The sequence below is a fragment of the Mixophyes fleayi genome, chromosome 8 (assembly GCF_038048845.1).
Source record: "Mixophyes fleayi isolate aMixFle1 chromosome 8, aMixFle1.hap1, whole genome shotgun sequence".
Lineage (NCBI taxonomy): Eukaryota > Metazoa > Chordata > Amphibia > Anura > Limnodynastidae > Mixophyes > Mixophyes fleayi.
In genome coordinates this window covers 137,691,612-137,763,700 of record NC_134409.1, presented here as the reverse complement: position 1 = coordinate 137,763,700, position 72,089 = coordinate 137,691,612, and the positions used below count along the sequence as shown (strand labels likewise).

At 44.6% G+C, this 72,089-nt stretch overlaps 2 protein-coding genes across 4 annotated transcripts; one reads left to right on the top strand and one right to left on the bottom strand.

Moving 5' to 3' along the window:
• The first annotated feature begins 23,147 nt into the window (after positions 1-23,147).
• TRNT1 (tRNA nucleotidyl transferase 1) lies at positions 23,148-33,292 on the top strand. The gene is made up of 7 exons (XM_075183758.1): positions 23,148-23,390; positions 26,258-26,451; positions 27,568-27,706; positions 27,974-28,100; positions 29,089-29,282; positions 29,609-29,862; positions 32,861-33,292. The coding sequence occupies exons 1-7, from the start codon at positions 23,288-23,290 to the stop codon at positions 33,113-33,115; spliced, it is 1,266 nt and encodes a 421-aa protein (XP_075039859.1). The 5' UTR covers positions 23,148-23,287; the 3' UTR covers positions 33,116-33,292.
• A 68-nt stretch (positions 33,293-33,360) lies between these two features.
• On the bottom strand, positions 33,361-47,304 carry CRBN (cereblon). Of its 3 annotated transcripts, none has more exons than XM_075183756.1 (11): positions 47,227-47,304; positions 43,187-43,290; positions 41,065-41,267; positions 40,838-40,987; positions 40,056-40,221; positions 38,136-38,198; positions 37,669-37,753; positions 37,103-37,218; positions 36,959-37,023; positions 36,199-36,330; positions 33,361-34,272 (listed from the first exon to the last, which is right to left on the bottom strand). In XM_075183756.1, the coding sequence occupies exons 1-11, from the start codon at positions 47,255-47,257 to the stop codon at positions 34,086-34,088; spliced, it is 1,302 nt and encodes a 433-aa protein (XP_075039857.1). In that variant the 5' UTR covers positions 47,258-47,304; the 3' UTR covers positions 33,361-34,085. The 3 variants fall into 3 exon arrangements, with proteins under 3 accessions (XP_075039857.1, XP_075039856.1, XP_075039858.1); XM_075183755.1 differs by having other exon boundaries at positions 47,188-47,297; XM_075183757.1 differs by lacking the exon at positions 47,227-47,304 and adding an exon at positions 42,940-43,057 and having other exon boundaries at positions 43,187-43,291.
• Between the last annotated feature and the right edge of the window lie 24,785 nt (positions 47,305-72,089).

The following is a 72,089-nucleotide window of genomic DNA, read 5'->3' as shown; positions in this document are numbered from 1 at the left end:
CGTTCTACTGTTGATTGTGATTTTTAGAAAGTTTATAAAACCAAATCAACAGATGCGATGTGTTTTGGTGCCACAAAACATAATGGTGTGAATGTACACACTCTTGCAGTATCAGAACAAACGGTTGTGAATCATGTGATCTGCGCGATAGTTGCATAAATGTGTACCCAGATTATGTCACAATCTTGTTATCAGATAACGTTTTACACACAACACACAACAAACAAACTTGTTTAGTTACATAAAAGTGCCTCTTGCAAGCTTATTGTTTTTGTTCTGAAATGGAGCATTTGGAAACCCCTCCTGTAGAAATCCTGCGCTTGGCCATGGTTGTGGTAAAGAAGTGATTACATTACATCAGTGATATGTACCCAAGAGACGGACGATACTTTGATAGATGTGACTATAGGAGAGAGTTTACTGAGACTTGTAAATAATGATCCCGCAGATAAATGCATAATAATTTATTCATCAGAGACGGTGAACGGCTCCATAAGAATGGGGGGCAAGGGTGCTCCATAGTTTGTCAGGAACGCCCGTGCTAGGCCCAATGCCTCCCATCGGCGGTGCAGGAAACGCCCAATATTTCTCCACAAGCCAGTAGGCTTTACTGAAAATGTAGATGCGCCAATTGAAGTGCATGTGCGCCTCTCCCAGACTGCACTTCATAAAGGAGACCCAGATTATTTCAGTCAGCGAAATCTTGTATTAGCATTTATCTACATCATCAAGTAAATCACTGGAGATATCCTGCATTCTGTATCAAATTCACAGTCCTGCTCAGACCACCACTTCCGGTTAATTAGTTACCAGCCATAGTTATGGTCTATCTGCAATAATCTATGTGGAAAAATAGGACAACCAGTAGAGGGGGGCCATCTAACGCTGCCTCCAATCACATTCATTAATATTTAATCATATATATAAATTCCGTAGCACTTTACAATTGGGAACAAACACAGTAATAAAACAATACTGGGTAATACAGACAGAGAGGTAAGATAACCCTGCTCACAGGTTTACAATCTATGGGACAATGGGAGTCAGATACATGAGGCTAAGTCTACATATTGGATATTTGTCCAGCCAAAATTCAAAGTTAAAAAGTGCCTACTGGGTCATGTGATTCAGTCTCACTAAATCAGGATGTCAGAGGGTTGTTGTGTGAATTGCATAAAGGGTGGTAATAGGGTAACCTAGTGAGGGTAAGATTGTGGTTGAGGAATATTATAAGCTTGCCTGAAGAGGTGGGTTTTCAGAGAATGAAGGTTTGTAGACCAGAGGAAAGTCTTACTGTGCGAGGGGGTGAATTCTACAAAGTGGGTGCAGCCCGAAAAAAGTCCTGTAACTGAGAATCTGAGGAAGTGATGAGAGTGGAAGAGAGACGCAGATCTTGTGCAGAATGGAGTTGTCAAGTTAGGAGATATTTTGAGATTAGTGAGGAGATGTATGTCAGTGCAATTTTGTTGACGGCCTTGTACGTTAATAGAATTTTATATTGGATTCGGTAAAAATCAGGCAACCAATGTAGAGACTGACAGAGTGACTCAGCAGAGGAAGAACGATTTGCAAGGAAAATCAATCTAGCCGCTGCGTGTGAAATAGATTGTAGGGTTCAAGTCTGATTCGGAGAAGACCAGTAAGGAGGGAATTGCAATAGTCAATGCGGGAGATGAGGAGTGCATGAGTTTTTGCAGTGTCTTGTGTGAGATATGTGCGTATTCTGGAAATGTTTTTTAGATGTATGCAGCATGATTTAAATATAGAGTCGATGTGGGGAACAAAGGATAGTTGTGAGTCAAGGATTACACCTAGGCAGCGAGCTTGCGGGGTGAGATTTATGGTCATGTTGTCAACAGAAATACAAATGTCAGGTAGGTAACTTCCGTTGTCGGGTGGGAATATTATTAACTTTATTTTTGAAAGATTGAGTTTGAGTTGGTGAGAGGACATCCAAGATGAAATGGCAGAAAGGAGGACCTGCCATGCTGGGGATTGTAATGCACTGAGGTCCATTTACAAAGTTCTGTACTTGACGTGCTTACATGCATCTACACGGCAGCAAAGTTTTTGTGTTCCAACATTGATTCCTGTACCGCACACTGTGCATACACAAACCATAAATCACAATGCAAGGAAAATGCATTCAAAACATATTTCTGGATGAAACCTCAGGCTATGCAATTTGCTTATCAAATAAGGTAGTTGCATTCGTCAGTCTTCATCTGCCTTCATGAATAATTTATTTTCAGTTATTAGTATATAATAGGATAACAATCACTTGCCTCCCCAATAACCAGGGTGGAACAAGCATTATTTTCATATATATTTCTACATTTTGACATAAAATCCTGCATTATCCATTGTGTCTCTTCTACAGAGAGTACGTTTTGGGGTCATCATTTGAAAAGTGTTCACTTACTATGATCTCTGTTCTAACGATCTCATGATGGATACATATAGATGAATTGTGCATTGTAAACTTTGACCAATACTAGTCCTGACATCTGACTTATTCCTACTGCTTGATTTATAAATTCTGTGCCGACAGGGGTGTAAAGTTTAGTGGTGGACTGGGGGTGTCTCGTGCTCAGTGCAAGTTATGCATCTTCATAGCAAAGCGAGATTTTCTTCGGTGGGATGTGATTATTTTAATGAGCTGCAAGGGGTGATGAAATCAATTAAATGGGGTATTCCCTGTGTAGCCGGGAGCCACAGAGTATTTCTACCCCCCCAAATAGCTTTTTTCTATACTGTCCGGCAGACCTGACTCTGCCAAATCCGTGATCTGATAACTTATCAAATAATCAAACAGTAAAACAACATATCACTTCTATTTTGACAGGAATCCACTCAATTGTGCACAGTCTGTGCTCTGCTAGCTAAACAAGTTTACACTTCCTACACTGGTATTTAAAGGGTTAACACAGCCAAGCAATCTCTTGCTTCTAAACAGGCAGTGAATTAGTTTAGGCCAATAAGCACGACACTTATTACATTTTAGATTTAACATACAAAAAAAGTGCAATGCTTACAGGTTATAAAAATAATTAATAAAAGATGACATAAGATAATCAAAATTTGTAAAATAAAAAGGAGAAAGTTAAACTTACATGCAAGTTGTATAATCTGCTCTTAGGGAAATTGGCTTGGAAGATGGACAGCTTATCAAAGTTGATTGATTTTCCAAACGACTGACAATATCTTGTATATGGTTTACTCTTTTAAAGACACTTTCCTCCCTTTTCCCCTCCTACAGGGTTTAGTCTCCAGTGGAGGCCTGTGACACAATTTTACAACCACAATTTACATCTTTCCTGTTTAATCCCCAATGCTAAAATGAAACATATCTTTTTTGAGGAGTGTCACATAGACCCAATTTTATCATTATTAAATCCAATACAAATTTAACAATCTACAGATACCAAACAGCTCAAGTGTATCAGTTGAGATGATACTCATTTCCTCTCATTCCCTGCGTGACAGACAGCATTATTTGACGCTTTGGTATGCCCTTCATCATACTATTTATAAATATGTGTTTGAACACTAATTATATTGATAGTAAGTGGTATTTTGGAAATGGAATTATATTTGCCTATATAAAATAAAGCAAACCATCATGTGGTCAGTTCTCTTCAGGTGCCAAAAACCACTCCAGTACCAGGATATTGCTCACCACAGGAGGTCTTTGAAGCTGCACAGGTCTCCCTAAAGGTAACAATGTTATCTTGTGATCCTTGGATCTGCAGAGCCACAGAAGAAACACAGGCCAGTACTTCTGGCCTCACATTTTATACCTTAGGGTTAGATCATTAACCCTGTGAGAGCGGGCTCTGCTTTCAAGTCATTTGCATTACACCCTTGCTTACTAACTGGGTCCATTTGGTATACAGTATTTACAATGCAGTCCCTTATAATTATGCTTTATTCTCTACAGTTATATTATGAGTTAATCCTTAGAACTGTAATTCCTCCTTTATCACTGTGCATACCCCCAGAGGCACTTTTACAAATGACTCTTAATGACATGAATTGTTGTGTTTAGGTCTCTGGTAAATTGTGGGAATATTACGCAAAGAACAAATTCTGAGTTGAGAATCATTCCCGGGTGATGCAATAGCTATGTTGTTTTCAGTTCGTGCACCTAGAAACTTATTTGCCAGACCACAGAGAATCAGCCGTTGGTATCTCTATCTGATAGGATTCCAGTAAGCTCTTGTGGCTAAGAGATACTTTAGTCTTTTCCTTTTTCCGACAGTTGTCTATGGTGCAGATATAATTGCCACTAGCACGGTACTGTCTCCTCATTGAGAAGCTTCATTATCATTGTGTTTATCTCTATAAAGCAATTCTGCCCTGATAATCTGGCACGCAGTACAGAAAGGGTACACACGTGGGTAGCGAGGCATGCATTTTGTTAATCACCTATGTAATACCATAATAATATACTAATATTGTGTACGGCGCTGCGGAAGCCTTGTGGCGCCTAACAAATAAAGGATAATATTAATAATAAATAAACATGAAAGCTGGATTGTTTGGGGAAAGATAACTGTTTCTTTATTAGGCTTTTGCAAGACAACTTTTAAAAGCAACATTAATTTACATATATTCTGATTCTAGTAATGATTTACAATCTGATTGTACTGATTATTTACAATCTGATTGAACTGATCATTTACAATCTGATTGTACAGATAATTTGATTTTGATTGAATTGTACAGAAATAGTTCCATGTGTGGGAGTGACATGCTCTGATTCAATCAGCAATAAAAAAAAATTGTGTTGCAATTGAACATTTCTGCCCGGATCTTCAGTAGGGTTAATAGATCTGTACAATCAAAACCTTCATTTGTGGGGTAACCTTCTGATCTTTAACATGCGTTCATATTAATTTCCTACCGTATTATGGTAAAAATGTGGACCCTGTGTGGTGAAATTGCAAAAAAAATGATTGCTGCCATTGCTAGTGGAAATATTTCTAAAAACAAATATTGTTGCTGTAATTTTTCTTATATCACATTCAGGAGAACTTGTGTGTTTCTTTATTAATGATTATTTATTATTCATCTATTCCAGTGGTTTTAAACATTTGCTATGATACAACTACGGACACGGATAACACACGATTCTTTTTTTTTTGTGACCCATCATTGGTAAAATATTGTAATAAATAACACCAAAATTCTAAGTAATTATGCATATGTTGAAAAAACAAACTGAATTATTGAAACTCTTTTTTTTTCCTTTTCATTTAAAGCTCAAGTATAGTTCCCTTATTACCTCTAATTGTTCATCTTTAACCTACAAATGTTCCCTTGGGTACTCATAAATTCCTATGACAAATCCAGTCTGTTATTGTGACACATAACTGTATAATATTATATGACGTGTAGCTTATTTTAAAGACACAGGTGATTTTGTTTTTTTGCAGAAGTGACATAAATCTGTGAGCCACCCTTACTATACTGCTGGTAGTGTATTGTACAAGAAGGACACAAATACTTATATATACACACAAATGTATTTTCAAAAGTGCTGAATACTATATTTTAGTACTATATTTTATAGTAATTAGGTATTTAAAATTTGAAAACACTATCTGCAAGTTATATTTTCCACTCCGTGTGATACAGAGGTCACTACAACCACCAATCTGCAGGCTATTCGGTGATGTCATCTCATAGGCAAACTGAGGGGGGGTTTCCTAGTGTCTGGAAACCCCCTCCCGGCATGCGGCACTGTATGCTTGAGGTGACTTGCCCCATGTATATGATTGGGATAGGAATTGCCTGTGTATATGATGGGGATAGGAAGAGTTTGAGAGCAGCCAAGCACTGTCTAAAATTATAGTCACGTCCCCATGCATGCTGGTCACGCCCACTGGCGGCGTGGTGTGGAAAACCCCTCTCTACAAATCCTGCGTTTGCCCATGAACCCAGAAGAGAAGCTTGCTTTAGGACTGGCTGACGTTGTGGCATAAAGTGATACCAGTCCAACCGGTCATAGCTTAGCACTGGTAGTTTTCTCAAGGGATTCACATGCTGCTCCTCCTCCCAATTTGGCAGCTCCAGATTAGGCTATGAGCGCTAGTGATAGTAACACTTTGGTGTGGGGGTAGGAGGGGGGGGGGGCTTTTATTTATTATGTTTTACTATTTTTTTTAACATACTAGCCAAGAACTGGGCATCAAATAGGGTTTGAGGTCACCATAAGATAAACTATAACTGTAATTGCAGCTGTATCTACCGCAACATTCTACGTTACTTACGGGAAGCACCCTCACTGTACTTGGTCTATGAATGCCCACCCCATTCATCCCCTGTTCCGCCTCTCTAAGCGTAGACAATAGCCAGAGATGTGTCTGACTCTACACAAAGGATTTACACTTACTCATGTTTTTCTGCACAGTATGGAAATGGGAATTTTCAACAACAAAAAAAAATCTCATTTATGCATCAGGTCCTAAATGCATTATACTAGTTTGTGCAGAAAGCAATAAAAATAAGTAAAATATGGTCTTCATTGGATTATTTCCAGACAATCATAAGTGCTTTAAAGCATTGTCCCCTGTTCTCTGATTTTAAAACAGAAACTAGAGGTACAATGTAAGTTGCTAAGATAGATTTTAGGAAAGAATACTTTCAATAGAAATGTTAATAGTTTATTGTTGTTCACAGTAAACAGCCAAAGAAGATGATGTCCATTACCGATTTTTTTTTAAATATTATTATTATTATTATTAATTATTAATTTTTATTTATAGGGCGCCACTAGGTATCCGTAGCGCCGTACAGGGACAGACAGAAACACGATACAGGGTGAGACAGCACAGTACAGTTAACAGAAATCACAGTAACTCAGAAGCTCAATGAACAGCTAGATTAGAGGTGAGAGCCCCCAGCGGGGTAGAGACAGGGGCCGGAGGACCTCACGGAAGAGACAAGGAGCTGGAGAGCAGAGTTAAGGTGGTGGAGAACAGAAGGAGAGGAGGCCCTGCTCGGAGGAGCGTACAATCTAAGGGGAGGGTAGGACGGACAGAGACACAATGGTAGGAGGAGGGAATGGGGATGACGGAGGCAGGGACGGAGGGGGGGGAGAGGAGAATGAAAAGGAGGGAATTAGGAGGGGGACAGGAGAGGGAGGGGGTAGGGGGAGACTGGGAGGAGGTCAATGGGTAAGGGACTGAAGGGCTTTAAGGAAGAGGTGGGTTTTTAAGGCCCGTTTGAAGCTGGACAAGTTGGGGGAAGTTCTGATGGAGCGGGGGAGCTGGTTCCAGTGGAGGGGGGCAGCGCGGTAGAAGTCTTGGATGCGAGCATGGGAGGAATTAACCAGGGGGGAAGAGAGGCGGCAGTCGTTAGCCGAACGAGGGCGGGATGGAGCGTGAATGGAGATGAGGTTGGAGATGTAGGGAGCAGTGGAGTTGGAGAGGGCCTTAAAAGTAAGAGTGAGGAGCTTGAACACGATTCTGTAGGGGATGGGGAGCTAATGGAGGGATTGGTAGAGGGGGGAGACAGAAGAGGAGCGGCGAGAAAGGAAAATGAGCCGAGCGACTGCATTGAGTACGGAGCGAAGGGGAGCGAGATGAGAGCGGGGAAGGCCAGTAAGGAGGAGGTTACAGTAGTCCAAGCGGGAGATAATAAGAGAGTGGACAAGGGCTTTGGTGGCATCTTGGGAGAGGAAGGGCCGAATGCGTCCGATGTTGCGCAGCTGGAAGCGGCAGGATTTGGCGAGAGAGAGGATGTGAGGGACAAAGGAGAGAGAGGAGTCCAGGGTGACGCCGAGGCAGCGAAGTTGAGAAACAGGGGAAATAGAAGGGTTGAGAGCGGTGATAGAAAGGTCGGAAGGGCAGGGGGAGTGAGTGGGGGGAAAGACAATAAGTTCGGTTTTTGTGAGATTGAGTTTGAGGAATCTAGAGGACATCCAGGAGGTGATGGCGGAGAGTTAGGCGGACACCCTGGAGAGGAGGGAGGGAGAGAGATCGGAAGAGAGGAAAGGTAGAGTTGGATGTCATCCGCATAGAGGTGGTACTTGAGACCAAAGGAGCTGATGAGTTCACCGAGGGAAGAGGTGTAAAGGGAGAACAGTAGGGGTCTGAGAACAGAGCCTTGGGGAACCCCTACTGGAAGAGAGGAGGGGGGGAGATAGATCCGGAGGTGGAGACGGAGAAGGTACGGCCAGCAAGGTAAGAGGTGAACCAGGACAGGGCGGATCCGGAGAGGCCAAAGGATTGAAGGGTGTGGAGCAAGAGCGGGTGGTCAACGGTGTCGAAGCCTGCTGAGAGATCCAAGAGAATGAGAAGGGAGAAGTGGCCCCTAGCTTTGGCAGAGAGGAGATCGTTGGTGACTATGGCCAGGGCAGTTTCGGTGGAGTGGAGGGGGCGGAAGCCAGATTGGAGAGGATCGAGAAGGGAGTGATCAGAGAGGTAGGTGGAGAGGTGGCTGCAGACGAGCCTCTCAAGTATTTTGGAGGCAAAAGGGAGAAGAGAGATGGGGAGATAGTTGGAGAGAGAGGTGGGGTCAAGATGAGGTTTCTTAAGAATGGGGGATACAAGAGCGTGTTTGAAGGAGGAGGGGAAGATGCCGGTGGAGAGGGAGAGGTTGAAGAGGTGGGCGAGGTGGGAGCAGGTGGCGGGGGAAAGGGAGTGAAGGAGGTGGGAGGGAATGGGGTCCAGGGGACAGGAAGACGGAGGAGAGGATGAGATGAGAGAGTGGACTTCTTCTCCCGTAGTGGGGCGGAAGGAGAAGAGGGAGTGGTGGCGAGAGGGAGAGGGAGAGGGAGGGAGGGTGGGGGCGGGGCGGGTGAGGGGAGGAGGAGATTTCGAGACGGATGGCCTCGATTTTAGAGGAGAAGAAGGAGGCAAAGTCAGTGGCGGTCAGAGAGGAGGGGAGAGGAGGGGCGGGGGAAGAGGAGGGTGCGGAAGGTGGTGAAGAGGCGGCGGGGGTTGGAGGACTGGGAGGAGATAAGGGATTTAAAGAAAGATTGTTTGGCGAGAGAGAGAGCGGAGCTATAGGAAGAAAGGATGAACTTGAAGTGGAGAAAATCAGCCAGGGAGCGGGATTTTCTCCAGTGTTGTTCAGCCGTACGGGAGCATTTTTGGAGGAAGCGAGTGAATTTGGAGTGCCAAGGCTGGGGTTGGGAGCGACGTGGTTTGACAGAGTGGGCCGGGGCGATGGCGTCAAGAGCAGAGGTGAGGGTGTGGTTGTAGAAGGAGACCGCCAGGTTGGGGCAAGCCTGGGAGGAGAGGGGAGAAAGGAGAGTGTCAAGAGTAGAGGACAGAGTAACAGGATCGAGGGTGTCAAGGTTGCGCCTGGAGTGAGTAGGAGTGGGCATGGGGAGGGGAGTGGGAGAGGAGGAGAGAGAGAAAGAGAGGAGGTGGTGGTCAGATAGAGGAAAGGGAGAGATGGAGAAGTCAGAGAGATTACAGAGGTAGGAGAAGACTAGGTCGAGGGAGTGACCGAGGCAGTGGGTGGAGGAGAAGGCCCATTGTGTGAGGCCAAGGGAAGAGGAGAGGGTGAGCAGTTTAATGGAGGCAGGGTCGGTGGGGTTGTCAATAGGGAAGTTGAAGTCGCCGAGGATGATGGAGGGGAGGTCAGAGGAGAGGTGGTGAGGAAGCCAGGCGGCGATGTTGTCGATGAAGAGGGAGGTGGGACCAGGGGGGGGGCGGTAGATGACGGTGACACGGAGGTGGATGGGGTAGAAGAGACGGATAGAGTGTGCTTCAAAAGAGGAGAAGGAAAGGGAGGGTTCGGGGGGGATGACCCAAAAAGAACAGGCGGGGGAGAGGAGGAAGCCCACACCACCGCCTGGACGGGCTCCGGGTCTGGCGGAGTGGGTGAAGGAGAGGCCACCATAGGAGAGGGCGGCGGGGGAGGCAGTGTCAGAGTCGGAGAGCCAGGTTTCCATAATGGCAAGAAGGTTAAAAGAGTTGGACAAGAAGAGATCATGGATGGCGGTGAGTTTGTTGCGGACGGATCTGGCATTCCACAGGGCACAGGAGAAAGGGAGGGAGGGAAGAGGAGAGATAGGGATGAGGTTGGCAAGGTGGGCAGACTGCTGGGGAGAGCGGGGGCAAGAGGGTGAGGTGTAGCCCTGGGGGAGGATAGGAATGACGCGTGGACAGGGGGGCATAGTGTGAGGAGGGAGAGACGCAGAGAGGAGCGAGGGAGTGAAACAGTGAACAATGGAATGGGTAACAGAGAATAATGGAGACAAAGAATGGAGTGAATTACGGTGGATAGTGGAGACAAAAACAGTCAGTAATGAGGCTAAAAGTGGAAGGGAAAAAGGAGTGGCAAAGATAACAAGGCAGAAGGGCAAGAGGAAAACAGTGGAACAATGGTGTGAGTAGCAGTGAATAATGGAGACAAAATAATGAAGTGAATTACAGAGGATAATGGAGACAAAAGTGAGATACAGAGGGTAATGGAGACAGTTGAATTGGATAAATGGATAATGGAGACAAAAGTGGAATTACAATGGATAATGAAGGCAACGGGATAATGGATAGCAGATGGAAAATGGAGTGAATTACAATGGATAATGGAGACAAAAGTGAGTTACAGAGGATAATGGAGACAATTTAGTTGAATAATAGGATAATGGAGACAAAATAGAATTACAGTGTATAATGGAGGCAAATGGATAATGAAGACAAAGCAGTGAGTAATGGAGACAATGAGAAGCAGTAGGTAGCAGGAAAATTAAAGTGGAGGCAATAAGAACAGACAATAAAACAGGAAAATAAAACCGGAAAACGGGCAATAAAACAGGAAAATAAAAGTGGAGGCGATAAAACAGACAATAAGTGGCAGTGAGCAAAGCTTGCCTAAGCATGGCTAGGAGCCAGCCGGGGTGGTAAGCCAGGCCAGGCGATGATTCCAAGATTCCAGGGAACAGTCAGGGAAGAAGCCAGAAGTATAGTCCAGGGGAACAATAGAGCAGGCCATGGACGGTACCTGGAGTGCATGGGTGAGAGTTAGTGGGGAGCCAGGAGACATCGGAGGAGGGGGGCAGCGTCCGTGGGCATCAGGGATGGCAATGGAGACAGTCCTGGGCATGGGTGGAGGAAGCACAGAGGGTAGCTTGCAGTGTGGAGAGGCAGGCAGACCCGAAGATGGCCCAGCGGACCCGAAGATGGCAGGAGCGGAGCTCAGCTGTAGCGTGCTGGAGGCAGAGCGGGGACCAAGGATAGAGCCGGGGATCCACGAGGAAGAGGGCTCCGACGGGACCAGCGGAGGGAACACTGGACTCTTCAGGGCAGGCCGAGGACCAGGCAGCTGAAGACGTGGCAGACTCGGAGCAGGGGTGAGCCGAAGCAGGCAACAAGGCCGGAGCCGGGGACCGGAAGTAGTCCTGAGTGTGGAGGCGGTCGGCACCTGAGACCGGGGATGGAGCCGGAAGTAGGCCACAGCTGCGAGCAGACAGCAAGGCAGGAGAATCGCCGGGCAACAGAAGGGCAGTCCCCAGGAGTGGCGGTGCACGCTGGAGGTCAGCACAGGATCACCGGGTCAGTGGTGCATGCTGGAGGCAGACACAGGAGTAGCGGTGCACGCTGGAGGCCAGCACAGGATCGCCGGGTCGGTGGTGGATGCTGGAGGCAGACACAGGACCATTGGAGCGAGAGACGCACATCAGCAGAAGCACCGGTGGACAGACCAGCAGGGTAAGAGGCAGGTGGAGGCAGCGGGTACGAGCCGGGGTCGCCACATCAGAGTCAGGGGCCCAGGGTTAGGCCCCCAGTGGAGAGCACACCCGACACGTCCTCACAGCTCGGAGATCGGAAGCTCATAGCTAATATATGGTTACTCTAAGGTCACGGATACATGGCACATATGACAATGTTATCTCCACTTTAATTCTTCGTTCTCCCACCTCACGTGGAGTTTTGTAACTCTCCGTCTAAAATCTATGTTCATTAACCTTTCTCAGACTCACCAACTCCATCATTGCACACTTTGAAGCCTTATCGTCTCCTCTTCATCATTGTGGATGTACCAGTGAATGTTCTGAGATATAGTTCACGTTGTTCTTTTAAAAGTAAGAGCGTAAGACCAAACGGTGAAATACTTTGTGAATCCTGTGCCCACTAATTCAAACAAAGGAATGTACCAAATTTAAACTTTGTATTAGCTTATCTGGGTTGATGACCTGTATCCACCATTTTGGGGCTCAACTAGGGGAAAGAAACAAGAGGGATTGAATATATAAATATTATAAAAAATATCGCTACAAGGTGCATAGTTCTTATGGAGTGTCTCCCATATCATCATCTGCAGATTGGCATAGTTTGGGGCAAATACTGTTCCCATAGCAGTACCCTAGATCTTTCGCAATCAAAAAAAATTATGTCTTTATCCTCCCTTATAAACATTTTACAATTTACTATACCCCTTTTGATGCCCATTCTAATGATATGTCGGGGTTGTTTTGAAAAATAGAAATAAAGATTTTATGATTTACATTCAAATAAATGACTAATTTGAAATTCACCTCAAAGATCAACCCAGACGAAAGTGCAGCCGTATCGTTTGACTATTTGGTGATATAGACCTGCTTCCTCTCTCCCACAATTCCTTGTGGCAACCAAGGACCTCACATTGGACAACAAGGAGCGAACTAACATCATCACCTATATATACACAGTTAAGCTGTTCATAGCATTTTATTTTGTGAACCAAACATCAAATACAGCTGATGTTGCATATATCCTAAACTTTTGAAGGAGGTCATCAGCTCAGTTAAGCCTATTGCAAATTTATATTTGTACATTTATTCATTCATTGGAATTAATGGGCACACTATTCACGAAAGTAATTTTCCACGTGGGCACCTCTCCTTGTTATATATGTAATATAATTGGGCAAGAAGCAGGTAACAACCTACAACCTACTTCCGTACTTGGACCACCTCCTTTTTAATATTCCTTTGAAAAATACTGCTATATACTCCTATTTATTTCTTAAATTAATCCTGGGGGAGAGGGTGTTACTTTGATCAAGCTTATCATTACACACATATTTTTTTAACACTTGCTGTTACTTTTTATAAACAAATATTTACCAGAGAATCAAATATTTGTCTTACTCCGTTGTTGTCTGCGTGCAAAAAAAGTATTTCAAAATTATTTGTTTGCATCTTTGTGAAGATCTATCATTTACATAATAGATGTATATTTATATAGTGCTAAGGAAGTCTCTCTTCCTCTTCTGCATTGTACAGATTGCTCAAAGTTGTGGTTTTTGCAGAGCTCTACAGCAATGCTTATGAGGAACTATCTGCAAATGACCCAAAAGGTTACTCGAGGTCTCTGCTGTCAATACTTGTCCTTATTTCATGATGGTACTACTGTTAAATGTGTGAACACAAATACATCCAATGACCATCATAACATCAGCCTTTTTATTGGAAATGACCTATCACGGATCATTTAGGAAGAAAGGAACCCATATAAATAGGATGACTCTTCAACCTGAGTGCATCTACCCCTGACGAAGCCGTCTGTCGGCGAAACGCGTAGGAAACGGACACCAACTATTGCACTAACAAACAGAACTTCCATCCAGCTGTGCTCGCGAGAACGTTCCTGAAACGGAAACACTAAGTCGCGGAGTGCGCATGCAAAAGGAAGAAGACGCGGCCGCGTCCATCTCTCCGGACCGAAGAGTCACCCAATCGAAGGAGAAAACATTGAGGGTCGGCAATTTAGGAAAATCAACTACAGGGTAAGTGATCCCTCGGATATATTACCGAGTAACCAGTGTGTCTCCATAACGATAGACTGATAGCAGAAAACCTCAATGCTGGTTATAGTGCTGAAATATGAAGTGACCATTTACTAGAGATAATCTCTTAGTCATATCAGCAAGGAAACGGCATTTTGGGACATCTTACCACACAGTTTGGCACGGATCAGCAATCGTTTGTAGAAACAAGTTGCAAGCTATCTGGCTTGGATGCTGTACACGCAAAACCATTGACTGTATCAAAAGTGACCTACATAATAACACACTTACCTGCTCATCGCAGGATTGAATACATATGGATATATGTGTCATAATGCTTTTGGTCTTCTATTTGTGAAACAGGACTTTGTATATCGGGACACCTGTTCAATTATTTTGATATTTGACCAACACATACTCGTGGTATAACTACAAGCAGTTTTGCTTTGAACTTCACACACATATACTACGGACTGCACCAAAAGTTTTGTAAACGGATTATGCTCAATTGCCTGTCCCTGAGGACTTGATGTATATGTATGTATGTGAAATGATTATTTGATTTTATATATCAGTGCACTGATTCATACATGTTGTAAATTATACAATGTATTGAAATAATACTCTGTGCTTTATTATACACCATCTTGGCGCCTTTGGATATCCCTGTTATTTCAATCTGCTGTCAATACTGTCCACAAATTCCTGTTTTATGATTGTATCGCCCAGTCCGGGCGGAATTCACAATCATCTATACATTACTGTGGCTGTTGGTGTTTTATTTCACACAATCTGCTAATATTATATGCATATTGCTTAGATACGTATTATTCAGTTTTGTTTATTACTGTCTTTGTCCCCAAGTAGGAAGCGTTGCGGAATTTGCTGGCGCTATATAAATAAATGATGATAAAGATTTATGAATTTATTACACTGTACTCAAAAGTACAAACATGTAGACAGCAAGTTCCTTGAATGCTGAATAAAAATGGTGGCAGTACCGCACAAACTTGTCAATTTGCAACATTGCGCGGGATTCTGTGCCTTGATCAGATGTACATTTCCAGCCAAAAATCACAAAAATCTGGCTAATCTTGCAGCTCGCTGTCACGAGCCGCGGCGGTACTCACAGCCGCCGCGGCTCGCTTCTGGCTCCATCTGGCGTCCCGGCCGTCACCTTGACGACCGGGACGTCATTTCCTCCCTCTGCCCGGCCGTCGCCAAGGCAACGGCCAGTTGCTACCACACAAGCGCTGCGTCCCGGCAGAGCTTCTGTGCTCCAGTCTGCTGACCTGCTTGTTCCAGTTCCTGTATCCTGTTATCTACGTTTTGACTTCCCGTGTTTGACCCTTGGCTTTGTATTAGACTTCGCTTGTGTTTCCTGTGACCCTGATCCTTGGCTCGTTTACCCGTTCCGCTTCTTTGCCTGTGACCTCTGACCTCAGCTTGTTCATCGATACTGATACCTGCTGCCGGCCTTTGACCTCTGCGTGGACCTGACTCTTCTTGCCTGGGTTCTCCCCAGCCGGTACACACTTCACGACCCTCTGTCAGTCTGCAGCCCAGTCTGTCCCCACCATCAGGGGCTCCAGTGAACACCTGACTGGCAGAGTAGACTCCGGGTTGTGTTGTGCCGGCTGGAAGGGTTCCTAACACTCGCAAAGATAAAAGCTGTCTGCGCTCCCAGCTGCGCGGACTATTATCAGAGACGGATAAGAAGTTATTAAAAATCACAGAAGATATTAGCTGTCTGGTACTTTCTGGTTCTGTTTTTAAATATAACCTTTCTTAATAAATTAATGTTCCTGTTAAGGTTCTGTGACATTTAATCATTTATTATGCTTTTATGATGTTAGCCTGTACAAGATGGAGCGCAGCTGTTTTTTTTCTGTGTTTGCTGTTTAGTTATGTGGCTTCCATTAGCAGCTGCCTTCTTATATCGGACATTGTAATATAGATATTTTTAATATATTTTAATTATCTAACAGACTGCACTCTCAGTGATGTCACTGGTCCCTAGTGACTGGATAGGCTGCACTCTCAGTGATGTCACTGGTTCCTAGTAACTGGATAGGCTGCACTCTCAGTGATGTCACTGGTTACTAGTGACTGGATAGGCTGCACTCTCAGTGATGTCACTGGTCCCTAGTGACTGGATAGGCTGCACTCTCAGTGATGTCACTGGTCCCTAGTGACTGGATAGGCTGCACTCTCAGTGATGTCACTGGTTCCTAGTAACTGGATAGGCTGCACTCTCAGTGATGTCACTGGTTACTAGTGACTGGATAGGCTGCACTCTCAGTGATGTCACTGGTTCCTAGTGAATGGATAGGCTGCACTCTCAGTGATGTCACTGGTTCCTAGTGAATGGATAAGCTGCATTCTCAGTGATGTCACTGGTTTCTAGTGACCGGATAGGCTGCATTCTCTTTGATGTCACTGGTTCCTAGTGACTGGATAGGCTGTATTCTCAGTGATGTCACTGGTTCCTAGTGACTGGATAGGCTGCACTCTCAGTGATGTCACTGGTTCCTAGTGAATGGATAAGCTGCATTCTCAGTGATGTCACTGGTTCCTAGTGACCGGATAGGCTGCATTCTCAGTGATGTCACTGGTTCCTAGTGAATGGATAGACTGCACTCTCAGTGATGTCACTCATTCCTAGTAAATAGATATGATGCACTCTCAGTGATGTCACTGGATCCTAGTGACTGGATAGGCTGCACTATCAGTGATGTCACTGGTTCCTAGTGACTGGATAGGCTGGACTCTCAGTGATGTCACTGGTTTCTAGTGACCGGATAGGCTGCACTCTCAGTGACGTCACTGGTTCCTAGTGACCGGATAGGCTGCATTCTCAGTGATGTCACTGGTTCCTAGTGAATGGATAGACTGCACTCTCAGTGATGTCACTCATTCCTAGTAAATAGATATGATGCACTCTCAGTGATGTCACTGGTTTCTAGTGACCGGATAGGCTGCATTCTCAGTGTGTCACTGGTTCCTAGTGACTGGATAAGCTGCATTCTCAGTGATATCACTGGTTTCTAGTGACCGGATAGGCTGCATTGTCAGTGATGTCACTGGTTCCTAGTGACCGGATAGGCTGCATTCTCAGTGATGTCACTGGTTCCTAGTGAATGGATAGACTGCACTCTCAGTGATGTCACAGGTTCCTAGTGACTGGATAGGCTGCACTCTCAGTGATGTCATTGGTTACTAGTGCATGGATAGGCTGCATTCTTAGTGATGTAACTGGTTCCTAGTGAATGGATAGGCTGCACTCTCAGTGATGTCACTGGTTCCTAGTGACTGGATAGGCTGGACTCTCAGTGATGTCACTGGTTTCTAGTGACCGGATAGGCTGCATTCTCAGTGTGTCACTGGTTCCTAGTGACTGGATAGGCTACACTCTCAGTGATGTCACTGGTTCCTAGTGACTGGATAGGCTGGACTCTCAGTGATGTCACTGGTTCCTAGTGACTGGATAGGCTGCACTCTCAGTGATGTCACTGGTTCCTAGTGACTGGATAGGCTGGACTCTCAGTGATGTCACTGGTTCCTAGTGACTGGATAGGCTGGACTCTCAGTGATGTCACTGGTTCCTAGTGACTGGATAGGCTACACTCTCAGTGATGTCACTGGTTCCTAGTGACTGGATAGGCTGGACTCTCAGTGATGTCACTGGTTCCTAGTGACTGGATAGGCTGCACTCTCAGTGATGTCACTGGTTCCTAGTGACTGGATAGGCTGGACTCTCAGTGATGTCACTGGTTCCTAGTGACTGGATAGGCTGCACTCTCAGTGATGTCACTGGTTCCTAGTGACTGGATAGGCTGGACTCTCAGTGATGTCACTGGTTCCTAGTGACTGGATAGGCTGCACTCTCAGTGATGTCACTGGTTCCTAGTGACTGGATAAGCTGCATTCTCAGTGATATCACTGGTTTCTAGTGACCGGATAGGCTGCATTGTCAGTGATGTCACTGGTTCCTAGTGACCGGATAGGCTGCATTCTCAGTGATGTCACTGGTTCCTAGTGAATGGATAGACTGCACTCTCAGTGATGTCACAGGTTCCTAGTGACTGGATAGGCTGCACTCTCAGTGATGTCATTGGTTACTAGTGCATGGATAGGCTGCACTCTCAGTGATATAACTGGTTCCTAGTGAATGGATAGGCTGCACTCTCAGTGATGTCACTGGTTTCTAGTGACCGGATAGGCTGCATTCTCAGTGATGTCACTGGTTTCTAGTGACCGGATAGGCTGCATTCTCAGTGATGTCACTGGTTTCTAGTGACCGGATAGGCTGCATTGTCAGTGATGCCACTGGTTCCTAGTGACCGGATAGGCTGCATTCTCAGTGATGTCACTGGTTCCTAGTGAATGGATAGGCTGCACTCTCAGTGATGTCACAGGTTCCTAGTGACTGGATAGGCTGCACTCTCAGTGATGTCACTTATTTCTAGTAAATAGATATGATGCACTCTCAGTGATGTCACTGGATCCTAGTGACTGGATAGGCTGCACTCTCAGTGATGTCACAGGTTCCTAGTGACTGGATAGGCTGCACTCTCAGTGATGTCACTGGTTCCTAGTGACTGGATAGGCTGCACTCTCAGTGATGTCACTGGTTTCTAGTGACAGAATAGACTGCACTCTCAGTGATGTCACTGGTTCCTAGTGACTGGATAGGCTGCACTCTCAGTGATGTCACTGGTTCCTAGTGACTGGATATGATGCATTCTTAAGAACATTAATTCAACCCACAGACTGGCTGCTTCCGCTATAAATAGGTGTTAGGTCTTTTAAAACCAGATGATTTACTTATCTCTAAGTATAAGAGAAACTTTTATTATCAGGTAAAGGTAGAATTCTGCATTAAAATACTCAACAGAACTCAAGCTTCAAAACTTGTTTAACAAATAAAGAAATAAATTATATTTTCCACTTGAAACCATATATTTCATAACCAAACGTCTCTCTCTTTATTTTTTTTTTATCTTAAACTGTTATCTTTAGCATCCTGAACATTATGAAACACGTTTGTTTTTTTTTATCTTAAACCCAACAGTGATGGTTAGAAAAATAACTTGCGCAACACATAACATTACAGAATACATACATTGTGCATGTGCTAAAAGCAAATTGCGATTGAGATTAGCAAAAATAGAAAAACTCTTGAAATGCTGCTATTGGGCTGCTTGTAAGTGTGCAGACGCTTTGTACGGCCATTCACAGCATATAACCATCAGGTAGAAACAAGAAAATGTCATTTTAAAGTTCTGCCAACTATCTCTTCATTAGCACCCCTTAATTACAGCCCCATAGATCTCTTCAGCCATACAATTTTGCCCCAGTAGCTACCGCCATCTTGTAATGCTAAGGCGTGCGCTAACTACACATGCCCCAGCTCAATAGCAATAGTAGAGGGTATTCACCTATGGGCACCAGTCTACAGGGGGTGCCACCCATAAGTTGAGAGAGCAGCAGTCCCAATATGTCCGTATTTGTTTGTGGGTTATGCTGGATGTGCATTATAGCTGGGTGGCAACTGAAATCATACTTGAATCAGCCGCTATTCGGCTAAGTCACAGTTCACAGCTGCGCTGTGATTGGTTGGGCACAGAATTTTCTGCCAGTCATAGCAGAGCTTGCCAGAAGAGTCAGGAGGTCGGCATTACAAACCAATCACGGCAGAGCTACGGAGCCTTGCGCTGTCTGAGCGCAATGACAGCGTTACCTCCACTACGTGTGAGACAGATTGTCACAATTACCACCTGAGCGGACTCTTGCCAACCTACCTGCCATGCCAGCTGACAGCTCAGACTTCCGACATCCACCGCTTCATCAAAGCAAAGGTAAGAGGGGCAGCTTTGCTGTTGTGTGTGAGAGAGAGGAGGAGGGTAGGGGAATATCTGGGACTGGGGTTTGATAGAGGCTGAAAAAGCACTATAGTTTTTTTTATTAGGTTGTATGTGTTTTTATATGCAGTTGTGTTTGATTAAGGTATTTTCTATATTTTTTTTTTGCTATCGTGCAATTACACCTTGCAACAGTGCAAGCTGACGTGGCAATGCATCATACAAATGATTAATATGACAATAATGTCAAGAAACATGAGTGTTTAGAAGTCGTAAGGTGAATGATGGCGATGAAGCAATTGCACGTCTGAGCGGTCCGCTGCCCCTCAATAGTAATAAGGTAGCTTGTAGCGCACTAAGGTACTGCTGCTCGTCAATCACATAGAAGAGCAAATAAAAACGCAATGATACGTGCGTTAGATTTAACGTCCTATAAGTGAGTTACTCCCGTATTTATCAAGGAACGTGCTGCCTGCATAAACTCATCCTTGAAGGCGGACGTGCGTATAACCGATGTGTCTGCGCTTTGTGTTCCTTAATGAATCAGACACTTAGGGCTAGATTTACTAAGCTGCGGGTTTGAAAAAGTGGGGATGTTGCCTATAGCAACCAATCAGATTCTAGCTTTTATTTATTTAGTACCTTCTACAAAATGACAGCTAGAATCTGATTGGTTGCTATAGGCAACATCCCCACTTTTTCAAACCCGCAGCTTAGTAAATCTAGCCCTTAGTGACTAAATGGATTTGGGAATCATTGGGTGTCATGATCGCTTCACCCAACACTGGACTATCTTCAGCAAGGAGCATATTGTGCCTGCTTTCTCAGAGATGACAGGTGTTTCTTTCTGCTATATTATTCTATTCTGGTTTTATGGTTTTATGGTTCTTTGGTCAACCACCCAACTTCTGTTTTTTCCCCCCAAGATGACTTGTGTGTTACCACTAAAGTATTCAGTCCCATTGTCTGCACTAAACGACATCCTGCCAAACTTGCTGCTTACTTGAGCAACTTATTCTCCAGTACTTTAGCTTTGCTATGAAGCAGGTAAACTATTGTGTAACTTCACTCAAAGACCGTGAGAAAATGTGTCTTCCTCCCAGGGGTCTCAATACTGATCGGCTCACACCGGACTGTATGAAGTCTGGAGGTTGCTCTGAGGATGTTTGTAAAGAATGTCCTCGTCTTCCAAGCAGTTAGTGCATTTCATCATCTTTCTGGACTGATCTCGATACTGTTAGAGAGATGTTCTATGTCCTATATGTTCATGTCCCCTATGGATGCAGTTTATATGTTGGTTCTGTTTGGCAGATGAATCTCTGCACTTATCATATATCATGTGTCATATACTGTTCATTAGCTACAGCAAATCTTTCCATTTTACTTTGTCACATGGCTCAGGGCTCCGGAGACAGTACACCACAAATGATCTGATAACGCATCCACACTGGTGCTATAGGCAGTCCCAATACCTGATGTGTTGTCATCTCTTCTTATTGCACATTTGGCTTTCTGTTCATCAGTTTGCATCATCAGCTGATTCGTCCTTACTCTCCAAACTCGCTGGACAGTCATTAGGTGACCGGGTTTCTTGCATACAGAAAACATTCACACGTTTTACGCTGATGTCATAAACCATAGATGTAGCAGCTCATGTGCTTGTACAACACATACCCCCCAACTGTCTCCATTTAGGCGGGACAGTCCCGATATGAGGTCTCTGTCCTATCAATCCCATTGGGACAGCTTTGTGGGAGATCTGGGAGGTATTGTCTGTTCATTGCTGCAGTGCACACGGCAATGGTGGTGTTTGGAGGGGAGGAGGAGAGTACAGGGCAGCTTAGCATTTTAAAAGCTCCAGCCACACCCCTGTCATGATGGGACCATTGTGGCCTTGCCATGCCCTCTGTCCCGATGCAGCGAGTTACCCGATGAGGATTGACAATCAACTGCGTTTCCAGATTATTGAATGCATGGATCAGTGTTAGAATACAACGGCTGCCAGTCGTTGCCTTTAGCTAATGGTTTATTGAACCAGGTATTGCTTAGTATACTATACTTTACTATACTTTACTATACTATACTATACTTGCAGACCTCCCAACTGTTAAAGTTGAGGCGTGGGCACAATGTGCTACTGCGCACGAGGAGGGGGCTTGTCCACGTGTCGACTGGGGGCCTGTGTTCAGTGCGTCTGAGCACTGGCCCATCCCAGCCACCTTCAAAACACCACTTCAATGCCTTGCGCACCAGTGGCGGGGTACAGGGTACCTGTTCAGCACTGCTCTGTTATGGACGTACCTCCCAAACTTTACAGGCTTGGAACAAAGCTATCTGAACCCTAAAAATAGGACTGACCGCCTAAATCGGGACTGTTGGCAGGTATCATTCACACATTACATACCATCCAACTGTCCTGACAGGACAGCCTCGATCAGGGGTGTTTTTAGGAGAGGGGAAGGGAGGAGGGAGGGGAGATTTCACTGTATTTTCCCACTCTGTTCCTATCTCATCATAAACAGAATCACTAAGTTTTGTAGACTAGCCAACGAATTAACAGTTCTGCTTCGTATTCTGACCAATATAGCATACTTGCCTACTTTCAATAGGCAACGTCCGGGAGAAGGGCGTAACTAGAGGGCGGGGCGCCTCGAATCTCGTCATTTTTTCCCCGCCCCAAGTAAAATAACGTATTGTCGCGGGGGCGGGGCCAAAATGATGCGATTCTCTGTGATGCTGGAGAGATGCCAGCTCTCCCGAGAGTATGGGACACCGAGAGAGTTAGCAAGTATGCAATATAGTGTATATATATATATATATATATATATATATATATATATATATATATATATATATATTATATATGTGTGTGTGTGTTAGAGCAAAGCCACACCCTTTAGTTTGCATAACCACACCCAAGATATGGGACAGTACTACAGTACTGCAGTGTTCCCCTACCTCAGTCCCTTTTTGACATTGACAATCCTACTTTAGTCTTAAAGTACATGCTGAAAACTTCCATTGTATTTGACTGCTTAGTAAAAACACCATGCACTTACACACCAGTCAACAGGATTTATCTTCACAGTGAGATAATATTCTGTTTGAGTTTCATACTAGTTTCCAATAACCAGTTTAATTTAACATTTGCTAAAAACAAAAATCCCTTTAACTTCAGGTAATTAACTTAGGTGATTATGTTCACAAAATAAGAGTGAAAAGCAGAAGCAGAGAGCTGTCTCATGTGTATTTCGACTTTGGGCATTATACACCCAGCACAGAAGGTGTTATAAATACATATTCTAAGTGTGGGGATCACACAGAATCTGGCAGTTAAGAACCGAGTATTGGCAACTCCCAACACTAAGATGGCGCTGTGTGGGCCGACGTCACATACATAACATGGGCGCGAAGGATGACGACGTAAAAACGAAAACACAATTACAGGTCTCTCTTTTCGGAAGCCATTGTGGGGAAGCTTCTGTGTAAGCCTGGATGATAAGCTTGGTCTGCGAAAAAATGGCCGCCGACTGAGAATCCTTACAGTATAGGAGACACTTTTGTTGAAGATACGTATAACATTGTGTTCCTCTAGTGTAGTGTACGTCAGACAGGGAGAGAGCCGGTGTACAGTGTGTGACCCCCGGGACCTGGCAACACCATGATCCCCTGACTGTGTCTTACCTGTCAGACAGATGCTGGGCCGTCTCCTCACACAGTGCAGACACCTCTCCACCATGAGACTGCAGACACCCGAGTTCAAGGCTCTGTTCACTGAGGGCTTACAGACACTGGCGGGTGAGTGAGGGTGTTATACCTGGGTACAGACAGTGGCGGGTGAGTGAGGGCGTTATACCGGGGTACAGACACTGGCAGGTGAGTGAGGGGTGTTATACCTGGGTACAGACACTGGCGGGTGAGTGAGGGTGTTATACCTGGGTACAGACAGTGGCGGGTGAGTGAGGGTGTTATACCTGGGTACAGACACTGGCGGGTGAGTGAGGGTGTTATACCTGGGTACAGACAGTGGCGGGTGAGTGAGGGCGTTATACCGGGGTACAGACACTGGCAGGTGAGTGAGGGCGTTATACCTGGGTACAGACACTGGCGGGTGAGTGAGGGTGTTATACCTGGGTACAGACACTGGCGGGTGAGTGAGGGGTGTTATACCGGGGTACAGACACTGGCGGGTGAGTGAGGGGCGTTATACCGGGGTACAGACACTGGCGGGTGAGTGAGGGACGTTATACCTGGGTACAGACACTGGCGGGTGAGTGAGGGGTGTTATACCGGGGTACAGACACTGGCAGGTGAGTGAGGGGCGTTATACCGGGGTACAGACACTGGCGGGTGAGTGAGGGGCGTTATACCGGGGTACAGACACTGGCAGGTGAGTGAGGGACGTTATACCTGGGTACAGACACTGGCAGGTGAGTGAGGGGCGTTATACCGGGGTACAGACACTGGCGGGTGAGTGAGGGTGTTATACCTGGGTACAGACACTGGCAGGTGAGTGAGGGGTGTTATACCGGGGTACAGACACTGGTGGGTGAGTGAGGGGCGTTATACCGGGGTACAGACACTGGCGGGTGAGTGAGGGGCGTTATACCTGGGTAAAGACACTGGCGGGTGAGTGAGGGTGTTATACCAGGGTACAGACACTGGCAGGTGAGTGAGGGGCGTTATACCTGGGTGCAGACACTGGCAGGTGAGTGAGGGTGTTATACCGGGGTACAGACACTGGCGGGTGAGTGAGGGTGTTATACCGGGGTACAGACACTGGCGGGTGAGTGAGGGGTGTTATACGTGGGTACAGACACTGGCAGGTGAGTGAGGGGCGTTATACCGGGGTACAGACACTGGCGGGTGAGTGAGGGGTGTTATACGTGGGTACAGACACTGGCGGGTGAGTGAGGGGTGTTATACGTGGGTACAGACACTGGCAGGTGAGTGAGGGGCGTTATACCGGGGTACAGACACTGGCGGGTGAGTGAGGGTGTTATACCTGGGTACAGACACTGTCGGGTGAGTGAGGGTGTTATACCTGGGTACAGACACTGGCGGGTGAGTGAGGGTGTTATACCTGGGTACAGACACTGGCAGGTGAGTGAGGGGTGTTATACCGGGGTACAGACACTGGCGGGTGAGTGAGGGTGTTATACCTGGGTACAGACACTGGCGGGTGAGTGAGGGTGTTATACCTGGGTACAGACACTGGCAGGTGAGTGAGGGGGTTATACCGGGGTACAGACACTGGCGGGTGAGTGAGGGGTGTTATACCTGGGTACAGACACTGGCGGGTGAGGGGTGTTATACCTGGGTACAGACACTGGCGGGTGAGGGGTGTTATACCTGGGTACAGACACTGGCAGGTGAGTGAGGGTGTTATACCGGGGTACAGACACTGGCGGGTGAGTGAGGGTGTTATACCGGGGTACAGACACTGGCGGGTGAGTGAGGGGCGTTATACCTGGGTACAGACACTGGCGGGTGAGTGAGGGTGTTATACCGGGGTACAGACACTGGCGGGTGAGTGAGGGTGTTATACCGGGGTACAGACACTGGCGGGTGAGTGAGGGGTGTTATACCTGGGTACAGACACTGGCAGGTGGGTGAGGGGCGTTATACCGGGGTACAGACACTGGCGGGTGAGTGAGGGGCGTTATACGTGGGTACAGACACTGGCGGGTGAGTGAGGGGCGTTATACCTGGGTACAGACACTGGCGGGTGAGTGAGGGTGTTATACCTGGGTACAGACACTGGCAGGTGAGTGAGGGGCGTTATACCTGGGTAAAGACACTGGCGGGTGAGTGAGGGGCGTTATACGTGGGTACAGACACTGGCGGGTGAGTGAGGGGCGTTATACCTGGGTACAGACACTGGCGGGTGAGTGAGGGGCGTTATACCTGGGTACAGACACTGGCGGGTGAGTGAGGGGCGTTATACCTGGGTACAGACACTGGCGGGTGAGTGAGGGCGTTATACCAAGGTACAGACACTGGCAGGTGAGTGAGGGCGTTATACCTGGGTACAGACACTGGCAGGTGAGTGAGGGTGTTATACCGGGGTACAGACACTGGCGGGTGAGTGAGGGGTGTTATACCTGGGTACAGACACTGGCAGGTGAGTGAGGGGTGTTATACCTGGGTACAGACACTGGCGGGTGAGTGAGGGCGTTATACCTGGGTACAGACACTGGCGGGTGAGTGAGGGGCGTTATACCGGGGTACAGACACTGGCGGGTGAGTGAGGGGCGTTATACCGGGGTACAGACACTGGCAGGTGAGTAAGAGGCGATATACGTGGGTACAGACACTGGCAGGTGAGTGAGAGCGTTATACCTGGGTACAGACACTGGCGGGTGAGTGAGGGGTGTTATACCTGGGTACAGACACTGGCAGGTGAGTGAGGGGCGTTATACCGGGGTACAGACACTGGCAGGTGAGTGAGGGGCGTTATACCGGGGTACAGACACTGGCAGGTGAGTGAGGGGCGTTATACCGGGGTACATAGACTGGCGGATGAGTGAGGGGCACTTTATAGTGTTTGTGCGGTTTGTGGAGAGTTTTAGCTTCCGTGCAGCGTATTGTGCAGTATACTCCTAACACAGAGTGTCCGGGGTGTAATATCTCCCACTAAGTCATTGATCGCTGTTTTGCTGCAGGCCTGTTTGCCCAGGAAAAGTATGAATTGCGAATCGCCGGAGGAGCTGTGCGGGATCTGCTTGTTGGTAAACAGCCCCACGACATAGACTTCGCAACCACCGCCACCCCCGAAGAGATGAAAGATATGTTCATTAAAGCAGGAATACGACTCATTAATAATAAAGGAGAGAAACACGGTACAGTAACCGCACGGGTGAGACTTTTCCCAACTCATTCTACGTATAAGAATAAAGGCTTAGTGTGGATAGAGAACACATATCACCTACACACAGGGAAGGTCAGCTACAAAGTACAGAATAGAAAATCAGCTTTGGTCCCACTATACATCTTCATTTGTTCATTTCTGCCATAGAGCTCGGGTTTGTGGATAAAGATGACGTCATTTGCTAAGGAGCCAAGGGGTGGGATTGGGGGGGTGAGGGCCATGTGAAGTACGCAGCATGTGTACCAGTGTGCCTAGTTTTACGGAGCAGTGCAGAACCAACATTACCTTCTGTGGCGCAAGATTATTGTGTGCTTTACTGTGCAGCCATTTAATTTCTGTAAAAGGAGTTAGATTTTGCACCAACATCCTATACTTTTAATGGAACACTTTTGGTGCCTCCATGTTTCACAGTGACGAATAAATGCCTTTCTACGCACACTCAGAGCTATGTACTTAAAAGTCTCAAACACTCTTTTATGCTACCTGTAATAGTCAGTCCCAGTGTCCTCTCACTTTCATGATTCATTTACTTCATTAATGAGACTAAACCGGGTGATACTGTACAAGCATGACTGATAATCGGTGGTCCTAAAGAGGGAGGAGCTTGGATTTTAGTGCAACTGTGCACCTCTCGGATATTTCCTCCTCTTCACACATCTAGGAGCAATTCTAGTTGGCAGAGGTTCCTGACCCCAGTGGTAAGGAAGCTTAAACCTTGAAATGCGCTGGCCGAATTATGTAGGCGCACAAATACAGTTTACCAAAGCTTTTTGCAGTGTGTATCCATTGCACTTTATACATTATCTCCAGTGGAGACGGCTCTTCTGCAGGCTAAACAAATATTAGTAGGGTGCAGACTCCGTTCACTAGGAACCTTGTGTGATCCATTCACTAACAGAACGGCGGTGTCTTCTGTGTGTAGGCGACAGACCAGGCTACACAGGAGGCAGAATGAAAGGGAGAACCAACCATTTCCAATAGTAGGGAAAGCCAAGTTCCGCTCATCTCCACGTCCCTATATCTACACTGCAGTCCCTGTTTCTGCCTGTGCTGCCCCCACCCACGAACACTAATTTTACTGAACATTTGCTGCGTCTCTTTCAGATTAGCGATCAGAACTTTGAAATCACTACGCTGAGGGTCGACTTGCAGACTGACGGACGACATGCAGAGGTTGAATTCACAACAGACTGGGAGCAGGATGCAGAGAGACGAGACCTCACCATTAACTCCATGTTTCTGGGTAATGAAAGGACAGGGGTACTCACCCGACACTAGCTTGTGACTCTCGCAACTCCATTGATTAACCCTTGTAAGTTACAGCAAATCAATGATTAGTGATCAGTGTTAACGGGATCCTTCTCCTAACGGCCGTTTATTATTATTCTGACTATAATGGCCGGAGTTTTTATGGAGAATTAGAGCTACATGTGTCAGCAGAGAACCCCAGCCATTAACCAGGTCTCTAGCGGTAGTCTGTATAGTTAATCTCCCTTCTCATGTTTCCCAGGATTTGATGGCACACTATACGATTATTTCAATGGTTATGGGGATTTGAAAAATCGTTGCATTCGATTTGTGGGCGACCCGGCAAAACGTATCCAGGAGGACTATCTGAGAATTCTGCGCTACCTCAGGTAACGTACGGCCTGTGCTTACCAGATATTAGTCCATAGTCGTATCATGTTATATTCCTCCCTGTACGGGGCCTTTGCCATTTTTTTTTATTCTTGAAGTTGATTCGCACATCGCTACTTTCTACAGACCACCCCTACAATTATGTATTTAGAGGGATAGAGAACTGGGCAGAGCCTTTGTCAAAATTGTCCCACTCAAAGCAACACTATGAAAGATGAAGATTTTGTTAGTCTTTCTGACATTCAAACTCTCCAGACATGGTCAGCGATCGCCAATGTTAGCAGACTGTGAAAAACAGAAGACACCAGAGCTAACACTCTATACTAACCTAATTAGTTCATTTGATCTCTTACTTAGGATGCATGACTTCTTTAATTCTACATTCTCAAACCTTGTGTGATGTTTTATAACCTTTAGACTGAAATCTATGTTGAGTCTGAGTCACACTGTTTATTGTCATTCAACTTCCTCATTCTATATATTACCAGCTCATCAACTTCTATTCCTGGTCAGTGAATGTTGTTGGAAATAGTTCAGTCTGTTTATGAGAGGAGCAGACAGCATTGACAGTCGGTAACTTCCATGTTGTTGACTGACAGCTTCTTAGACTAGCACTGTGGTTAAACTAGTAGCTTAATGTGCTGGACAAATGTATATAAAATGTGATCTGCTCACGTTAGTCTGGGTGTGTGCACATGACATGTATGACTTACTAAAAGCAGTGTAATCTGTAACTACGTATATAACTATTTGTTTGTTATTAGCAGTTACATCAATCTCCCCATTTACAATCAGCTTTTGCAGATCTGTCAGCTAATTATAGTTCAACAGTCTTCTCTTTTAACCATCCTTGGAAAAGGATAATCTGCTTTATAGAACAAGACCATTGTCCTTGGTGTGCAGTTAGTTGATCTCTTGGTGTAACAGTTGAGATGTTGGACTCCGGGGCAGATAATCGCCTCTTTAACCTCTGCATGGTCATCGCAGGTTCTATGGAAAGGTGACTGAGAAGGCCGGAGACCACACTCCTTCCACGCTGGACGCCATACGAGAGAATGCGCCTGGACTGAGCGGGATCTCGGGGGAAAGAATCTGGGTGGAGCTTAAGAAGATCTTGGAGGGAAACCATGTCAATCACCTTATCCAAATCATATACAAGCTGGGCGTAGCGCCTCACATGGGTGGGTTTGTATTTTCGTCTTTTATTTCTTGAGCCAATAGTAAAGCATACGCAGAAATAGTCTTTGTTACAGTAATGCAGATCCCCAAATGTAAAATTATTCACAACACTCTGCCATACTTGCCTACTTTTGGAAACTTGTTTCCGGGAGGGGGCGGGGAGCGGCCAAACGCGTCATTTTGCCCTCTGCCATAGCTTAACTAGAAGAAGCTAATACCTTTAACTAGACAGACTGGTGTGCTCATGTGTGCCATAAATGTTCTGTTAGTCCAATCAATTTACCCTTAATACTTATATGGGGTTGATGTCTGTCCCGTTCGGCCGCAGGATTACCGGAGGACGGAAACCTGAAGGAGTTTGCCCGCGTTTGCTCCCAGGCCGAGCACCTGTCTCCTAAACCCATGACCCTTCTGTCTGCACTGTTCTCACACCCGGAGGCCGTTCACAAACTGGACTTAAGGTTGAAGATCTCGCGAGAGGAGAAGGGCCTGGCCTTATTTCTGCTAAAGGAACGGATGGAGCTGATAGTGGACCGTGCAGAAAGGGCGCCGCTGAAGCCGTATCAGGACTACGTGAGCGATGTGAGTACCACATCCTGCTATACATACTTACACCTCTAGGTGGCTTCTATACATCCTGATGCAACGTTTACTAAATACATTGCATTACGGTTCTATCTTCTTTCTGTGCCTTCCAGCCAGGTCGTCGGGCAGATATGTTTATTGCCCATTATCCTGGGATACTGTGCTCTTAGGCAGCAGCTTTGTGTTACAGCCGAAGTAAAGAAACCTCCCTGATTCTATAAATACTTGGCTAAAAAGCAGAGTGCTCTATAAAATCTGCATCACATAAACCAGTCATCTAAAGGAGGTCAACGCCTTGCAACTAGCACGTAAAACACAAATATCATGGGTTGGAAACAGGGAAGTAGCCACACGTGTTCTGTACATCTCAGACTTTCCATGATGACTGTCCTGGTAGTTTGCAGCACGTTGTGATTCTTGGTCAATCTGCAATAGAACATTTCATCAACTATTCACTTCTTAGGGCCCGAGTCATTAAGGAAAGTAAGGCAAAGTAGGAGTAAGTGTTCTCTGGGAAAAACCATGTTACAATACAAGGGGTGCAAATTAGTTTATTATTTTGCACATAAGTTAAATACTGTCTGTTTTATTATGTAGGTCACAAATACTTGATAGCTTTATTTTTACACTGAAATTTAAAAAGTTGATCTAGGACATGTCCTACCCCAACTATAAATCTGTCCCCACATTTTACCTCCCCCTGAAATGGAACATGGTTTTACCCAGGGACAAAGTTACTCCTGTTTTATACTTCTCTCTCCTTATTGACTGCTGTGGTCTGATTGGCTATAAGCTGGCAGCTTATATACCGAAACCTCGTCACTGATTGGGTACAATGTATTCTGAAAGATGGCAGAGCCAAGGTCATGTCAGACCTGTGTCATTAATGTTTTATTTCATTTCCATCCTTAATCTATATCACAATTCTCCAGTACTTAAAGGTTTTCTACATCATTCTCTTTTTACCCCGTACTGTCTTTATGAAATCCGCCAATAGAAAAAAGCAAATCCATCTCGCTCTAAGGTTAGGACTTCCTCATCATTTGTACCTAAGAAATATTTATAATTATGTAGGAAATACAAAATGAGGGGGTGCTCTCACAACCGAGGTTAATATCAAGAGAAAAATGGTGAAAAGAAACACCTAGGAGAGATTGTTAACTGAGGCACTCCAGTCCCTTGAAAAATATTTAAAAACAAATTTTATTGAAAATTATCTATAAAATTGAATATACCAGATAACATCACAGTCGGCGAATATTAAAATAGAGAGGTGATGAAAAATAAAGATAAGTGATAGAAATGGTTAAAAATACCCTTCCGGGAAGCCGGTGGGCACAAAATTGTGACACTTATAATTAACTGGGAATAATAACCATAATTATGGACATTGTATCAATGAGATTCAAAATAACACGGTTTATTGAGATTTAATTATATTCCCTATATTCATCGATACATAGTGTGTCACATATAGCCAGCAAGTGTGTCCACTCTAAATTGAATAACCGTAGTGTAAGAATGCACTTGTAGCGGTTATAATTATCAAAACCACTCAGGTGTGATAGTCTGACATAGACATAAAAAGGAACTTAAATAAGTGTATGTATAGTTCCAAAAAATCAGGATTGGTACTCTAACCCAGCACCCTCTCATGCAATGTGTGAAAGAGAGGGGTTAACTAGGTCATAACCACAGAGGATTTCCTTCTAACACATATCTGCTGTATTAGGGATTGAGTCAGTTCTGCCTATAATCATACTGATAGTAAAGATCTGACTAGCGATATTAAGGGACCTCCAGTCTCCTCCTGTTTGTCAGACAGTATAGCCCTGGTGTTAAAACCCTAAACAAAGCGCACTGCAAAGTTCAAAATTAATTTCAACATTAGATAGAGTGTGACACGATCGCGGCTGACCGGCTTCACACTTCCGGGTGTGTGACGTCACGCGTCACATGTGACCCGACGTACGTTTCGCCGTGATCGGCTTAGTCACGGTTATTCAATTTAGAGTGGACACACTTGCTGGCTATATGTGACACACTATGTATCGATGAATATAGGGAATATAATTAAATCTCAATAAACCGTGTTATTTTGAATCTCATTGATACAATGTCCATAATTATAGGTATTATTCCCAGTTAATTATAAGTGTCACAATTTTGTGACCACCGGCTTCCCGGAAGGGTATTTTTAACCATTTCTATCACTTATCTTTATTTTTCATCACCTCTCTATTTTAATATTCGCCGACTGTGATGTTATCTGGTATATTCAATTTTATAGATAATTTTCAATAAAATTTGTTTCTAAATATTTTTCAAGAGACTGGAGTGCCTCAGTTAACAATCTCTCCTAGGTGATTCTTTTCACCATTTTTCTCTTGAAATCCTCTAATGTCAGGTTGTCGCATTAAACTTTGGTTGTAGGTATTCAGAGATGTCTCTGAGGTCATAACCGATGTCTCGCATTACGGAGCAGCCAACTAATCACCATATAATATCGCAGGACCTAAACTCGCACCCATCGTTCTGTAGCATGATGACCAGAAGACAATAGAGGCGGGGGGGGGGGGTTACTATTTAAAACCACTCCCAACATTTATGAACATTTCCATTAATAAACGTCTTGAACGAAACCAGCACAAAGTTTAAGGGAAAAGTGAAATAAAATATGAAAACAATCAAATTAGTGGGGACAGTGGGTCATTCTGCTTTGTGTTTTAAAGTTGCAATCAGAAATGTGAGAACTGCGTTGGCACCGCATGCCAATGTTGGTGGTATTAAATGAAAACAATGTGTAGCTCTGTGTATTAGATCAAAACTGTATTTTTATTTCAGTTGACCTTTTATACGGTCAGGCCTGGCCAACCTGTGGCACTACAGGACCCAGCATGCCCTGCTAGCTATCTGCTGACAATGCATGCTGGGTCTTGTAGTTTCTCCTCCACTGTCCCAACATTAAAACTGCTCCCTTTTTTTTTTTTGTCAGTCCCGTGAGCCAGATGCCCATAAAAAGGTTTGCGAGCTGCTGAAGTACCAGGGTGAAGAGCGACTCCTGAGAGAGATGGAAAGCTGGACCCTCCCTCGCTTTCCAGTCAGCGGCCATGACCTCCGGCGACTGGGCATCTGCTCGGGCAAGGAGATCGGGATCATCCTGCAGGAACTCCGCGATCACTGGAAGGAAAGCAGCTACCAGTCTAGCAAAGAGGAACTTCTGAATAGTGTACATCAGAGAGATTCCTAAATACGAAGAGTAGAGACATTGAGATTCCAAGTTTGTGTCCCCACCCAGAGACTCCCCCAAAATGGCTGAAGATCAGAGACCATGTGACTGAGAAGAAATGCCAATATACCTATCCCAACCCAGACCAATCATATGTCTGCTTCATGTTCTACACAGTAAAATTATTTTTTTACGTTACACTGTCTCCTTTTATTCGTAGTCATGGATGGATGTACAGGTGCGGAAATAAAGGGAAGACATTGGTGTAAGATTTACACCTTTTCAGGTTTAAGATTCAATTTATTCCTATGCTCTAAACATCGATATTCTTGCAGTGCAATATTCACTTCTCATTGAACAGAGAAAACAAGGGATACAAGACGATCGCTCCCACAGGTTCGGTAGTCTGTCGGGGGGGAGCGCTCTAAGCATAGACGAACAGAGGGGCCCAGCTGTTCTTAACACTTCTCTCTTCTCGTTTTATTTACATCCATTACAGCAGTTCTTTCTGAGGTCGGGATTAATGGTAATTTTTGGTAATAACACCGAATGATGGCGTTTAAATGCACAAAATAGTTATCACACCCCCTGAATAAGCTTTAATTTCAATAAAGATATTCCCCTTTCATCTATAAATAGTTGGGATTTGCTGCATTATATACAGGAAAGTGACCTGCCGCTGATGATTGATAAGTGCTTCTGGGTAACACATGGAAGCGGACAGGACGGGAGCGGAGGACGACTGTGATGCAGACAGACAAGTAGCGTTTGGGTTTTCTTCGAACTCGTTCTTGATTCGGGTCTCTGAGAGTAGCATGTGCTGACCCTCTGCTCTATCCTTGCAGGGGGAGGACAGAACGTCCTCTTACCAACAAATATGGAGTCACATGCAGGGGTTGCAGCGGCAGAGTCCTCCAACGAGATATTCAAGGGCCGAACCCCCAGGGGTCGAAGCAGGACAAGGAGGGAGATCCGTTCCTGGGCCGACTATTCACAGGCAGAGGAGTGGGGACTGATCCTGTCTTTCGTCCTCCTCTTCTGGCACTGGGATTCGAGGCAGCAGAGCTGAACGGGTCAGACCCCAAAATCTCTGCGGGGAGAGATCCTTCCGCACAGCAGAAAACTTCCAGCCCATGTGACTCCCACATACTCTGCACTGTGCGATTGTCCAGGCAAACCTGCAGAGGAGAGACACACAGAGATAGAGCTGGAGATGGCATTACTGGTACAATACAATTATACCACAGGAAACCAGTGTCTCCCATTCCTGTTATACCTCCTACAGCAACACTTCACTGTGACCAGGAGGTCAGACCTGTTAGCTGCACACAGGCTGCGTTCAGAGGGTGGGAGGATGTAGACACGTTGTAATCAGCCACTTATTAAAAAGGAGAATGCAGGCAAGAACTACGGCCTTATCTGCAGGACTAGAAAGTAAATATGTTTTTCTGTTCCATTCTTGTCCAACAGCAAATGATCCAGTTACAAGTCTGCTTTTATATACAATGCCACGTGTTCCTTCTGTTTAAAATTACTCCCTGCCCATTACCCAATTAATGGTGAACTCTTCCCCTTCCTTTACTTGTTTACGTGGTGCTTTAGTTCCAGTATGGACCACGCTCCATCTCTACCGTCCTAACAATCCATATTTACCATCACCCCCTCATGTAGTTATTAAGTTCCACAGCGTAACCGCTCTTACAGTAAAGACAACCTTCCTATGCTGATGGTGAAACTTTCTTCCATTCAGTGTGTGACCTCTTGTCCTCTGTATGATACTTGGTACATAAAGACAAACCTTTGTGTTTATGGAAAGTATACATATTAGGGGAGGCTGACAGCACCATTTTCCATCCACATTAAACAAATCTAGTTTTTCTCACTTCTTGTTATTATTTAACCCTTCTGTTCATAGTGCAGTCGACATTAATACATTATTATTGATAGCAAGCTCCAACCCAAAACCTAGTGTGTGTGTGTTAAGCAGAATACCAGCAGTCTCACAGGTGATGTGTAAATATTGTTGGGTTGTTATACAGCAGAGGTGATATATACAGATTATGTAATGCACAAGATTCCATATGTATATGTTGTAGGTCTAACACCAGCCCACGAGAGACCTAGCTGTGAGGATTTACATTTATCTCTGTTAACATTCAGCTGCTGTGTTATCAGACTGCGGAGGACAAATATCCACTGCTGCAAAGGGTACAACACATTAACTATAGATACTGCATAGAATGTAAAGAGTACAATAGTGGACTTCCTGATGAAGCTGTGGATCCTCATTACACTGATCCTGAAGGAAATCATGGCTTCCAACAGATCTTTCTTACTGAATGGAAGTCTAAAACTAATACCTTACAAAGGGAGACTTACTGGTCGCCCTGTTTTATGATTCATTCAACCCACAGAGCATAGAGGAACAACCCGTTAGGACGCATGAGGGCCGGATGGTCCTTTGTTTGCATCCAGCACAAACCAGGACAGATACAATGCAATGCTCCTGCCCTAGGTCTCTGACCTCCCCGGCACAGTGTGGGGCAGATATAGTCAGCTGCACTTTGATTTGCTGTTGGACGATCACAGCACTACGGAGCTTAGATGACGAGTGAGACCTAATGAAACACTTCTTGTGGAATAAAGTCTCATCCTCACCACAAGAGAGGGAAGTAGACTGATGATAATAATGCAAATATTGGGCAGAGGAGGAAAATGTGTTGCAGGGGATGGGTGGGGGCAGGTCAGACCCGCTAGTAGACGGGGCCATGCTTCTATCACAATGCTGTGAGATATGACATAACTGCAGACAGCTTCTTCTTTCCCTGCAGTAAATTCTACATATTTAAAAAAAAAAAAAAAATTAAGCAGGATAAGATTTTACTGCGTACCCTGTAAAGGAGTAAAACCTTATACTGGTCATCAATAAGTCTTACCCTCTGCACATAATAACTTATATCCACCTCTCTTACATATTAGCAATGCTAATATCTATCCCTAGAGGGCACTGTGTTATGTGATCACTCCCAGGTGCACTCAGGAACGCGCTAGGTGAGTACACACACTTGCATCATGTCAGTCTGCACTCCTTCCTCCTTACTCACCCTGGAAACCAGCTGTTCTCAGTAGACGCACGTCCCACCAGGCTCAGGTTTAAGGCTTTGTAGACCGTCAGGGTCTCGTGAACGTAGCCATGAGGATTCACATAGGCAGCCATGGGGCCACACAGGGAGAGACTACACAGAGGAACATGGGAAGAAAAATCAGCCAATCAGATTCTAACATTCAATCTTCAATTACTGCTTAGACAATAAAAGTGATATCTGATTGGTTGATGCGGGTTACCGCCCCTTTTGCACCAGTTTTCATCAATTTCCCCATTGTAAAATAAATGTTACTGCTGTTAGACATTCAGAGATATGAAAATCAAATGTACAACCTAAATACTCCCAACCACTAATAACTACACCGTTCCACCCGCACTGTACCCCCCTATTATGGACACACATCTTCAGAAGCTGTTTTATTTCACTGCAAGTATAAATATTCATTAAAACTATTCTGTTAGAAAATCTCACTCACTCTGCATATCCTAATTTATTATCATAGGTGTTGATTCTCGGGTCGCTAAATAGGTATTAAATTAAAACCAATCAATAAGGGGAAATACTGAAAGTATCTTCCAAGAAAAGAGCGTGTTCATGTCTTATTCATTCTGCTATGTACCCAGATTGTTCCTCCGAGCCATCCTTACCCCTGCAGTTACTCGTACAATAGAAATAAGTATTTGTAGTCTGTGTACTTCCCAAATATTGCCTCTCCCACAACTCATCCCTCCCGTCGGATAACAGCCGCCCCTCTCACCTGAAAATTTCATTCTTGGTAGTGATCTCGGTGTCGTGACAGTGTTTACAGCAGAGAGACGTGCACTACAACGAGAGAGAGCGTCATGTGCTGCCCCCCTGAGAGGGAGAGGAGCGGAGGATGCAGCGCTAGAGGGGGACTCACTTTTCTCATGATGTCCAACTCGCAGCGCAGCCGTTGGATGGCGTTTCCGATCTTCAGCAGCTGGATGCGCAGAGTGTCGTCGATGGGCAGGCACGCTGCCACCCGGTACGAGAAATCTGACCGTGGATAGAAAGGAGAGATGAAGAAAGTGAGTAACAGTGGCTGAGTGCGGAGACAGAGAGCATCTGGTACCTGGAAACGGTGGAGACAGATATTTTGTGGCCAAAACATGAGAATGCAGCCGGACATCAATAACACTGAGGCACTCGGTGGGTCCCGATTAAGAGGCTGAATAATCACGAGTGATTAATAAATGGCTGCCTCCAGTGTATACAGGCGACAGCTGGGAGCAGGGGCGGTATAGAAAGAGAAGAGATATTGGGGTAGTAAACAAATAGAAGAGAAGGAGAGAGCGCTATGTTCCAGTACTTCTCATCTCTTTGTCTGTTTTACCCAGTTTGTTTATTAGTTTACTATGTTTGTCCCTAATTGTAAAGCGCTACGGAATATGTTGGCGCTATATAAATAAATGATGATATAGGAAAAGGAGCAGCCACAGCTCTCACCTATAGGATTAGCCGGCAGAGAGTCATCCCGGAGATTCTCATCCCATTCGTGTAGCTGTAGCTTCACTCTCTCCATGAGAAAATCCTAGTGGGGGACACAACACTCACATTACCCAGGTACCCCGCTGACAACCCTGACAACTAACTCTCCATCACATATCCTATATTCAGTTTAAAGTAAACATCCCCCAGAAGGGGTCATATGCCCAGGACCTCCTACAGCAAAACTTCTCCAAGCTCTCAGGCTAGAAGATATACGCTTACAGCACCAGTGAGGGGAGCGAGTATATCTTATTATTGCGGAAAATACTCACAAAGACCCACAATGCCATAATGTCGCACATTTACTAAGCTCACCATCAACCCACGGTGTGTGGCGCCGAGACACACACTTTACATTTCCTATACAGATCACCTTTATAACTCAGCCCAAGAGCTCACAATCATTCGGTGCCAGCGATACTCACAGCATCATATAAAGCATAGAGCCAGGAAGGCCAGGACGTCAAATTGGCACCATGAAACTTTCTCTGTGGGAACATTAAATATAGAACGTGATTAGAACATTCTGTTATCAACAAGACGTCTCAATCATTACAAATCGCTATGTGTGCAATTCTCAATTACCACAGGCCATTTATAAACCGCACTGCTTTCTTTATGCAAATATGCCAATTACCCGCCCCGTGTATTTCTAAGTGACCCCCACACGTCCAGGTCCTTGGAACTGCCCCCAAAAAAGGTGTGTGCCCATTTTTGCAGGTTTGTAGATATACCACTTTATAGCTACCCCTTTCATTCATTCTACATTTATCCCCCAAAATACTGCTTGGCTTAACGTCAGGCACGTTTTATATGAAGCAGGAGATTGAGGAGAGAGCTGGAATATATTACACTTGTCACTTTTGTGTTTGTTAAAAGGTTAATGAAACCCTTTTACCAGAAGAGAAATACTGCACCCGACTTGCATCTTTAAGGCAAGATAAAGCATGCAACCTCATGTTAAACAAAAAATGATTCTGTGTGTCCATCCTAATTTGCGGTTGTGTTGCTTTTAGTGAACATTGCTTTTAAGTGTTTTCTGACCATGTCATCGCACATGAAAAAGTCCATTTGTCTCTATGGGAGACATAGGGGTATATTTACTAAACTGCAGGTTTGAAAAAGTGGAGATGTTGCCTATAGCAACGAATCAGACTCTAGCTGTCATTTATTTAGTACATTCTACAAAATGATTATTATATTTAGACCAGCGTTTTGGCTGTTTTTTTTTCCAAATTATGTCAATGTTACATTCACTTTGAAGGGGGTGTGTAGAAATTTTGTTGAAATGAATAGGCCAATAGAATGGAGAACCATAGCACCGGTCATTCTTTATCCTTCCACATCAGAGATTTACTATTAAGTTAAATTTCTTCAATGTCTGGAAACTGGTTTCCCACCAGCCAATCACAAGCCTCTTCCAACATTGGCTTCTTGTGATTGGCTGGTAGGGCATTGACAGCCAAGGAAGTCCATCACCCAGTCTGACATATCTATATTGTATTCTATAAGATCTAGTGTGGATTTATTAGTAGAATATATGTAGACTGCATTCATATCAAGGTGACGCTGGATCTAATAGTGTTAGTGACGAGTAGGAGGGCCGCAGCGGTGAGCGCAGAGGCCCAGGGAGAGGGCCCGGGCGGAGCCGCCACAGGTGCAGATCTTGGTGGTAGTAGTAAGTACTCAAACGAGAACTTTGAAGGCCGAAGTGGACAAGGGTTCCATGTGAACAGCAGTTGAACATGGGTCAGTCGGTCCTTATAATATTCAATGACAGAAGGACAGAAAGATGAGTAAAATAGGGAAACAAGTAAAAGTGACAAATAATAAGTAAGTATTTTTGACAAGTTTTTATTACCATTTTATGAAGTTATGGGTTGGTTTGCCTTTTAGTCTTGTTAATCTTTGACGTTTTCCATTCCTTATTAATTGTCACTTTTACTTGTTTCCCTCTTTAATCCATCTTTCTGTTCTTGGATCTGGGCCTCCCCTGCACATCTATAGGACCTTCCCAAACACCTAAAGAAATCCTGGTATTGTTATTTACTAGCATGAAACCTGGGGGAAATCCTGGAATAAAATGCCAACCTGTGCCAAGGAAAGTGTGACCTGAATAGAGGTGCCAATACCATGCAATCAGGTACCACATAAATGACAGCTCCCCAACACGGTAAACGTCCATCTGCCAAAATTAACATCTTGTGTTCTACGTCGCTCTCCCCAGATCTCAATACAGTGACCACCAGTGGCAATTATAAGGTAATGCCCCTACACTGGGGCAAAAGACACCCCCCCTCCTCTGTATGTCACGGGCGCTAACACACAGGCCGGCTTTTCCTTACCCTGCGATATTTGTGCAGCCAGTGGCAGGTGCTCTGGGGGGTCCGGCCGCTCAACGCTTTACTGAATGGGAGAAGCTGATGTCGGCTCAGAGAATCCAGCTGGACATTGGTCATGGGACACGGCAGCACCCGCTCTGGTAAGATCTGTACCCGAGCCACCTGGATCCTGTCAATCATCAAAAGACAAATGTCACAATACTTCCTGTGCTGATGATTTGTATGTTTGTGTTATATGGAATCTGCAGAGTGGGAATATCGCACCTCATGTCACTATAGGGTGGATACAAACACACTTAGATAATAGGTTCTATTGGAAGATTCAGGGTGTACTTTTGTATAAACTATAATATAGACGAGCGTTAGCATTGTGCAAGCTTGGGGGTAACTCTATATCACCAGCACTTCTGGACGCACCTGGTCTGTCTTTGTACATAAAAAACCAGCAACATCCATGTGTGTCACATGTTCCCAAGACATGAGATCAGCTATAGTGAGCTAGGTTAGAAAGAGTATAAGAACCATCTTCTATCACTAACGACCTGAGAGCCTTCCTATAACAGGAGGAATTCACAGTCTGAGATCATATATAATAACCAGAGTTATTCAAGGGAAGGACTGAATCTCGCCTTAGGAATTTGGATAGAGATATGCAAAATGCCCCTTATTTGCCCCTATGGGGTAACCAGCATCCCTGGCATACTAGCGTAACAGCCAGTAAAGAACGATCTCATACAATCTGATAGATATTATCCATACAGTACACCAGCAGCTCCCCCTCTCACCCGTCTGCCTGAGTTCTTGTATCCAGCACCTGGAATCTCTGCCTCCCGATAGCCTTCACTTTCACCGTCTCAATCCCATATTCCTGCTCCTCTCGGTAAGCGTAGATTTCCGCAGTTGTCCCAAACTGCGCCTCTCTCCGGCCAGTGTCGCTGTACGAATGAGGAGGTTTTGGAATGATCGGATTCACTTCTGTGATCTGATGGCATTACATGTACTCCTCACCTACCTGTAAGCCAGCACAGCAAACGTTCTGTCCCTCTGGATGAGGCCCCGCACCACGCTGACCTCTTGTGGTCGGGAGAGGTGTAGCGGCAGCGTCTGACCTGGTATAAGCATCACCTGCACGTGAGGCAACACCGGGATCAGCTGGCAGCTGTCATCGTCATGCAGCGTCCGTCCGTGAAACTCCTCCATGTCAACACCCAAGTACTGCAGACACAAAGCATCAAATCACACGCAAGTACTACAAGTACCATATCTACTAGGAAAGGATTGTAGCATTCATGAGTCCGCACAGCAGTCATGTCTATCAGATAATACAAATAACGCTCCAAGAAATTATTTATTAATGTGTTAAATAAAAAGAATAAAAAATAGAATTATCGCTGTAATATATATATATATATATATATATATATATATATATATATATATATATATACCCTTAACAGGGTACCTTTCAGACAAGAGGTATTGCCACTGAGCAGGTAAGTGTGTGATTGGATGGTGATGTCACAGTGCAGTCACACAGTCTATGTAGCAGGTTAGTGTATGATTGGATGGTGATGTCACAGCGCAGTCACACAGTCTATGTAGCAGGTTAGTGTGTGATTGGATGGTGATGTCACAGTGCAGTCACACAGTCTATGTAGCAGGTTAGTGTGTGATTGGATGGTGATGTCACAGCGCAGTCACACAGTCTATGTAGCAGGTTAGTGTGTGATTGGATGGTGATGTCACAGCGCAGTCACACAGTCTATGTAGCAGGTTAGTGTGTGATTGGATGGTGATGTCACAGCGCAGTCACACAGTCTATGTAGCAGGTTAGTGTGTGATTGGATGGTGATGTCACAGCGCAGTCACACAGTCTATGTAGCAGGTTAGTGTGTGATTGGATGGTGATGTCACAGCGCAGTCACACAGTCTATGTAGCAGGTTAGTGTGTGATTGGATGGTGATGTCACAGCGCAGTCACACAGTCTATGTAGCAGGTTAGTGTGTGATTGGATGGTGATGTCACACAGTCTATGTAGCAGGTTAGTGTGTGATTGGATGGTGATGTCACACAATCTATGTAGCAGGTATGTTAGCCACAGATTACCTAAAGTCTTAAGCTGTTTGAACCTTTTAAGTTGGTGCTCTTATCTCATAATGTGACCCAATGCTTGTTTGCAAATGTGTGGCCCTATTGTAGGATAAAGGGCCCCATTTGAGATCCCTGAAAATATTATGTTGGCTAGCCATGTTCAATGACAATCTTATTCATATGAAGAAACATTAGGCACCTAACAATAGATAAGTAATATCGATCATACGAACCATCTCCAGTTGTGTGTTATTGTATGTTATATATTGGTATCATGATCCCCTCTATGTACAGCGCTACATAAGATGTCGCTGCTTTATAAATAAGGGCCTGAGAATAATCTTCGGATGCAAATCCCGCTGCGCTCCGTATCTTGCATGAAACTGCTCTGCGCGTGCTCAGAAATGGGGTTTACGCCAGTGGACGCAAGTGCGTCCAATTCAAGTCAAAACGCAAATGACACTTGCGAAGGCAGGAAGGGGCGGATACAGTATAAGCGCGCTGAGGTAGACCGCACACACATACATCCGAGTACAGCTCTGGCCCCGTCTATGCGTGTTTTAGCCGTATCACTCGCACCAGCTACAGGTCAGGTGTTCGTACCGACTGACATGTATGATGCCAGAATATGTGTTTGCAAGGAACAGAAAAAATGCATTTTATGTACAGTACACATGAAGAACATCTTGATTTATGTTAAATGTTTTGTATATTTTCATTACTTATTATAGTATTATGATTTGTAAATTAATTTTATAAAAAAAAATATATTTTTGCATTCGTTCTGGTGGTTACCTTCCACGTTCCATTTGCCAGGGCCCCTGGGCAGGACCTAATGGTCTCACACCGCGTTCAACTCTCCTCTTCCAGCTCAGCCTGTTTAAAAGAAGCTAAGCCCCCCTGACGCGGGACCCTGGTAAAGCGTTGAAGGTAAGTAATTATTTGCTTTTCAATTTATTTCATCAAACGCTACTACTTTTTATATTTGTATTATTATAATGTTGGCTTTGCTGCCCCTTTAGAGTAACGCTCTCTTACGCACTGCATGAGATGTTGGCAAGCTGGTGTCAAAATTGATGATATTCGGTGCATCTGCCTCTCCTCCATCAGGGTCTTCAAACTCCATGTCGTCATCTTCCTCACTCTCTGTCAGGAAAAGATGTGCGTTATATAACCTTAAAGCACAATGATGTTAGAGAACCATTATTCGCACAAAAAGGTACACAGAATTACCTCTAGGAATCATTCCTTATTACAAATTCGGTTTTATTCACAGAAACTCACTGAATGAGAGTGGAAACCTGGGTAAGTACCAAGATACTGACCTCCATTGTCTTGTGCACCTTAGATTCTCCAGGCATCAGAGCCTGTAGAACTGTGACTAACACAGGTTGTTGAAGGCAGCCGATTGGACAAACAAGGACACGTATCCAATCAGCTGACTTAATAACCTGATCACAATGAAGATGTTCTAGCCCTTGATGTTTAGGAAATACAGTGACTGGGGAACGTGTGGTCAGCAGCATCTAGAAGACAGCAGGAAGAGCACTCTGCCATTCTAACAACAAACAGGGGTTTCGATTTAAAGAATTACACATAGAAGCTCAAGAAATTTAGCCAAATACACTGAGCTGCAGGCACTGTTGATGTTTCCAACCTACAAACTTGGCAACCAAATATAGTTCCATGGGATGACATGTCTGAACAGAGTTAAACCATCTGACAAAATAACTTGCAGTAATCTCTCATACAGATAAAATGATTGCAAATGCACATTAGAGCAGCAGTACTAATAATAATCCCCAAAGAAATCATAAAAATAGTGTTTAGAGTGTTCTAAAAGGCAAAATTGGATTTAAAATATCACAGTCATATAATTTTCCTGTTAATTCTACACATGGGTGAGGCTCTGCCCCCAATTCCATAACAGCAAAGCAGTTGAGAAGACCGGAGAATGTCAGACAGGCAAAACTGTCCCCAAGGAGAGGGGAGGGATTGTAGGACAGAAAAAATGGACTCGGGTTGGAATCCAAACCATGTGGATTGTAACATGAGGTAAAGTCTCACTCTCCCTCCTCTATACAGTAGGCAACCTGGGAGTCCGCCAGACGTCCCCTTGTGTCTCCATGTCAGTGAGTAACTGTATGAGAATAATGAGTATATAAAGGAGGTTGAAGGAACGATTATTAGAAGCTCAGGATGAAGTCTGGATTGGACAAAACGCACTGTCAGCCGTCTCAAGAGAAGAGGATGGAGCCTGTCACACAGATCGCCTGCTGTATATAGGAGAAGGAATGAGACTGAATAATCCCTGACTCCTGGAGTGAGGGAGGGTGGCAAAGTGGTTAGCACTTCTGCCTCACAGCACTGGGTTCATGAGTTCAATTCCCTTCCATGGCCTTATCTGTGTGGAGTTTGTATGTTCTCCCTGTGTTTGCGTGGGTTTCCTCCGGGTGCTCCGCTTTCCTTCCACACTCCAAAAACATACTAGTAGGTTAATTGGCTGCTATCAAAATTGGTGTGTGTGTGTTAGGGAATTTATACTGTAAGCTCCAATGGGGCAGGGACTGATGTGAGTGAGTTCTCTGTACAGCGCTGCGGAATCAGTGGCGCTATATAAATAAATGGAGATGATGATGAACCCTGAAAATGCCCGAGGCACTTTTAGCCTCTAATATGAGGCATTTGTAATCTATTTCTAGTCCATTTTAACAATTTAAAAGTGATACTCTAAGAGCTATATTTAGTGATGCTCTAAGAGCTATATTTAGTGATACTCTCAGAGCTATATTTGGTGATATCTCTTGCTCCGTTGACTTAGCCCACTTCCAGCTACCTAGGATATAGACAGCACAAAAACTAATCAGTTAATTTGTGATATTAAAGCTGCCAACTGCTTTACAGCAAAATGAAAACTGCCAAGCCTTAGAGAGTGAAGAAGAAAGTGAAAACAACTGCAGCTCTATAGGGACATATAACTACTTAATATCAAGACTGTTGTTCAAACTTCTGTCCATATGACGTAGAAAATGCTATCATCCTTAAACTTACAATTAACCATAAACTCAAGTTGTACATACTGAAGCAGGAGAGCTATGATAGATTTACCTGTGCGTGGTACAGGTGCAAGTGGTTATTTTAGGATAATGATAAAATGTCAGAGACAACACAGCATAAAAGTGTTAAATAACTCAGAACGGACACCTCTAAACGTCACACCTGTGTGCTAAGAGGAGCGCTCTGTGTGGGGTGGCACAATATAAAGTTGGGGACTGCCCTGGTGACATATTATGAGAAGGGGGGCACAATATAGAGGTGGGGACTGTCCTTGGTTGGATATTATTTGAAGGGGGCACAACATAAAGGTGGGGATAGCTCTTGGCTGGGGTATTATGTGAAGGGGACACAATGCAGAGGTGATGACTGCCCTGGGTGGAGTATTATGAGAAGGGAGCACTACATAAAGGTGTGGACTGTCCTGGGTGGAGTATTATGAGAAGGGAGCACTACATAAAGGTGTGGACTGTCCTGGGTGGAGTATTATGAGAAGGGAGCACTACATAAAGGTGGGGACTGTCCTGGGTGGGGTATTATGTGAAGGGGACACAATATAAAGGTGGGGACTGTCCTGGGTGGGGTATTATGTGAAGGGGACACAATATAAAGGTGGGGACTGTCCTGGGCTGGGTATTATGAGAAGGGGACACAATATAAAGGTGGGGACTGCCCTGGGTGAGGTATTATGTGAAGAAGCACAATATAGAGGTGGGGACTGTCCTTGGCTGGGGTATTATGTGAAGGGGACACAATATAGGGGTGGGGACTGTCCTGGGCTGGGTATTATGTGAAGGGGACACAATATAAAGGTGGGGACTGTCCTGGGTGGGGTATTATGTGAAGGGGACACAATATAAAGGTGGGGACTGTCCTGGGCTGGGTATTATGAGAAGGGGACACAATATAGGGGTGGGGACTGCCCTGGGTGGGGTATTATGTGAAGGGGGCACAATATAAAGGTGGGGACTGTCCTGGGTGGGGTTTTATGTGAAGGGGGCACAATATAAAGGTGGGGACTGTCCTTGGCTGGGTATTATGTGAAGGGGGCACAATATAAAGGTGGGGACTGTCCTGGGTGGGGTATTATGTGAAGGGGGCACAATATAAAGGTGGGGACTGCCCTGGGTGGGGTATTATGTGAAGGGGACACAATATAAAGGTGGGGACTGTCCTGGGCTGGGTATTATGAGAAGGGGACACAATATAGGGGTGGGGACTGCCCTGGGTGGGGTATTATGTGAAGGGGGCACAATATAAAGGTGGGGACTGTCCTGGGTGGGGTATTATGTGAAGGGGGCACAATATAAAGGTGGGGACTGTCCTGGGTGGGGTATTATGTAAAGGGGGCACAATATAAAGGTGGGGACTGCCCTAGGTGGGGTATTATGTGAAGGGGGCACAATATAGAGGTGGGGACTGTCCTGGGTGGGGTATTATGTGAAGGGGGCACAATATAGAGGTGGGGACTGTCCTGGGTGGGGTATTATGTGAAGGGGGCACAATATAGAGGTGGGGACTGTCCTGGGTGGGGTATTATGTGAAGGGGGCACAATATAGAGGTGGGGACTGTCCTGGGTGGGGTATTATGTGAAGGGGGCACAATATAGAGGTGGGGACTGTCCTGGGTGGGGTATTATGTGAAGGGGGCACAATATAGAGGTGGGGACTGTCCTGGGTGGGGTATTATGTGAAGGGGGCACAATATAAAGGTGGGGACTGCCCTAGGTGGGGTATTATATGAAGGGTGCACTACATAAAGATGGGGACTGCCCTAGGTGCGGTATTATGTGAAGGGGGCACAATATAGAGGTGGGGACTGTCCTGGGTGGGGTATTATGTGAAGGGGGCACAATATAGAGGTGGGGACTGTCCTGGGTGGGGTATTATGTGAAGGGGGCACCACATAAATGTGGGGACTCCCCTGGAGCAGTATGTCGGTGTACAGGTCACTGGCTCCTCGTACACTGCCGGCAGTGAGCCCATTACCCGGGATAAGCTGCAGGTGGTTGCCCATGTTATTAATACCAGGATCGTCCTCTCCTTCCTCCTCCGCCATTCCTGTTTACCCCCGGTGCATGCCGGGAGCTCGGCGCAGCGGCCAATGGCTGGAAGGGCACGTGACCAGTGCGCCCACGCCCCCTGTCACTCTGCGTTCCCATGGTAACCCCAGCAGGTGTCAGACTAATCCTGGGCTGGGACATATGTGGAACTACAAGTGCCAGCAGCCATGTGCTGCCAGCTGTGTGACCCCATGTGACCCCGGGGAGGCTGGTGCAGAGGATACAGCAAATACTGGTGATATAAGGAGGTAGAACACAGAAGTGACCCATTATGTGCTGCCCCTAATTGTCCTATATAGTAATTATCTCTGCGTTATATATGACAGGCAGGGGGGTATGTGTGTTATATATGACAGGCAGTGGGTGTATGTGTGTTATATATGACAGGCAGTGGGTGTATGTGTGTTATATATGACAGGCAGGGGGTGTATGTGTGTTATATATGACAGGCAGGGGGTGTATGTGTGTTATATATGACAGGCAGGGGGTGTATGTGTGTTATATATGACAGGCAGGGGGGTATGTGTGTTATATATGACAGGCAGTGGGTGTATGTGTGTTATATATGACAGGCAGTGGGTGTATGTGTGTTATATATGACAGGCAGGGGGTGTATGTGTGTTATATATGACAGGCAGTGGGTGTATGTGTGTTATATATGACAGGCAGTGGGTGTATGTGTGTTATATATGACAGGCAGTGGGTGTATGTGTGTTATATATGACAGGCAGGGGGGTATGTGTGTTATATATGACAGGCAGGGGGGTATCTGTGCTATATATAACAGGCAGGGGGGTATCTGTGCTATATATGACAGGCAGTGGGGTATCTGTGCTATATATGACAGGCAGTGGGGTATCTGTGTTATATATGACAGGCAGTGGGGTATCTGTGCTATATATGACAGGCAGTGGGGTATCTGCGTTATATATGACAGGCAGGGGGTATCTGCGTTATATATGACAGGCAGTAGGGGTATCTGTGCTATATATAACAGGCAGTGAGGTATCTGCATTATATATAACAGGCAGTGGGGTATCTGTGCTATATATGACAGGCAGTGGGGTATCTACGCTATATATGACCGGCAGGGGGTATCTGTGTTAAATATAACAGGCAGGGGGGTATCTGTGCTATATATGATAGGCAGTGGGGGTATCTGTGTTATATATGACAGGCAGTGGAGGTATCTGTGCTATATATAACAGGCAGGGGGGTATCTGTGCTATATATGACAGGCAGTGGGGGTATCTGTGCTATATATGACAGGCAGGGGGGTATCTGTGCTATATATGACAGGCAGTGGAGGTATCTGTGCTATATATGACAGGCAGTGGAGGTATCTGTGCTATATATGACAGGCAGTGGGGTATCTGCATTATATATGACAGGCAGTGGGGTATCTGCGCTATATATGACAGGCAGGGGGGTATCTGCGCTATATATAACAGGCAGGGGGGTATCTGTGCTATATATGATAGGCAGTGTTGGTATCTGTGCTATATATGACAGGCAGTGGAGGTATCTGTGCTATATATGACAGGCAGGGGGGTATCTGTGCTATATATGACAGGCAGTGGGGGTATCTGTGCTATATATGACAGGCAGTGGGGGTATCTGTGCTATATATGACAGGCAGTGGGGTATCTGCGTTATATATGACAGGCAGGGGGGTATCTGTGCTATATATGACAGGCAGTGGGGTATCTGTGTTATATATGACAGGCAGGGGGGTATCTGTGCTATATATAACAGGCAGTGGGGGTATATGCTTTATATATAACAGACAGTGGGGGTATATGCTTTATATATAACAGACAGTGGGGGTATATGCTTTATATATGACAGGCAGTGGGGTATCTGCGCTATATATGACAGGCAGTGGGGTATCTGCTCTATATATGACAGGCAGTGGGGTTATCTGCGTTATATATGACAGGCAGTGGGGGTATGTGTGTTATATATGACAGGTAGTGGGGGTATCTGCTATATATGACAGGCAGTGGGGTATTTGCGTTATATATGACAGGCAGGGGGGTATCTGTGCTATATATGACAGGCAGTGGGGGTATGTGTGTTATATATGACAGGCAGGGGGGTATGTGTGTTATGTATGACAGTCAGTGGGGGTATCTGTGTTATATATGACAGGCAGTGGGGGTATCTATGTTATATATGACAGGCAGGGGGGTATGTGTGTTATATATGACAGGCAGTGGGGGTATCTGTGTTATATATGACAGGCAGTGGGGGTATCTATTTTATATATGACAGGCAGGGGGGTACAGCACTATATTATTTGCACATAAGAGAGAGAGAAATGCTGCTTCTCGCTCCTGTCATTTACCTGCCGTGGCATCTCTTGCAGATGAGGGATAGAGTCAGTGGTGAACAGGCTATCCTTGAAGGGGTTTATGGTGTAATGGAGGAAGTAAAGGAATGAAGGCATTGTATCTGAGGGTAAAGACATATAAAATTAGTCTGGTAACACAGGCAGCACATACGGTTGTTTTATATTTTACATTTGAATGTGGTTATTTGCTGCTATGTTCTGTTTGTTTGCTCTATTGTAGATCCAATTCAATGGGGCAGTCCTATGTATTCTAGACACACGCAGAGCGAGAGAGATTGTGACAGAAGTACTGGGAAATTGGTAAAGCTCAGCTATATATGTTCCATGCTTTCTGAACTATGTGCTCTGATATGCCAGGGAGATTGGTAGTGGTTGGGAAAATCTTCCCAGAGAGTATGTTCAGCTTTAGGAAAACCTGGTATGGGGCCCCTAGTGTATAAATAGAGAGAGAAGGGCGGGCTCCATTTATAAGGCCCATTTCGGGTTTTCCAACCAACAAGCAAGTTGCTGGTAATCAGGAGGTGCACCTGCAAGGTGCTGATAAAAAGCTGCTAGGTAGTTTCCTTACCCTCTCTCAGACCTGGGGAGGAGGTTGGATACATCCTGATAGACACTGCAAATGGTGACCACAGGGTGAGTGTCAGGAGGCAGGCAGATTATATAGTCAGGTCCAGGCACAGGGTCAGTGGCAGGCAGATTGTATAGTCAGGCACAGGGTCAGTGTCAGGAGGCAGGCAGATTGTATAGACAGGTCCAGGCACAGGGTCAGTGACAGGCAGATAGCATAGTCAGTTCCAGCATCAGTGGTAAGAGGTAAGCAGATTGCTTAGTCTGGTCCAGGCACATAGTACTGTCAGGTCCAGGCACAGGATCCGAGACATTAAACAAGAAACAAGTACCAGAAGACAAAACCTATAACCGGCATCAGTACACAGATCCAATCAGAAGAGAGCTGCTGGGCCAAGCGTCCCCCCTCCTCCCAGATATGTGCAGTGGGATCACATTATGACCTGCACATGAATTTGGCATCTAAGCAGAGGGTGATCAAAACATGTTTTAGGGTGGACAGAAAGGTGCCAATGGAACTAACCTAAAAAGATAGGGGGGGGGGGGGGTTTGGGTGCAGAGCAGAAGCAGAAAAGTTGAGAAGGAGCAGGGTCAAGAGGACAGGTGGTTTAGCAAGATTAAGATAATAATTTAGCAACTTCCTCAAATAACATGATTAAAGGAAGAGTGGAGCGAGGTCGGTGAACTAGGCGGGTGAATATCTGCTGTCATTTCTTATAAATCTTACAATCTTCTCTTTAATGTTGTTGGCTACGTCTTGCGCCTTGAATAAGTTAGCAGTAAGAGGAGAGAGTTCTCTCCGTGTGCCATGGTTACATCTTTCTGGATGTAGTAAGAGTATATTTGAGAGCAGTACCGCAGAACAAAGAAATGTCGTAAATTATAAAAAATATAAAGATTTTCATGCTGACACTATATGTAATTAATTACAATATTTTTTTTAACCATGATGGGACTGATCAGAGTTAGCCATGCAGTGGACGGCATTTACGTCAAAAAAGTTGCATGGAAAATTAGTGTATCTACGCCTATAGGCTAGCTTGCATGAATCTTGAGTTGTGAATCAGCATCTAGGCATAAATTGTGTGTTTATTAAGAGTATCATCACTCTGTTCATATGCCAGTTATTACCATCTTGACTGGTATTAAAAAAAAAATATTATATGATTACAATTAATTAACAAACCATTTTAAAATATGGCTTCTGCGTCCGCCGCTTATAGCCTAGGTTGGTACAAGCAGCCCGAGCCTGTTCAGCACAGGGCCGAATTAATAGTGACAACAAACTCATGCTGAATGCAGTAGGATTCTTCCCAGGATTCTTCCCAAACCCCAGGGACTGTGGCTGGGTCATAATAAAGAGATAAATGATTTAAATGTATTGTTTTTTCTGGTGCACTACTGGTCTCAGTAAGCCCTGGTAGCTATAAACTGCTTATATTCCTGCATTTAAATTAAAAAAAGGAAAAAACATAATGGACGCTGCTTACACTCTCCGAGAGGAGCCGCTCTGATTGGTCAGAGTATAGGAAAGCCGCTCTGGATTGCTAGTTGTGGTGAGACACCACATGGGGTATTATTGATACACTTGTCAGTGTCTGCAGGAAAGGTAAGTGGTCTGAATGTCTCTGAGACTGGATCCAGACTAACGTTTCTTCCTGATTAACCCTGGTTTTGGTGGTATTGATCTGTGGTATACATATTACTCGCATCCCCACGACCTCTCCTTTCACCTCCTTTATTTACTTTCCTCTCCAGATATCATCTGATCCATCATGCGCTGGTTTAATCGCCGATAGGTTGTATAAAACTCTGTCACTCAATGAAGAAGTAACAGAGAAACACCTTGTCCTTGTGCTTTGTCCTATCGCCTCACCTCTGTTCTGGCCCCTGGGTAATGTGGCTTGTTCTTTATTATGTTAATGTCATAAATCATGTAACAGATTTTATGCCCCATGTGGTTTTCTTATCTGTGCTGTGACCTGGCATGTACTTGTAGCAGATGTCCAGCAGATGGCGCTCTCTGCCTCAGGACAGACACGATATAAAAATGTTTTCTGTGCGCTAAATCTGCGCAGGAGACGTATTTCCATCCATTATGAGGATAAAAAAGGTTTATTCAGCTTACATTTTTATATATATTTATTTATATAAGGCCTGTCTCATCTTCAGACACAAGTCCCTTTGCGTGACGTACTTTGTGGGAAATAACTCTGTGTGTGATCAGCGATGGACTATACACCAATGACACTACTGCCTACAACATGAAGGGTAGAACGTGGGAGGGAAGAGGAGGATGATCGAGCCGAGGGCCTTGCCAATCCAAGTGCGGCCAATTCAAGTTCTGGCGTTATCTTAAGTACATATTATTTAGCCGTATCATTTGTAGCAGCTACAGGGCAGGTGTAAATGCCGACTGATAGTGATCTCTGTGACTCCATCGTCTTTGTATTAAAATATACCCGTATGTGTGCCACTAGATAGCACAGAATATGTGTATGTGTGAGACACTATGACAATGGATTGTATGTACAGCAGGGCCATCTTAACAACATTATGGGCCCCCGGGCAAAGTAGTGCTCCGGGGCCCCTAGATATAGATATATAGATGTATACAGATACAGATATAGATATATAGAGATAGAGGTAGATAAATGTACTTGCTCAGTGACCCTTGAAGGTTTTTTTTGCTGGTTTTTTTCTTTTGCAGGATTATTTATTCTCATTCAGAGCCGTGCCTATGGGGCTCCCGGGCAGCTGCCCATCGTGCCCAATGGAAAAGATGGCCCTGATGTACAGTAGGCATTGAGAACATCCTGATTTATGTATTTAACATTACAAAAATGTTTTTTCTTAAAACACATTTTTATTAAATGATTATAGTATTATGATTAGGTCATTTATTTTATAAAAAATTATTTTGCATGTGTTCTAATGAGAATTTATATTGCACAGACGTTTGTGCGTATCCTACAGTCTCTCCTGTCTGTCTACATAGGGACCCAGATTTAAATGGAAAAGTATCTTTTCATAGGTTGCATTCCAAGATGAATCAAACCTATAATATTCATGTTAAAACAAATATTTAAACCTCCCAACTTTGGGGAGCTGGGATGGAGGAGGCGTGGCCACATAGTAATGGGGGCGTGGACATCACGGGTTGGGGGTGTGGATACAATCCAGGTAAGGCAGACTGTGCCTTATCCCCTCCTCTCCTAATACCCACTCATTTCCTACCAGGGCTGTCTTTTCCACTGGGCATGATGGGCAGGTGCCCGGGGGCCCCACGGGCAAGGAGACCCCATAGGCAGGGCTCTTAATTAGAATAATCCTGCAAAAAAATATCTTGCCTTTTTCGGTCACGTGATCAGGTCAGGTGGCGATCCGGCTCCCTCCCTGTTCCCCTCCTCCGTGCTGCGCTTGTGACATCATCACGCCCAACATTTTCATTGAAGAGCGCAGCATGGAGGAGCCACGACGTGAGAAGCAACGGAGAAGCAAGCGACAGGATTCAAAGAAGCAGAACACAGGTAAGTGAAGGGGGGATTGGATTTTTTAGTTGCTGTACTTCAAGGGTCACTGAGCGAGTACATTTTAACAAAAAAGTGATTATATATATATATATATATATATATATATATATATATATATATATATATATATATAAAATGTATGTATATATATATATATATATATATGTATATATATATATATATATATGTATATATATATATATATGTATATATATATATATATATATATATATATATATAATGTATGTGTGTGTATATTATGTATGTATAGGTTTCAAGAGCTTACAGAATAAAAGATGTAGATAAATCGCTATGATGGGGGAGATGTTTTTCCTACACCCCAAACTTCCTGTCCGTAATCCTACTGAAGGACACACGGAGCCGTCACTCTTAGCCGAATAAAATAGCTGATAACAGAGAAAAATAGCTTGCACTTAGCTATGTCACAAATGCAAATATAAAGTCAGACACAATAAGTTGTGTTACGCTATAAGGAACTGTTACATATATATTTGTGAATGTTATCGATTTCCCTCTTGTATAAGAAACATGAATCTTAGGTTTAATGATCCTTTATGATTCCTCGTTGACGTCTGTCACAGCAGAAGCCTGAAATATTGACCCCCAGCCCCTGTCCTCAGGGCTTCATTAACTCTAGAAAACAATATTATCTCTGCAGAGATGGCTCATCCCTCATTGCAAAGCACCTCGACTACAACTGCAGATCCCTCCTGCAATGACAAATCAAGGTGACCTTGTCTATCAATCCCCCTCCCCTAGTCCCACAATGACTCTTCTCCTGTGACTTTCTCTCTATCTCTTATGTCACAATGGCTATCTGGGTTTCTGTCCTGGCATTAGTGAGGCTGTGGGCTGAAGCCTCACTCTCCTGTGTAGCCAGCCTCCTCCCTGACTTCCAGCCGCAGTGACGAGCGCTGGGAGACGGTGGAGAATTGTTATCTGTATTTATAGCTGTTCCTGAGTCAGGAGAAATCGTCCGCTGGAGCACTTGTTACGATGAGCTGTTTTTGGAGCATTGCCAGTGTATAACCTGGTAACCATCACCTGCGTGCAGCAGGATGTAGATGGCATCAGCTCCTTGTAGGCTGCAGGTGCTTGTTTATGTCTTACGCAGCAGTTTTATGTGTTCTTCCAAAGGTGATAGACACTTCAGTAGAGCTTCAATTCTGTAATTATTTAGTTTTTTTCCAAAATGCTTTTATTAATGCATTGAAAAGTACTAATCAGCAGGATTACTGGGCAGCACAGTGGCTCAGTGGTTAGCACTTCTGTGTCACAGCACTGGGGTCATGAGTTCAGTTCCCGACCATGGCCTTATCTGTGTGCAGTTTGTATGTTCTCTCCGTGTTGTCGTGGGTTTCCTCCCACAATCCAAATACATACTAATAGCATACTTGCCAACTTTTCCTTGTTGATTTCAGGGAGATCCCGGGGGAGGTGGGCGTGCGGAGGCGGGGCTTGACAATTTGCACCATTTCGGCCTGCCACTAAACAATTATCCAAATTTTGGGCAATTACAGCAGGGAGCGGGGCTAAGATGACGCGATATTTGCGTCATTAAGCCCCACCCCCCGCCACTTATCTATAGCGGGGCGAGAACCGGGAGGTTGCCCTGGTCTTCCAGAAATATGGGAGAGTAGGCAACTATGCGTTAAAGAAAAGCAGCTAATGAATCTCTAGAGAGTGAAGCGTCTTTTACATTTCTGTCTCCATTAATGAAGTCATGTTGTCTTACCTGTCAGTCTTTGATTAAATCTTGGTCTCCATGAAAATGGCCACCGCCATAGGCATCAATACATGGACATAGAACACAATTTCTGAACTGTGTCATCATGCCACAGATGGCGAAGCCAACCACGTCTTGTACTGGCTCAGCATCAGGGAGAATGCCAGACTCTTCAGGGAGTGAGGGAGATCACCCCTATTTCAGGGAGTCTCCCTGACATTCAGGGAGATTTGGCAAGTATGACTAATAGGTTAATTGGCTGCTATCAAATTGACCCTAGTTTGTCTGTGTGTATTTTAGGGAGTTTAGACTGTAAGCTCTATTGGGGCAGGGACTGATGTTTGTGAGTTCTCTGTACAGCGTTGCGGAATAAGTCATGCTATATAAATGATGATGATGACTGTTGAGAGTCAGATGCAGTACAGCAGAATTAGACATTCACGAGACCCAAGAAATCAACAAACGTCCATGTTTTGGATTTTTATTTTAAAACAGTATTTATGTAAGTGTGTAATTAAGCTCAGAATCGAAGTAGATAAGGAGAACAAAACTCAGAGATATGGGATGTTTTCCAATTGTTGAGAGTCAGATTGAGCACTGCAGCATTTGGTATCTATATGAAATCAGCCTGGGTCCCAAGAAACTAACAAATATTCATTTTTTAATATTTGAAAACAGTACACCCATAAGAACTATAATTGCTACTATTGCTCCCCCGAAGCTAGAGACCAGCGATTCATCCATGGATGTATAGAGCATACGTGCGAGAGAGTGGAAAGGGCCAATGTAAGATACAGAAAAGCGATAGAGAAAACTTATTAGGTAATGATTCTGTAATTGTTTTAAAGGACTATTGAGCATATTTATTATTTCATACAGACTGGTCATGTTGGTGCCGTGTATCCCTGATGTAATTGGGAGGAGGACTGTGCTAATGGATACTACACTCCTCACCTCCTTTTCAAGCCTTTATAGCTGGTTATAAGTTTAGGTAATAGGTCTGGGCAATTTGCCGGTAAATAGGGTGAGCAATGTGTCTGGCTGATGTAGCTGGCTATAGGCCCGTGGGTTTGGGCACTGTAGATGGTCATATATTCGGGCAGTCCAGGGGACAATGTGTCTGTTCATTGGGTCTCAAAGCTTATTTTATAAAGTGCGATGCTTTGCTGGATGTAATGTGTTTGTGGAAGATCAGAAGAGTTGATCCCAAATTCCTACCCAGCCTAGGTCAAATTTTGTCTTAACCCAGCTCTGCTCATCTGTCGAGAATCCCACATTTTTCTACTTATACAGGATAGGATTGGACGGTGATAACCACATCCAGCAACTCAGACAAGGGAATGTCACTGAACAATCCATAGATTGGTCAAATCATTCTATCACAACGTTGGTCCAAGTCAAGACAAAGTTGACCCACATACAAAAATGGCGCACTCTTGTAGTGGTGTGCCACGTCCGTTTGGGGCGAGCCTAGCGCCTATGAAGCGCTAGGTCTCCCCCAACCACTCACCACGGTGAGCGGGAACAAACCTCCCAATTTCCCGGCAGTCGTAGTAAATGTGTCAACTGGTCGAGGGGGCAGATGGACAATCTGCCTAAATCAGGACAGTTAGGAGGGGTGCCATTATATAATAATAATAATAATATAAATACCAAATACTAAGAATGGAAAGTACCAGTGGTATCTGGGACAGTTGGTATCTGTGTTTTGCTCACAGATCTCACCCCACTGCCCCTTAATGGTTCCAGCTCGCTGCCTCTCTCCCCCTCTCCATCCTTCCTGTCTTGCCTCCCATGCCGGCTAGCTTCAGAAAGCTCTTTTTCTCTCATTATCCCTAATTACTCCGCTCTGTCTGGATCAGCCGTCACTTGAGATTGTTCAGGATGCTGAGCTTTCCTTCTAAAGTCTGGTGCCAGCTCTTTCAGAAACCCGCTGACCCCACACAATCTGCCACAGCAATTATGGGGGAGGCTGGGGTGGGGGACAGAGCTTAAAGGTTCTGTCCTCTGAAGTGGGAGATCATTTGGCTACTGTGTATTTCTCATTTCATGTAAAAAACGGAGGTGGGTAGGTCGTTCTATCCCAAACTCTACAAGTCTCGCCTTCATAACGCTCAATTAAAATATATCTCCACGGCCCATTTAAGTGCCGCATTGTATCGCTTGCTGCCTGGGAGCAAAGGGGTTAACTGAAGATCCATCATCCATTGGCTTGGCGTCTGCGCACAGGCCAAGCTTCCGAAAGCTTAATGCGAGCTGTAGAGTTGTAATTAAATATTCATTCTGACTGAAGAATTCGCTTACTGGGGTTAAGTATACAGAAGAAGAAGTCAATCCTTAGGCATTAAATTTGTGTCTGTAAGCCAACATGGAAGAACAGTCTTCAAAGCCCCTTATTAATTCAGCCGTAGATTGCAACATTTATAAATGGTGACATTATTTAGCACTGTAAGCGTGAGGCCCCGTCAGAGAACGAAGAGACGGCCGTTTACACAGAGAGTGACAGAGACACACGGATTACAATACTGCCGGCTCCCGTGGGACTTTGGCTAAATTGAATGAAAGACATCACTTCAAACACTTATGTGAGGTGACATCGCTTTCTAGTATCTGTCAGAGCTGCTAGTGAGCGGGCTGTGCTCTGCTGATGGGGAAAGATTGTAAATGTCGAATATGAAAAAATAAAATAGGCTACATAACGACGGTACTCTCGCCATCAGGAATAACACTGTCCAATGGTCCGATTGCTACAAGTGTTCAATCAAAGTCAGACTCAGTTCTGTACATTATATACTTAGAATCATTTACATTATATGCGTTTAGGACGTCCTGTATGTATCCTGAAGTCCTATATTAATTCATTACAAAGATTCACGTATTTTAATTGACAATACAACATGTTCTATGGAATATAAAGCTTTAGAGTAAACTGCATATTGTGCGCTGTATAACGCATCTGGCAGCGATGTCAGAGAACACATCCGTCATGTCTAATAGATTTATAATGGATGGACTGTAGCGGTACATTACCTGCATATACTACAGGAAGGCGGAAGAAGATGCAAGTGGAGACTATTAAGCTGCCTTCAGATTTGGTCCAATCGCCGCTAACCCCAATAGGTACAAATTTAAGGAGATAACGCTACCCAAATTACGTAGAATTTAAAATATTTGCCCGATTGGACGTTTCATAAGTTTCAGCATTCATATTCCTAAAACAAAAAGTGCAATGTTAAAATTGTTTCCCTTCTCATACCCCTGGACCTCTCTGCTGCTTCGGACACCATCAGCAACTCTCTCCGTGTACGTCACAATCCAGGCACTATGCTCTACCTCTGACCTACGCCTGTCTTCACCTCTCATTACCTCCTCTAATTCTTAACTCCAAAACTTCTCCCGTGCTGCCCCCCACCATTGGAGCTCCTTACTCCACCTCACCTAACCCCAACCTACAATCCTTGAAACACTCCCTTAAAACTCACATCTTCATGCTCGGCCTATCCTACCACCTCCTGACCATCATCTCCTCTTCCTTTGCCTATTATGTCTATTTTATCTCAGTTATTCCTACTGTGTCTCACCTTCACTCCCTTTAGAGTGTACGCTCTGATGGGCAGTGCCCTCTCTACTATTGTCCCACATCTGTCTACTGACTGACTACCTTGTACGTTCTGTCATTTCTTTTGCTGCACTCTGTGAGCCCCCAACGCATTACTCGCACTCATCTAGGTACTTGTGATTTTTCTTACTGTATTCGTTATGTATTTGTACGACTGTTCAGTCTACGGAATCTGAAGCACCTTATAAATAATCATCATTTGGCAATTCTATTTAACACCACACTCACTTTTCAACAAAGACACCTTAATAATATACATTTGGCCAGTATGCACCTCCTCAAGAAAAAGGCTGGTCTTCACAAATGTGTGTGTGTGTGTGGGGGGGGCGTCAATAGATTGGGGTGTGACCTAAAATGTCATGGTGTCCAAATCGGTAATGTTGGGATTTGTGCAGTATGGATCCAGCACTGATATTACCAGAGACCTCTGACCAGTAAAAGCTGTTTCTCTCTTGCCCCATCCATGGTGCGGAGGTCTGGAGAGGTCGGTAAACTAATGATCTGCTAAGTATTATTTCACAAAGTGCATGAGATTATCTGCAAAATGTTTCTGGACAGTTTAGTTGCCTAGTTTACTAGTGTTTGCCTTCTCATAAAATGTAACACAGTGACAGTATATTTGGTCCCTAGTGCTCCTTCATCAACTCTGTTGACCTAGGGAAAGTATTGTGTCTGTGTGTGTGTGTAAGATGAAAGCAAATTCCACCCAGACACCGAAATTCAATTTGTAACTGGATCAATCTCCTTCTCATGTTTGAATGAATTGTCTCTCCCTCATTGTCTTACCACAATGACAGGTCCTGGTATTGATTAACATTGTTGTATCTACCAACACTTTGACCTCCTCAGGCGATGCTATACAGAAATCAATACATTAAGTAGACTCTAAAAAAAACAAATAAAACGTGATTTGAAAAATGTTACATTTAACACTTTAACACTCTACCAATGGTTTTTATTTTCTCTATTTGTCTAATGTAATATTAAATCAGCAACGTATCATTTCTTTCTTTAAATATCAAGTTAAGTACCTTTAAAGTTTGCATCAATAATTTTTCTTAGCTGTCCTACTGCAAATCATTATGTCATTTTCAGACAAATATGGCTGCCGGTCATACTCTCACAGCACTCAGCATGTCATGTGATAGCAGGGGGGGGGGAGGGGGGGAACTATACAGTGCACAGAGTGTTCCAAAACCTCTCTGCTCATGTGCCATGTGACTGTGGTTGCCATGGTAGTCAGATAGCACGGCACAAACCCTGCAGAAGTGTAAATCATTAATAGCAACCTGAAGAAACAAACCAAGGTATTGCTGCTCTAAGGAACAGCTGTAAAGATATATTCCTGGTATGGGACTTAATCTAGTTTCTGTGCTAGTAAGTCCGCTGCCAGAGCTGATCATTTAGTACAGTTTTCGATCTTTGACTTCTATTCCCCATAATCCCTTTATCTCCTTCCATAGCTCTCCTGTCAATCTTATAGAGGTGCGATAATGCCTCATAATATAATATCCTGGAGGGTGCCATCTAGTGGCAAGAGGTATGTGTGACACCATTGGAAGTATAATGTCAGTAGGGCCATAGCCAGGTCCGGAAACTACCAAAAATATGACAGAGAGCAGCGGGGGGGGGGGGGGGGGGCAGACTAAACATAGCTCATAGAGTGCACAAAGGGAAACCATAAAACTATGTATAGAATATAGATTCCTGGTGCATGCCACAAATCACCTAATAAAATGAAGGTTACAGACCCTCGGACACCCAGTCCTCAAACAAACATGGAGGTTGTTGCTGTTTTATTTATATCTTATTAACGTCCCCTTTGAACAATGACTTCCAGCAGTTCTACAATCTCAGCACTGACTGTGACCACTGATAGGGTTGGTGCACGCTGTAGATATAAGAGAGGAATATAGATACATATGTAATAATGGTGACTAGGGGAGGGCTGGCAAATTATAGTCAGCTGCCACTAGGAGCACTTTAAAGGAAAACAAATGTAGGCGGCCCAGTGATCCAGCCCAAGGTAGCCCAGTATGGGACCGTCCCTAAGGGCAGATGCCCCCCGCCCCGATTGCCCCATGGAGATAGATACTAGATGGGATAGATAGATATATCTGAGATAGATAAATAGATATATTAGATGGATAGCTAGGGATGGGATAAATAGAGCGATATGAGGTATGTATATATATATATATATGATAGAGAGAAGGATCTATCCCCCAGTTTGATTAGTTGTGTTCATTGGTGTTGTTATCAGGACATCTCTTGTGATTTATAATACATATGTGACATTGCGAGACAAAAGCCTAAGACTATTATTTGTTAATAATTCATTAATTAGTCTGAAAACAAGCAATTAAGGAATGCTTGGAGTGCTTATTTTTCAGATTTAAGATAGCATTGAAAAAGCTTCTGTCATCCATTTAACAAATAATAATAGTGCACTATCGTGCACTTACCGTACAATCCATGGCCCTCTGTGTCCCCCGCATATTTATGAAAGGTGCATTGCAGCAGATATCATGGATATCTGCTGCTTTGCATTCTGCTTCGATTTGGGAGCAGTCATCATTCTACAGTATGGTGACTGCTCCCTCTCGCAATCTAACAAGTTCCCAAAAAATAGTTTTTTTTCGGAAACTTGTCAGGATAATGTACCCCAGCTGAAGCTGGCGTACATTAACATAATTGTCAGATTTCAGTGCTGTCAGCTCTGCTCCGAAGAGAGAGCTGGACAGCGCATGTGTGGAGGGATCACATGATCCCTCCCTGTCACTCACCGCTCGCTCTCTGCAACTATAGTTGCAGAGACAGAGCGAGATGTTTGTGCGCATGTCCAGTTCTTCGAGCTGTAAGAAGAGAAGTGAAGAGGACGAGGAGGAGATCAGGGGACAGCGCTTCCGAAGAGGGGGGTAAGTGTGATTTTTTTATCACAGAAACGGCAGTTTATCTGAACTGCTGTTTCTGTGCTGGGTTGTACATAAATTTGAGAAATAGTTCAATTCTTATCATTGCGATAAGGATTGAAAACTATTTTTCACTTTATGTGAATATTGATAAATGTGCCCCATAATAACAAAACATCACACATATAAAAATCACAATGACAAGTAGCAAATATACAAGTACAACAACTGTATGTACAACTACACGTAACATCAAAACATTCATGCAAATAGATGGTAAACATAACAGCTACATTAGAGGGTGATAATGAGGGTGCAGACATGAGACCTAGGTAGAGAGTCCTGATCGTGTGAGCTTACAGTCATATTGGTGAACACAAAGTCCCGTTGCCATTCTTCACATTTGTCTAATCACGGATTTACACATTTCCCAAACATCTGAAAACAACTGTATAGTAAAATAAAAGGGATAGAGGGAAAGGATCTACGCACAGCGCTACAAAGTATCACAGGTAAGCTGTGTACTTCTCATTATTGCTTTCCATATTCCTTCCACAATCATGTCTGCACACTGTACGTTTAGTTATCCGGCTTCCCAAATAAATGCCTCTTGTCCAGCAGCACTGTCCCCTGGTCAGTCGGACGTAGACAAAAGTAGGTTCAAAGGATGTTAGTTATGAGTCTTTGTTGCAATTAAAATGAATATTGGGGGTAAAGCTGCAGACAATTGGTCTGATTCCAGTTTAGTTACATCTAAACATGAATCAGCCCCTATAAATTATAGTATAAAATCATGTCCCATTAACCTAATTTTATGTTTTCTTTTTTTTCAATAAGACTCTTATGAACATTTTGTTTGATAGACAAGAGCTTCTATGACCTTTTTCTCACATGCAACAAATTTACAGCAGTAATTGCAACTTTAACTAGGCTACAGAGATCCGTTCTTTATTTCAACCATAACGGCCATATAACCATCTCGCTTCTAGCGCTGAATGCAAAATCTCGCCCTGGAACTCTCATTAATATTATTAATTATCATCATTTTGTCTGTATTTTCACAGTTTACTTCTTGTACGTCCCCCTAGGACCCCGTCCTGAGTGATATTACACGAACACTGGAGGATGTGAGACAAGTGTGGAGTTAATATGAAGAGCTGGAGCATGGGAGCCAGGCTCTGCTGGAGAATGAGAAATTAGCTAATTAAGTTCCAGACAATTTGCAGAAGAGGCGATTTTGTGATTGTGCCCTGCGTGGGGCGGCTGGGAGGCAATCGCTGCTGTGCTGGTGAGATGAAGACATCTGGTTGCAGCTACTGACTGCAGCCGGCATCACCACAATGCATTTCTCTGTGACTCTATACTAGATGCCATCGGGATGTTGGATCAGATGCTGCTTAACCCATTCACAACTGAGGCTGCTGAACAGCATCTGAGAACAAGATGTTCCTGGCCCTTGGGGAGGGTTTAAGAGTTCATTATCTGTCAACTAAAAGGCATTCTAGTTCCAGATCCCAATCTTAGGGTTGATGGATGGCTGCCTGCACCAAATGGTTCATGTGTTAATATCTGACGCCCATGTATTCCATCGCCTACGTCCAGACGCTCTCAGCAGATGGACCTCATCTTTCTTTAAAATGTTTTTCTTTCCTTGCGTAACATTGTCTTGTATTTCAAGTAAAATCATCGTCCTTTATTCCCTCTCAAAATATAACCGTATTAGTGACTGTGCAGATACATCATCATCACCATTTATTTATATAGCGCCACCGATTCCGCAGCGCTGTACAGAAAACTCATTCACATCAGTCCCTGCCCCATTGGAACTTGCAGTCTAAATTCCCTAATATACACACAGACTAGGTTCAATTTTGATAGCAGCCAATTAACCTACCAGTATGTTTTTGGAGTGTGGGAAGAAACCAGAACACCTGGAGGAAACCCACGCAAACACAGGAAGAACATACAAACTCCACACAGATAAGGCCATGGTTGGGAATTGAACTCGTGACCCCAGTGCTGTGAGGCAGAAGTGCTAACCACCGAGCCACCGTGCTGCCCCAATATCACTCAACAGCGCATGTAAGTCACTTTAAATGTTGGCGAAATATGATTTCAAATATATATTTTGGTTCACATTATTGCAGTATGAAACAAAATCCTTCATCATCGCCATCATCATTTATTTATGTAGCGCCAGCATATTCCGTAGCGTTTTACACTCCTTGTATTAACTTTTTACACTCGGAATGCAATATCTATGATGAGTGGAAAGCGGTAAGTCGGTTAAACCACAGGGAAACTAAATCTAAAATACAGTTACCTTTATACAAAACATCTAATAACATTCACAAACATATGGGATGCTGGCGACGTTTACTGCAATATTCTCTGGCTTTCAGAACTGGGGTCCGGAAAGCCAGAGAAGAATCGCTGGGCCGTTATGCCAATTTTGCTTTGGGGCCCCGCGCTGCTCTGTTCCGTCTCCGGTGTAGGGTGAAGGCTGGGGATTGGTCAGACTTTGCCTTAGTAGTCTGTACACAATCAGCCTTTTATATAGCCCTAGAGTGCAGTGATGGAGGAACTATTCCTGAAGCCATTGATTGTGTCCTTGGTGATTTGATTAGTAGATTATACCGCGGCCGCCGGCCAACGTTCCCAGCAGCCTTTTCCGCTGTGACCCCGGTGCGCACTTTCCCCGACATTATGGGAGTCTGACAAAACCTCTTATCTCCAGGGAGAGAAAAATGCACTTTTCATGTGCACGGTAATAGAAAAACTACACAGCCCATTAGAGTGGGACCATTACATAATTGCTTCCCTTTCTAATTAACCAAAGAAGTTGTCCGGGTCGTTAACCTGTGCGAAGATTCATTAAGGTGAAGAGCTGGTTATGTCAGGAGTGTTTTTGCAGATTGTGATGTGTGTCCTCACTTAAAGGAAAAGCAAATGTACAATTTACTTTATCTTAAAAGGTTAGTTGTACCCTGACGCGCGGCTGTTAATTAGTAATACCACTAAGGATCACAACCATAGAGGGTCATTTTTAAGATTTATACTACCCACTGCCAATTTATAAATCTGGGGCTACAAGCCGATTGGATCTTGCTGTCTGAAGCATCTCTGTTATATTTAAATGTATATGTTCCCAAATACTTATGGAGCCTCCTCCCCAGCAACAGGGTTATCTCAGATTCAGTTACTCTATCACCTTATATCATCAATGGTATTTTTATTGATTTTCAAAAATTAAGCGATACAGAAAGCAAAAATAAAAAAGGGGGGGGGTGAGGAGGGTACATACAGGGGTACAGGGGCAAACGCAGGATTTGTAGGTGGGGGGGTTTCCACACCACGCCACCAGTGGGCGTGACCAGCATGCATGGGGGGCGTAGCTATAATATTAGACAGTGCTTGGCTGCTCTCCATCTCTTCCTATCCCCATAATGTACATGGGCAATGCTGAATACACTACTGTTAGGTGCACGCAGCTCTCCCTTTTCAAGCAGAGCCGTGTAAAGCGGGGGCAGGGTCCAGCCACCTCAATTATACAGTGCCCCAGGCTTGGAGGGGGTTTCCAGGCACTAGGAAACCCCCCTCGGTTTGCCTATGGGGTAGGAAAACAACAAGATATTATCACCAATTCGCCATAGATAAAGAAGACAAAGACGTTCTCCAACTGGGAGAACCTCTATCACCTTTTAGAACATGGCGATTTTGTTGTGATTGGGCATCAGATGTTTTCAAATGCTTTAATTAACTTGGTGTAAGTCGAGGAAGTCTGAATTTCCAAGTGGCGTCTGGTAACTCTTTTGAAAAACAGGGACTAATGCCATGACTTATCGTGTCTATAGTTCAGATCTGAGCATAAAACTGGGTACACACCTATGCACATCTACTTCCTAAAAATCACAATCAACGATGGAACGATGTCGGGCAAATGTAGAAGTGTGTACGCACTCAGGACCGGCAGTGTAGGCAAAATTAGACAAATGTAGAGTGTGAAACTCAATCTAATGCAAATATCTGCAGTTGCAGTAATATTATTATTATGGTAAAGAAATGCTCATACGATATTGTTAAATATTCTCTGTACAGCGCTACATAATATGGCAGCCATATATATAGATGATGTCTTTCTGAGCATACTGCGTGGTTACTGACAATCAGTAAAATTACAATTTGTCAGATGGTAATTACTAAAATTTTGGTCTGTTAGTAAGAAAGAAGAGATCAACATTATATATGATTTTGGCTGTGAATATGGTTCGGGGGTTCCCCTATTTTTAGCCCCTGAACCCCTGTTTCTCTACAGGCTTCTACTTTCACTTTCTAATACTCTTTAGAATTATATAAATAATGTGTGAAAAATGCTGTAAATTTAAATAAAAGTGTCAGTAGAGAATATTTTAAAGGGTTGGAAACCCTGCCATAAAGACCCAGGACTTAGATATTAGATGTGGTTCCTGTATACCAGGGACCCTCTGGATATTGTTAGGAAGCTCTGCCTGTGATATTAGTAACAGTCACTGATGGATTGTTTCCCTGTCTCTCTCTCTCCGTGATCCAATCATACGGACACTCAGTAAATCCCTCTCCGACGTTAATCCCCATCCTGCAGAGCAGATCATGCTGCGATGACATTTCATACTAACTAAATCTCTGAGATGGGGCTGGGACCCGCCTGCGTTTTGTCACTTTCCCCTCCCTCCCCCCACATTAAATGTCAGGGGTCACGCTTCTACGCGGCCTTCGTTGTGAACCAGTTTCCCTCTCCATTCCAGTGGTTATGGTGATGTCTGACAAACACTGAGCCTGCTGCGCAGCCCCCTAACCTAATAGCCCCTGCCACAATGACATAGCCGTGCAGATGTCAATATTCAAAGAGCAAGTAAAGCCATTATTTGACATTAATATATATAAAGGGTTGTGCATTACTGAACTGAATAACTGGCTTATGCATAACTAAATATGTTCACTGTGCTCCGTCACCCCTATGTAGTAGGTTTCCACATTTGGAGTAGGCAGGTACGGAATGACCGCTTTGTAGACTTGTACTATGTGGATTGATTTGTTGATATGAAGGGGAGGAGCCAGGGATGTCACACTGTCTATAGATGTGGGAGGAGCGTCAGCTGTCTGTAATGGAGTGGAGGGAAGTGATGCTCTGGGGGGTTTTCTACCAAGTTGCAGTGGAATGTCAGAGTAACACTGAACAGTGTATTTACTGGTAATATCTGAACATTTAGATTTTCCGATTTTGTGCACGATTTCCAGGAATACTTTGCTATGATGACATCAGAGCACTGCAAACCCCAACACAATCCATCAGCAAAGACAATACAAGTGATATAATTATATAGGGACAGTGTCAGGGGAATAGGGACAAATCTTTAAACATGGGACTGAAAATTATGCACCGTTGACTACTATAATTTTACCTGTCACCCTGAGATGGAAATAACTGAACAAGTTTTGTGGCAGTGACACAGGGATACTTGATCCATGCAGAAGTAAGACCTTGCCAGAGAAAGCTGGAGAGTCGTACCGGATGTAGATGTTATTGTTGGCGATAACCCTTTCATATATTGGGCGAAACTGAAAAAAGCCTTATCGCAGCAAAACTCTTGTTGTTGATGGGTATAGGACATAGAAATCAGCCTGTGTGTTGTTGTTTTTTGCAAAACTTGACACTACTGCATCTACAATGGATGCCTATAGACAAAGAATAACACTGTTTAGGATGCAGCGGGTATATTATTTTGTTTCTACTACTTAGCATTTGGCTGGTACCAGTTTTTGTTCCAGTAAAACCTTCTAGGAGATGTGGGTATAGGGAGCAACATCACACATGGAGACGGCATTAACGTATCAGAAGCTTGGAATAACATCAATGCAATTATAGTACCAAGTGTTCAAGGGGGCTTTTATTTATTATTTGAGACCCCCCCCCCTTTTTTTTTTTTGCATTAGCTCGCTTTTTTTCACATTGCACCTCCTACCTCTCTAGAATCATTCCTTGGACACTCCGTAGTAACCGCCCCTAACGCCGAATCATTGTGCCAAATTGTAATTGCACAATACAAGTTGCTTATCAGGTCTTATTTAAGCTAGAATTGTCAATTGGCTTTTTGTCATGGAATCGCCCTGTGTAGCTCTCAGGTATAAATGATAATAACACATCTGTGATGATACCGACCGTACAAACTCTCTAATGATGTGTGACGATGGATGTGAATATCACATTGTCTCTTTAAGAGAGGGGGGCCGGGTCTTTAGTTCACCAGTATTGGTTTCCCCAGCTGAGAGACTAATAAAACTGTCTCGCTCGCTGCTTCAGTTCCCTTTTTATTACAGAGCTCAGCAATTAGCACATTCTGTTAATGTTTGCATCTAATAACTATCATTTTAAATTGTTTCCTTTTGTACAAAGTCATAAAGGGAACATTATAGATTCATTGTCTCGCTTCTGCCTCCTAATATCAGCCGTTCCCACTGTTTTGTGCACATGAACTAGGGCAGAGATGTTTACGATTGCATCCAAGCTTAGATGCCAGAGGTATAGAGATACGAGGACTGGGAGCAATCTACCATGCAGGGTGGGCAGAAGTAATGATTGTGTCTTCAGAGGAATTCTACAGATTATATTTCCCAATTGTCTCTAATCTGCACGTACAGCGCTGGTTTTGCTCATTTGGACCAGAGGTTGGCTGGCAAACGCTGTGATTGGGCAAAGGAGGTCATCAATGTTAATTAAAATACTCTCAAGTTGTTGCAGAACTAACTGTCCCAGCATGCCCTATCAACCTCTGGCTCCTAGAACATGATGGGACTTGTAGCTCTCCAAGTACAAAAATGAATATTTTCAGGAGAAAGAAATATTCATATTTCTTTCATCTACGAATAGTCTAAACTGAAAATCTCATTCCATTTATTTAAGTTTGTCTTCTGGATACCAGTGACCTAGGACATGGTATGTGCTGTGGGTAAACAGAGACGTAGGGCATGCTGGTCATAGTGGGTATACAGTGATGTAGGGCGCAGTGGGTATAGATAGACGCAGGGCACGGTGGGTGCAGTGGATATACAGTGATGTAAGGCACGCTGGGTGCAGTGGATATAGATAGACGTAGGGCACGGTGGGCGCAGTGGATATACAGTGATGTAAGGCACGCTGGGTGCAGTGGATATAGATAGACGCAGGGCACGGTGGGTGCAGTGGATATACAGTGATGTAAGGCACGCTGGGTGCAGTGGATATAGATAGACGCAGGGCACGGTGGGTGCAGTGGATATACAGTGATGTAAGGCTCGGTGGGCGCAGTGGGTATAGATAGACGCAGGGCACGGTGGGTGCAGTGGATATACAGTGATGTAAGGCACGCTGGGTGCAGTGGATATAGATAGACGTAGGGCACGGTGGGCGCAGTGGGTATAGCTAGACGTAAGGCTCGGTGGGCGCAGTGGGTATAGATAGACGTAGGGCATGGTGGGTGCAGTGGATATACAGTGATGTAGGGCATGGTGGGTGCAGTGGGTATACAGTGATGTAGGGCACGGTGGGTGCAGTGGGTATAGCTAGACGTAAGGCACGGTGGGTGCAGTGGGTATAGATAGATGTAGGGCACGGTGAGTGCAGTGGATATACAGTGATGTGGGACACGGTGGGCGCAGTGGGTATACAGTGATGTAGGGCACAATGGGCGCAGTGGGTATACAGTGATGTAGGGCACGGTGGGCGCAATGGGTATAGATAGATGCAGGGCACGGTGGGTGCAGTGGATATACAGTGATGTAAGGCACACTGGGTGCAGTGGATATAGATAGACATAGGGCACGGTGGGTGCAGTCGAAATACAGTGATGTAGGGCACGGTGGGTGCAGTGGCTATACAGTGATGTGGGGCACGGTGGGCGCAGTGGGTATACAGTGATGTAGGGCACAGTGGGTGCAGTGGATATACAGTGATGTAGGGCACGTGGGCGCAGTGGGTATAGATAGGCGTAGGTCACAGTGGGTGCAGTGGATATACAGTGATGTAGGGCACGGTGGGTGCAGTAGGTATAGATAGAGGTAGGCACGGTGGGTGCAGTGGATATACAGTGATGTAGGGCACGGTGGGCACAGTGGATATAGATAGACGTAGGGCACGGTGGGAGCAGTGGATATAGTGATGTAGGGCACGGTGGGTGCAGTGGGTATAGATAGACGTAGGGCACGGTGAGTGCAGTGGATATACAGTGATGTAGGGCACGGTGGGTGCAGTGGATATACAGTGATGTAGAGCACGGTGGGTGCAGTGGGTATAGATAGACGTAGGGCACGGTGGGTGCAGTGGGTATAGATAGACGTAGGGCACGGTGGGTGCAGTGGGTATAGATAGACGTAGGGCACGGTGGGTGCAGTGGGTATAGATAGACGTAGGGCACGGTGGGTGCAGTGGGTATAGATAGACGTAGGGCACGGTGGGCGCAGTGGGTATAGATAGACGTAGGGCACGGTGGGTGCAGTGGGTATAGATAGACGTAGGGCACGTGGGTGCAGTGGGTATAGATAGACGTAGGGCACGGTGGGTGCAGTGGGTATAGATAGACGTAGGGCACGTGGGTGCAGTGGGTGTTTCCTCCACAAATCACCATATCTCAGCATTCTCCTGTCTCAGGCTGGAGAATTGGGCTTATGTTCTCCTTGTCCTCGTGTGAGGGTTTATTCAGATGTAAAGTTGTGTCTGTGTTCTCTGCTTGTACAGCTGGCTGGGACATGTCTCCCGTCAGATGCTCATGAATATGACATGAGTCCTGGGCTGTCTGTAGCAAGGTCACTATGTACTAAACATGGCTTCAATGCAGCTGCTTCCTCACCTCTATTATTAGGGTCTGGGGGCTTCTGACTCCCCTGAACAAGGGCTCCTTAATCAACGTCAATACAGGGTCCAGCCCGAATCCCAGAACAGGGGTCTCTGCTTCCCCCGAGCCGCCCTCTCTCAGGACAAAGGTCAGGATTACATGTTCTCCATATATATATATGTATAATCTACACATTGAGACTGATATAAAGGGGTGATCCTGCCATTCATCAAGGAACTCCCCTTACCTCAGTCGGCAAATTTGGGGGCGGCAGATACACGGTTTCATTTTTGTCCATATGTTTATTAAAAATCTTTAATTTGATTTTGGCCAGTCACGTCTGTGCAAACAGCCATTACCCGGCACCCTGGTCCCTTTCAGTGGTCAGAATCTGAGGGGAGGGCGGCATTGGTGAAGGTACTGGGGTGCACTCCTCACATAGGGGCGCACATCATTCCAAGGGTGAACACTGCTTCTCTGGGCCCACTAGCAAAGATTTGGGGAGGGCGCTGCTATAACCTTCCAGACTCCCAGCCCCACCAATGCGCTGTTTAGGAGGACTCTTTGAGAGGGTGCCCCTGAGAAGGTGCAGGGGCCACAGAGGGGGGGGGGGGGGTCCCTGGCACTGCAGGGTCATCTTCACCTCTAGGCAGCGCCCCCTGCACACACAGTAGTTCTGGTAATACATCATTCATTGATCAATCAATCAATCACTGCGCACCTCTTTCTAAATCGTGTGTAAGTGTGTAGAGTGCTTTTGAAATTATTCCCTCCCCTCCCCTCTCCCCTTTGGGCTGGGGTGTGGTTGGAGGGCCCCCAGTTTATACTACATATGTACACAGTTTGTATAGATACACAGGTATTCTTCCCTGAGAAATGAGACATGAGATTCTTCAGTGTTACAAATGTTGGTGCAAAATCTTTATCTTCAAATCAATCATTCAATTCAGTATGTGTAGTGTGGGGAGTCCGCGGGGTATTTACAAACACAACATTTTCTCAGGGAAGCATCAATCGCGTCTCATTAAACAGGAACAGACTTTTTCTGCTCTTCAGAATGTTGCTAATTGTTACAAAATTTGGTCCTGAATGTTTCATAAAAAGGTTACAATTGTCACTTCTTTACTTTAGAATTCACAAACCTCACAATGGAGATAAAAAGGCTCATTTATAATAACAACCTGTCGCACCTATTGTACAGGGGTCTTAATGTCCACCAATATATTCTCTCTTTTCCAACTGCATTTGCAA

What these genes read in the sequence shown, in the direction of transcription:
- CRBN (XM_075183755.1), bottom strand. Translation starts at nt 47,257, where the DNA reads ATGGCGGAGGAGGAAGGAGAGGACGATCCTGGTATTAATAACATGGGC. An exon ending in GCTTGCCAACATCTCATGCA is followed by an intron (nt 41,268 to 43,186) that starts GTGCGTAAGAGA and finishes TTGTGTCTGCAG; the next exon opens with TACTTGGGTGTTGACATGGA. An exon ending in GGCTGCACAAATATCGCAGG is followed by an intron (nt 38,199 to 40,055) that starts GTAAGGAAAAGC and finishes ATGTTCCCACAG; the next exon opens with AGAAAGTTTCATGGTGCCAA.
- TRNT1 (XM_075183758.1), top strand. Translation starts at nt 23,288, where the DNA reads ATGCTGGGCCGTCTCCTCACACAGTGCAGACACCTCTCCACCATGAGA. An exon ending in GGGCTTACAGACACTGGCGG is followed by an intron (nt 23,391 to 26,257) that starts GTGAGTGAGGGT and finishes GTTTTGCTGCAG; the next exon opens with GCCTGTTTGCCCAGGAAAAG. An exon ending in ATCAGGACTACGTGAGCGAT is followed by an intron (nt 29,863 to 32,860) that starts GTGAGTACCACA and finishes TTTTTTTGTCAG; the next exon opens with TCCCGTGAGCCAGATGCCCA.